This window comes from Opisthorchis viverrini, assembly GCF_000715545.1.
Source record: "Opisthorchis viverrini unplaced genomic scaffold opera_v5_375, whole genome shotgun sequence".
In the NCBI taxonomy this organism is placed as follows: Eukaryota; Metazoa; Platyhelminthes; class Trematoda; order Opisthorchiida; family Opisthorchiidae; genus Opisthorchis; species Opisthorchis viverrini.
The window spans coordinates 197391-269479 of record NW_008752032.1 but is presented as its reverse complement, the minus strand read 5'-3'; the positions used below and the strand labels follow the sequence as shown (position 1 = coordinate 269479).

General features: G+C 44.2%; 2 protein-coding genes across 2 annotated transcripts; both read right to left on the bottom strand.

Moving 5' to 3' along the window:
• Window positions 1-25226: 25226 nt before the first annotated feature.
• T265_10498 (hypothetical protein) lies at window positions 25227-39807 on the bottom strand (the record flags this gene model as incomplete). Its single annotated transcript, XM_009176884.1, has 5 exons — window positions 25227-25602; window positions 29295-29401; window positions 32153-32313; window positions 34107-34364; window positions 39763-39807. 4 exons carry the CDS (start codon window positions 34292-34294, stop codon window positions 25354-25356), a joined length of 705 nt encoding a protein of 234 aa, XP_009175148.1.
• A 5798-nt stretch (window positions 39808-45605) lies between these two features.
• Window positions 45606-52128, bottom strand: T265_10497 (hypothetical protein; the record flags this gene model as incomplete). Its single annotated transcript, XM_009176883.1, has 4 exons — window positions 45606-46208; window positions 48067-48240; window positions 50618-51086; window positions 52060-52128. 3 exons carry the CDS (start codon window positions 50873-50875, stop codon window positions 46137-46139), a joined length of 504 nt encoding a protein of 167 aa, XP_009175147.1.
• Window positions 52129-72089: the final 19961 nt, after the last annotated feature.

Genomic DNA, 72089 nt, shown 5'->3' with positions numbered 1-72089 from the left:
TTAAATGGCGTAGACATCTGACTACTCCATAAAGCTGTCCACCACACAAACTAGCTCGCTAATAGTTCTGGAGTCATTTTAGTGTTGACTATAGGGAGTAGAGAATACATCATCGAATTCATGCTTAAAGTTTATCCCGTGACTACAAGCAGTATGCAGCGATCACAGGACCACTCAGAATTCCTTTTAAGTTAGACTGACATTCGTAAAGTTCACTGTGAGTAAAACGCACCACAGGCAACCAGTAGGTATCAACTTGTTGTTCGAACACTCTAGCCTTCCGTAGCTAAACAGAAATCGAATGTCTTATTGAGCGCTTTTCGTTTTTTCATGACTTTTGAAGCAAAGTGATTTAATTCGTTGTGAATATTGTATTTTTAACTATTAATACTCTTGAGGTAATTTATTAGATATCAAGCACACAGATCCAGTGTTACGTATTCGGCGGAACCAGGATATAGAAACCTCTCCAACTGGAGAATCCATATACAGGGGAAGCTATTGCCACCCAGTCAGGCTTAATAGTAAACAAACGAAAACAAAAATGCCGTACTTTTAATATATTATATGTTGCGCAGAAAGGGGAACAATTCACACGTTAAGCGAATCTTCCAACTGAGATGTATTCGCTCGGGGTACCAGCCAGCGTGTGGGCACCCGATGTAAATTTTCCTAACTCGGGGATGATTTGCGCCATAGCCTGTCCGAATGCGAGCTATTAACAGTGTGGATCAGTCGCCCGACTGCTAGTCAGTAGGTCGCAAGTTCTAATTTTTATGGTGTCTACTGAGATGCGCACTGCTGATAATTCCCAATACAGTTGACACCGCTGCGCCCTGCTCCGCCGCCTTTTCCCTGTAGTTTTCTCTTTAAATCATAGCATGAAACCTCGCTTGAAAAAAGGTACATCGTTCTCCTAGATACGGAGACGACAGCCGTTGTGATGCACAAATTTGTTATAAACTATTATTGTCATCGAACTACACTTATTTGCAAACAAATTTGGTTTTGCGAGAGACTTACCTGTAACATAAGGTTAACCGAAACTCAAGGGCTGCGCCTACCTGATGAGCCCCGAAAAGAGCGTGGGCTGTCGATAGACTATAAACTAGTCTATAAACTATCATTGTTAGCTGTTAGCTGAACCCTCTTAAATTCTGTCCGTGTGAAGATCACACAACCAAGTTCTTAGTGTTGAATATAAATGAATATAACTGAATATATATGTGTTGAATCATAATGGATTATCGTGTGTCTGAGAGGATAGGTGGGAGATAGTGTTCCTCCACCTGGGAACATTTCTATTGCGTAAAAAGAGTTCTGTCCACTCCTAATATTATTTTATCACAGCCTTCCATAAAGAGATCCTCGCGACCAGAGAAAAGTCACTTCTTGACTCCATGAATATACAACATTCTCAAGAGAATTCATCCGCCAAGATTTGCTAGTCGAGTATCACTTAAGACGGCTCACGTCTTCTGCAATGTTCTTACTTCCTTCGAACACATCGTTGCCCTGAAAATTAGTTTAACGTAAACTTCCAAAACAGTAACTAACACGTGTTGAGACCTATGACGGTTGCAACACGGCATGAATGCTATTTGGCCGGAACGCACTCCTAGGCAAGACACGACACATCGAAGACTGGATCGCTCTCGCTGCTTTGCTATTGTCGCACATAATCGATTGGGCAACTTGTCTTGTGTTTGGCCAATGCGAGTGCATCTCACGTGCATTTTCAGGACCTGGTAACACTCTCACTTAGGTGTTCCGTTGATTTTTTTAAAAATAAACATCGCTGTTGGCGTTTTCTCCTAAACCGTGTGGTTTTAAATAATTTTTTTAATTTAAGGATAAACTCTAAGAACGTGAGGTTGCAACACGGCATGAATGCTATTTGGCCGGAACGCACTCCTAGGCAAGACACGACACATCGAAGACTGGATCGCTCTCGCTGCTTTGCTATTGTCGCACATAATCGATTGGGCAACTTGTCTTGTGTTTGGCCAATGCGAGTGCATCTCACGTGCATTTTCAGGACCTGGTAACACTCTCACTTAGGTGTTCCGTTGATTTTTTTAAAAATAAACATCGCTGTTGGCGTTTTCTCCTAAACCGTGTGGTTTTAAATAATTTTTTTTAATTTAAGGATAAACTCTGAAGAACGTGACCTTTCAGTCGTGGTTTCTGTGAGTCTTCATGTTTGTCTGGTTACAGGTGACGCAAAACTACACTATTCGCTAAGCAAGCCTGAAGCAATCTATATTGCCTAAGTTGTCCATGAGCAAGGTTAGAGCAGTATCTCTCACTTGGAACTGAATTTCTCTCAAGTGGATTATATAGCCTTATAGACCCAGTGGAATACACTTTCGGTTACGTACTATTCAACATGCTAGAAGCGAATCAAGTCCGACTAGGATTTGAGTTAAGAAGTTGTAAGTCAGCAGGCTGGTTCACCGGGACTTATTTCTAAAGGTCGATAAGTGCATCAGTGTACGCATTGATGACCTGTCCACTCGCAGTCGGGGTACGGTGATGCTGGCATGTTGCTGGCTGGGTCCGCCCTTGCTCTCTTTGGTCCAGGCTGAAGGTGGATGAAAATGATAAATGCGTTAACCAGGTTAGCAGTCAAAACTTACAACATTCTCTAAGCGCGATAGGGTTTACGTCAAAGAGACCGGGGTCAAAGTCAACCAACTCCACCCATCAACATTTCTAGCTGTCACGGTTTCCCGGATGATAAACGAAAAGCCGCTGTTGCGTTGGCTGAGAAGCACGTCCCTGAGGCGCTTCCAATACGGCTCGCAAAGCTAGTCACCAAAACTGAGACACGGCTACCAGCCTAATCTTCAAGCAATTGAATCTGGCAGTTGGAAGGATCAACAAACAGGATACCTGCGGAAAGATTAAATCGGTTGGTGCCAGCACTGTGAACTCCAAAATTGCACGAAATGGATATATAAATACCTTTTGCAATCCCCCGAATAGTTCCGACAATCTTGGGGCTCATCAGGTTGGCGTAGTCCCAAATTTCCACCAACCTCATTTCCTAACTGGACCGAATTTGTGGTGCTCTTTAGGAAAATGTACTGCGATATCCTGAATTTCGTCCCAAGTAAAACATTAGACACTAGCACATTCAGTTGGAGAATGTAACAACAGCGGGGATTCAGTTGAGTCTCTTGTTAAAACCAAATTGGTGTGCAGATGACTGCATTTTGCGAATGTAGACTTCTGTCCTGATAGCATCTCTAGTGAGCTCATAAAATGTTTATTTCATTCAGAGTTGGATTTTGAAAAAAAATTTACTTCAGGTTCTAAACTCTCCATCGTTGTGAAATTTAAAAGAGGTCCTGAGGTACTAGCCGAAATCAGGAGCTGTGCCTCCCGAGAGAGGCATCGCTAAGGGTTTACTTCCCATTTTTGGTCCAGCAGCACACAATTAAATTTTTTTTCACCAGTTACGTACAACAAACCATAAAATGAATAGGGAATATCCACTAAGTGTTGTCAAGATACATGTCAGTGATTTGAAATTGTTCAAGCGAGAGCAAAACATTTACCTGTAGACTTGCTTTAAACACTCCTACGGCGACCACTACTCAACTAGGTGGTCAACTGAAGCTAATTCGGTTGCCCTGCCGACCATGAAAAGCAAGCCCACTGACCTACCACCTGTTCAACCCCAAACTTATTTGACCTTGATTTGCCACGGGAGCGATCCGATTATTTTCCAAGCCAGCGAGCATCGACGCGTAGAGTGAGATGGTCTACTATGTATAACTTCCCTCTTCCACTTTGTTGAGATGGGTTCAAATTAAACACGGAGTATGTAACTTTATGTCGGCAGCTGTTTTGTGGACTCCTTTCCAGGGTGTTTCAGTCACTCTCTCAAGCATACAGCTTTCGTTGACTTATATTCTTCTAGCGGAAAACAACGGTTATTTGTGAAGCAACTCGGAAAAGTAAACTTTCTGTCTGAAACAGTCTGTAACCAGCAAACTGTTTTTTAGAGAACCCTGTATCAGTGAAATGGTATAGTGCCTCTAAAGTGCCAGAAATAACCTTCTATTTTTAATGAGTATTTTCATAAAGGTTTGGCTATCTCTGGAGTCCCAAGGAATCCCTAATGGTTGCCGAACTGGATAAACAAATCGCCCACGTAACCAGTCAACCAAGAGCGAAAACATTCCAGCAGCATTGAGCAGCCGATAGAGTTTGAGTCAACTCACTTTTAAAATGCATGCTTCCAGACAATAGGTCTGACAAAATTTCGGCTAACTTTAAATCTAATTTTGTAGTGCCAACATATCTCTCTTTGAATGTATCATTCTAACCATATTCCTACTGTTATTTTAGGAGAATCCAAACAGCAGATGAAACCTCCTCTTATCAGCGGTGCGACTGAAAACACTGGTTGTTTGTTGCTGATATTCAAATGGCTGTGCATGTTGTTTAGTTTAGTCTTCCAATTCCTCGCCAGAATTTTCATTTCCACCACCATGACCTTCATGTAATTTTATGGAAAACAAGTAATCATAATGGTCTCACCCACAATTTAATCCACAACACTTAGTTCGGTGTAAATAGCAGAGGCCCAACTAACCTGTTTTTCCCACATTTTTCAAAATGAGAAGGTATAGCTCATATAGTGCGCACGCTAAAAAGCTCACTACACTAGATACGTTTTGGACTAATTAAAAGATCCGTTACAAAAAACGACCATTCAGTTAGGCCTATTGAGTGACTCTCCTTAACAATTGTAATTTTCAGGCTACTACCCCCAATCCTATAACTAGACATATATTGGAAGGATATATTCTGCTTTTTCTGTTTCATCAAAATCACCGGAGGACATAATTGTCACGGCATTGACATTCCTTCCATTCTCATCAGCCGTCCACGTGAAACACATCCGTAAGTTTACTAAATGACAACTGCAGTTTCAAAAATCAATGTGAAGAAATTCAGACTGAACAAGGGATAGTCAGAGGTTAGTTCCACGGTGAACAGATGTTCCGAGTCAACGACATTTGTGCACCTAGCACCGGCTGCCACCGGTAGCATTCCACGGGTTTGGCTGTGCATCAGAACAGCGGATATCTTGTGATCAAAGATGCTGGGTTTCAGGTCATAGACTGACCGCCAGGTGACACTTACTGCATGCTTCCGCGTCACACCCCTAAAAGTACTCTATCATTTGAGGCCATGGTGCAACAAGTTATCTTTATGGTCGCTCGCGAAATGATATGTACAGATATCAAGAACCCACCGATCCTCCGAGCGACGGCTCCAGGAGGCCTTGAATAAAATGCTAACCTGACAATGTTGCGGGATTCGTTGGATGAGTTTTGAAAGGGTCAACATAGCATCCCCGTTTACTAGAAAGCTGTCTTCTGGTCGTCTATAACTGTGTAACAGTCGATCTAGAAGCTTTGATACATTTTACCTTAATGAACTCAACGCCCATGATATCAGTCCAAAAGTGAAGCTAGCTGGGCTACCTCAGTATTCTACTTCGTGTAACTGCAAGCAGAACCGCTTGACAGGTATTTTACACCCAACAGTACAAGAAGTCATATGTTACCCATTGTAATATGATCACGATGGAAGAATTCTTTGACGCGGCTCTAAGGGGGATGCAAAACGATCTGCGTTTCAATGGTCTATATGGTGGACCCACCCCAAGATCTCCCGCACACTGTAGTTTAAAACTACGCGGTTTCCAGGATGACATGCGCATAACGACCAACAGTAATTTATTAAGCTGTATGTTATGCTCTAGTTCAAAATCCCGTTCGAACGTGCAACTTACATCGATATGCATCTGTCACATTTCCTGGTGAGTAGTGAACACTGTTTACAATGACCAAGCATTCAGTTACCGTCATATCCGGTTGTCAGTTGCAATGTTCTACTCACCACGATAGTATCGTGAATGTATTTAGTGCCACCCCGAACAAAACTCTGTCAAAAGCAGTTTGCTGTCTAGTAGTTAAATTTGTCCAGATAGCACCACCCACCTGGGAGTCGGTGAAGTATGATCGTTTTGCGTTGGAGGACGCTGAAACTGTTCAAAAACTTCATCGAGCAGCATAACTGCGGATTTTGTAAAAGCACTTTAAAAAGGTTCAAGCATTACTAATTCTTATGTCATTTCGGTTTGCTTTGTTTCCTCATGATCCAGCATTTCCTGTCTTATGTGATAAGATTTCAAGTTGTTTGATTCATAATCCATCTCTTAGTACAGCTTATTCTAAATACTCCTTTTTCATGGCCAAGAATGCGGACACTCTGGGCATTCAATTCCTGATAATGATCGCTGAAATACTGGTTAAGGTCTCGGAAATTGAAACCCGTTACTTCAGTCTTACAAAACGGTGAATCCCATTCCAGATAGGGAGAACGAATTTCACTATGAATACCTCCTAGCTCATTTGTCACCTGAATAAAAGTCCAACACATAGTAAGACCGAAAGACTGCCAGACCAAAATAAAGAAGCTATTCGTAACCGTAAAAAAATACACGAAGTTGTATTTTGTTAGGAGACGGATGCATGATGGCAGATCCGGCTGAGCGCATCTTTCAAGCAAGAATAAAAGCTTGCTTGTTTGGGTGCAGCGGACATGGGCTCCCTAACAAATAGGATGGTTTGGGCTGATTTTGAAGTACCGATTACAAAAAGGGCAACAAGTTTGCACTCAGTTGAAAATAGCAACTTCAGCATGTGAATGGAAAGTAGACTGTGTCCATTCCTAGCTCACCTCAACAATTACAATCAAACTACCATCATCGAAGCACGTCGGATCGAATATGAAGCCAACAATAAACAGACTGAAACTTTTGCGAATCCACAAAAGGTCATCTGCTGCATGAAACCTCACTTTTGACATCTATGTACGCAAACTGCACCGAATGAATATAATAAGGCATTTTCTATAGAGGAAAATGTTGGTAGCTCAGGTAGCGTAGATGGTCGTTGGCTTGTTCAATGAGCTGGGCAATTTGATTGCAAACGTTTTATCACCGATCGAGGTGACCTCATTAGTGCGTTATTAGGGAACGTGGTGGTGCGTAGCGGTGGGTTAGTGGCTACGGTATGTACCACAACGCTCCGCACTAACGCACTGTTGATGTTACCTCGATTGGCGATGAAACGTTTGCAATCCAACTGCCCAGCTCAGAGAACAAGCCAACGACCATTATAAGACATGATTTACAAATGAACACTCGTCACTTGTAACATGCAGATTTGGCTTTACTATCCCTACTGTGAGAACAGGTGCGGCTTCATCATGACTTGCTCAGTCACTCAAATTTCGTTCCAGTGACTCCGAACAAAGGATATCTGTTTTAATCAACTAACAAACTCCCAGCGCCGAAGGTGCAAAATTCGTGTCGGCTACTTTAGTACAGTAAGTGCAGAAGACGTTTTGCTCCTTGACAGTTTATCAAAGCAAGAAATTATTCGTTTCCCAATCAGACGGTTCACATATCCTGCGCTTTCTTTAGCCCGTTAAGGCACAATCGTGTAAGCCACAAATACGCAAGACTATTTGTAGTGGTCGCATTCTTAAACGGTTGTTCACTAGACACAACCCAAAAAATCCATTATCATAGAAGCATTCCTACAGACACAAATAGTCTATTTGTATTTCGTGTGTTGCCCAAATTGTACACAGGCCGCCTCTGAATAGAATAACACAAGAACCCAGAGAGTTGGGAGAACTGATTCAAATTTAAGTGCGATGAATAAAGAAACATGCAGCAACAGATCTGGAGAGCAGGTTCGAAAATGGAACACGTAGACAATTACGTCAACTGGTTGTGTCCGGAAGTAGAACTGTAGGCTGTGATTAGAACTGTGTTATTTTTCATTCACTTTGACAGCAACGATCTAATGACAGCTGGGCTCAGTAATGCTTTTTTTATCGTTCAACGTGGTCCGCACATCACATGACACGGGATAATTCAAAGTTATTCGCTTGTGTGATTTCAACTTGCATCCACGTCAAGTGACGCATTTCCTTCATTTTCTCTACTTCCGCTGAGGTTGCAGGATCCGATGAGACTGGGAATTGTAACCATACATTTTTATTCGTTGTCCGTTGAACGATAAAATAAGCATTACTGAGCCCAGCTGTTATTAGATCGTTGCTGTCAAAGTGAATGAAAAATAACACAGTTCTAATCACAGCCTACAGTTCTACTTACGGTAAAGCAGGTCACACCCCTATTCCGAACACAACCAGTTGACGGTCTACGTGTCGTGTTCCATTTGCGAACCTGTTCTCCAGATCTGTTGCTGCATGGTTCTTTATTCATCGCACTTAAATTTGAATCAGTTCTTCCAAGTCTCTGGTTTCTGATGTTCTATTCAGAGGCGACCTGCGTACAATTTGGGCAACACATGAAATACAACTCGACTATTTGTGTCTGTAGAAATGCTTCTATGATGCTGAATTTTTTGCGTGCTTTTCGTACAGGAAGAGCCGAATAAACAATTGAGAATTCAACTACTACATGCAGTCAGGTCTTACGAATTGTCAGGTACATGTTGCACGGAAAGCACAGAACAGTTTGGACTCTGTGATATATTTTGGTCGTGAAATTCAGTTGAGTCTACGTTATATGAAACACGGACCATCGTATAAACGCCTTTCAGTGGTCCTAGTGACAGCCTATCAGCTGATTTTGACCTACATGTCATGTGTTACTTGAGCGCGGCATACGAAAGATAAGCGAATGCCGGGTAAACGTCAGATTTAAAGGTGAGATTTTTGAAACTCTTGTCAGAACATTCGAGTTATTTATACGTGACAGTTCCCATTGAGCTCCACCTGCATTTACTTCGGAGAAGAAGCTGTGTGAATAAAGGATATCAACACATAAATACCGGCACCATCCAAGTCCGAACTGTCTCGGGCGAGTACTTAAAATCAACACGTCGACGTTAACATTGGATAGTTCGTGGAAGACGTTCACTGGTCAATAAAACGAGGATATCACCAGCACGCCCAGTTATCATGAATCAGGAATTAGAACAACGGAACTAGAGGAAACATTGTCAGGATTGCGGTCCTGGAGTAGACACCAAAACTTGTCACGCACGGGGTTGGTGTCGAAATTTCATTAATTACTCACACCATAAAACCATTCTTGTACAGTTCGAACACAATCGAGCTTTTACTTCGCAAATATCCTTTCGACAAGTTTGATCGGGTTACGAGTTGTCTTGTACTTCCTGTCGGCTTATGGGGAACCGGAAGCTTACAACGAAGTTTCAGCCTGTTCATCCCATAGTATAAGCAGCATGTTGATGGATGGCCTACGGTTGAAAAGAGCAAAAGTGGATAACCCATTTCTTACACTTACTAAACCACGTTTTGTGACAGAGAATTTTGGTGGTTAAACGGAAATGTCATATATATTTTGCGGACTTGTTTTTATCCATGTGTGAGGGCCCTGGTGTCCAAAGAGGGTTATTATATCCCTCCTTTGAAGTAAGCCACTAGCTGGATGTGGGGTGACCGCTTCCGTGGGGCAAAGTTATGCAATGGTGATTAGTAATCAAATGTACACTGGTGTGTCAGACTAGCATATCATGTGCGATCTACCGTGATCACAAGATGTTTTTTCCATATCATTGTTCAAATGTTTCTGACGCTTTCACACAGGATGCATGACGTTTGCACGACAACTCCACACCCTTAAGTGACTGAACGATTAGCTACCTACTGCTATTGCATTTTATCATTTCCATCCGGGGGAAAATACTGTATACTACACCGGCTGTTATGTGCATATGTATTTCTGTACTGTTGATTGGGTGCTTAAGGAGAGAAGAAAAATATCAGAAAGAAGGAGAGTAAGGCTTGTCTAAACGTTTTTTTGACTACGTGACACTCATAAGCTGTTGACGTGGACATTTTGACTATTTTGATTAGTTAGTTTGTTGATTTGTGCACAAGACTGAATAATTGTCGAATCATGGATTTAACATGTTCCTTGTGAGTATGAGGTCTTAGCTAGGGAACCTCAGTCACACAAGACGTTACTTTAGTAGGTGGATCTAATAGGATCGAAAACGTTTTCCACTCCTGATCATGTTCAACCAAACGTTTTTGACCAAATACCGACAGATCCACATGTAAGGTTAGTAGATGCGGCTTCTAAGTTTATGAATATTCAAAGCTTGACCAAAGCCTGAAACGTTACCTATGTACACCTTTTATGCTGTTGAGTAAGGTTCCATTGTTTGGCGTGGCTGGTTTGGTCACATTTTCTCGTTTTAGGTGCCTCCATCAAATCATCAAATGATTTTGTTTTTCTGTAGAAACCTGTGTCCTCCTAATAATCACGATCCTGGTCTATGTTCCTTCCAGTGCACCGATCCGCTCGTAACTACTTGCTTATCACCCTTGTTTTGCCCAGTCATCATCGAAACTATAAAGCAGTTAGCCAGACAGCATTATTCACCTACAGTTACCTAATGGAGAGCATTCTCATAGCCAGCAGATTACCTCGGTGTAATGACCGGAAAATAGTACCAGTCATCCTCGTTATGTGACTACTCTCGGCAGACGGCGGCAATGGTCTTCAAATGCTGCGTCGTGGGGTCACTGATGTTTGTTCGCACGGCGTAATGACGAGAATTTCATCTAACTTTCACAGGGTAGACCGCGAACAGTTTTACTCTTTCTGAGGATGAAAACATCTTGATCGCGCTGTGATGACCGGAGGGTCGACAGACACATTACAGCGGCTGTGACCAGACAAAACCTGTGCTGGCCATGGCGAAGATGACGAGGAGTAACCTATGTCTGGACATGAATGGACGGAAAGTGGAATGTACATTCAAGGCATAATAACACTTCTGACGTGTGCATTTTTTGGACTAAGTTCAATATAACTGTGGCACACAACAGTGAACAGAGTTGTTTAAGCGTTAGCAGTAACCGTTTTCCCTAAAAGCAGAACGGAGAACCACTGCTAGTAAGTGTCCTCGCATCTACAATGTACACACCACAGCCATCAGATCACGCGGAGGGCAGCCTCCCTCCCTAGTGAACCATCATCTATAGTCTTTTTGTGCATTGCACATTATATGCCTCACTAGCCAAACAATTTCATCCATAATGCGATATGTGCTTAACAAATTTGACTGTTTGAATGACAGCTGTCGGTTGACATCCAAGACGTACTCCGATGTGTTGTTTTTTAGTACGGGCTGAAAAAATAAAACAAATGATGAAGGATCATGACACAGGACACCCACCACTCAGTTCTTGGATTTTGAACGATGATCAACTCACTCACTGGCGGTTCTGTGGTGTCTCAGAACGTAACCCCTTCTGCCCTTTGTCTTCTCACGATACCTTTTCCTGACACCAGTTTCGGTAGCTCAGCATAAGTGAATGTTGTGCTCGTAACAGATCTAGAATATTTTCGGGCGCTTTCAGCCAGGAAGAAAATGACCGCGGGAAGCGCTTTTTTTAAGTTTGTCTCCGTGTGTACACTGATTAGTGTTTGCAAACAACTGTTGGTTAACGGAGCCGAATTAGGCCAGATTGTACAGTAGGTTCACAGCCACAACAACTTTACTGTGGTCTGTAGTCACGCGAGGTGTAGCCTCAGACACTAGGGATGCCGATTGTCCCACAAAAGTAGCAAACTTGTTTTCCACATCTCTACGTGAGTTGGGATATAAATAGAAATTTTTACTGATGTACGATAAAATTGAGTAGCTTACATAAGAGAGGCACATTTGGTGGACAGCCAAACAGGAAAACTCGACATGTTTACTGATGCCATCCCGAGACGTCCGAGCTTAAGATCGTTTGGAAGACTAAAAAATAGTAATTAAATTGCCTCGGCTATTTAACGTCGAAAAAAACAGTGTCAACGTTGGGCGTTGTCTAACAATCAAGCCAAGGTAACAGAAATCACCCGTCTCATATCAGTTTATTCAGCGAATTTGGACTTGAATATCATTTGCGTCCCAAATATGTTTTAGTGTTGACGAACGATAGACTTAACATTGCTTGATGATTGCACCAACTCTATCAGACAGGGGTTAATTCATACTGACCCACGTACTTCTTTGGTGACGTTGATTTCCCCGCACATAGACTTGTCAGGTTCTACTCAATTCAGGATGAACATTCAGCGTGGCAGAGCTGCATCTGAGGTTGTTGTTACCTCCGGTTTTCTGGACTTGACCATTACGACCTTCAAGCTTGCGCTCGTGACTGAAACGTTACGGTGTCTCTGATAAACCGTTTCGAGTTGTGCGTTCTCCCACCTGTTTTCTTCGTACTCATCAATTTGCTGTTCGTGATATTCAGGTCACATTCAATCGGTGCAATGAATGTCGCTCATCACCTGGACTAGAACTTGGGTCTGTGGTTCCGACGGTGCCCTTGGTAGACTGCTTGGGCCGACTTTACCTCAGGTAACTTTAGTTGCATCTCACAGGGCCAGAGCATACTGAAACACACAAACCCAAGTTCAAAGCCTTTGACTGGAATGTAAAACCAGGTATTTCATGAGTTGACTGATAAATCTACCAAAGCTGACTACTCTACGGTGAAAGGAGGTTAAAATATTCATGAAGAGTAAAGCGGAATTTCGTCCGGTGTGTGGTACAAATTTGTGCTAATGATGGGCTTCATATTTCGAATGTTGAAAACCCAAACACACTTATAATATAACAGTAAGTGGAATGAAAATCCTCGTGAAATTTGAGAAGAGGGAAGAATGAATTAAGTACTCTGATCATCGATCCGCCCTCGGTTTCAGCTCAATCATCCTGATTTCGTGTTGTGACTGCTTGGCAGGGACAATCATTTGCTACTACAACCTACAATATCTTTAGTTGTTGGCCAAGCAACAACCAAGTCAACAAGAACCATGCGGTTTCTCCAAAGAGCGAAGGCGAATCGCAAATTAAACTGATCGTTAACCGCACCAATCGAGTGGTAAGCTTGAGTCAGCAATGAAGTTCATTGCCTTGCTACTTTCCCCCTTTGAAGACCCAATGGCTACTTAGGAAGCCGGAAAATGCTCCATTGATGTTAATGTAGGGTTTGTAACTAAAAAATTCGTACTTTGAAAACGGTTTTGTGTAATGTAACTCCCCCCTCCCTCAATCAGTTCACTCCAATCTCCGGGTCGACATATTCCAAATCGCTGTGAAAATAATGACAATTATACTGTTTTCTGGACCCAGAAATCAAGGGAATGACTTCAACCACACTTCTTATGAGAGCGCTCTTAGAGAGATTTTCGGTAGACTTATTTTCGCCAGAATAACCCTTGACACTGCGAAAAAATACTGTGGAGCAGGTAAGTTGTACACGTCACCACGTAGTGTGTAGATGGCAGACGTTACTGCTCACTCGTCTTCAGAAGCCCCAAAGTACCTCAGTTGTGTTGGGTTCAGGATTCTTTACACGAAAGAATTGTCCGAATCCATTTAGCACCAGCGCAAAGGTTATTTTCTTCCTGTCCCCTTAAGGATTCTCAGACATCTGACAAGAAGTGTTAGATGTCAGTGACCTTGCCCGTTATCGACAAGAGAACAAACCAGAATACAGATCATGGAGTACAAAACTTCCCCACACCCACTAGATGTTTTACCGGCTTATAAGGGAGACAAAGAGACTATCGTCAAAAGTGTACAAAGTTTACCACTGGGCCAAGGTCGTTAGGATGTTTTCCACGTTTGTCTACGTCCTAACATCGTCTGGGTCAAGGTCAGCATGTGTATTAGCAGTCTAGAATACGGAACTTTGATGATCGGGAAAGCGTCCCTGAAAAGGAGTCAGTTGCTCTCAGCAGCAAGCTGAACATGTTAACTCTTGTGTGCTCGTTGAACAGGCATTGAATTCAGATCCTGGTTAACTTTCCTAAAGGTTTTGTTCCATTAAATCATACATGGTGAGTTTAATCCTAATAGGACCACTCTCCGACATGAATCCACTCACTTTCAAAGCCAGGACATTCAAACTATTAACTCATTTTCAAAGGTAGTTGGCCGATACACTGCACATAGAATGCCTGCTAAGAGCTAACTACACTCAAATAAATAGGAAAAACGCCCCAACTAGAAGTTTATTGTCAGAAGTGTCCAGCCAGTGCTGACAGGACTTTCACGTTTGATGTGCGCGGAGATAGGGTACATCCTGCAGAGTGTCAAACAGGGTCGAAGACAATTTCTAACGAAATCACAAACGGATGAGGGCCATACTAAGCAGTGAGGGGAAAATATCGTATGGGCGATCCAGTTAGTTAAGTATAAAATGCGGAGACAAAGGTTCTTCGGTAGCCAGTCATCATTGGTACAGCTTCTGTGGGTATTAAAAATGACCGCCGATTCCCGCATTAAGATAATCACAAACGACTTCACCTTTTTTGGCAAAGCATACGTCGGAAAAATTATATTTCCACGTACCAGATTATCGTAGCGTATAATTTATCCGGCGAGACCATTGATAATCCTCACATTATTTGACGGTCAAGTTGATCCTAACACATGTGGAAAACCTGTGCAGTGACCGTAGTCTGTGGAATCATTGAAGCAGACAAATCCTTTGGCGGAAGACATCAGGGCAAATGATGACAAGACGTTACGTGGGCGGACAAGCCTCTCCACTATCGTCGGCGAACATTTCATGAAACTCGATAATTACGGTTCTGCAAAATTTGTTCGGTAGTACCACGTAGGACCACTTGTAGTGAAAATTTATAGAGGATGTTGGATACCGAACAAGTGGAATTTGACTGTCTCGAGCTGGAAGATAAAATGGATGGTCTTGGTGTTTCATACATCATGAGTTTTCGAGGTTAGCGGAGCTAGTGAACTACAATCAGAACTACATCAGAACCGAGACACACAGCGGAGTTCCAGGTGAGTCTTCCGCAGAACCAAATTAGTTTTCAAAGAGTGTATTTCGCTAGTTTCCTGCAATTCGGTTTCAAGTAGAACATAAGTTTGACTGAATCTCTTGGACTGCGCCTACCTAATGAGCCCCAAGAAGGGCGAAACTGATCGTGGGCTGTCGACGAACTTTCAGCAACCTTATGAGTAGTGCATTACAAATGTATATGTATCACGATATCTCGAATATCTGAAACATGAGGCGGCCTGGTACAGCACATTCAGTTGCCTGGAAACATTAGAACCGAGAGATTCAGCTGGGTTCCAGGTGAGTCCCTCACAGAACCAAATTAGTTTGCTACAACCACATTGCTTTTGTTTGTCTCTCGTCTCTATGGTGTGTGCTCAAAATTAGTGGAAACGTAAAGCGATCATCAGCAATATTGAAAAAAAGGATATTAGTATCCAGGACAGCATGCTAATTTGTGGGTAACAGTGTGACAAAAACGTACGAAAGGGTGTCACAAACACTTAACCAGGTGGCGTGAATTTGTATTCATTTTACCGTAGAACCCACGCATACAATTACCATCAACTCTGTGTTACATGAATATTAACCTTCACGTAGGTACAAAGCCCACCTACTTTCCTACCTACCTGCCTACCTGCCTACCTGCCCACAAAGCCATCTGCCTATTTGCTCGCTGGAGTGAATGTGAGACAACACATTCTTGTCCAGTCTCGTCTGGAAGTCTATCAGACGATGGGTGGCAACTATTTGGGATTCCAAACAAACAAAACAAAACAAACAGTTCAACATGTAAACAACTTAGCTGTTACAGAGTGCGAAAAAACTGGGCGCGACGGATGAATAAAAATAAATTGCGTGATTCTTTCAGCAACATAACACACAAGCGCAGTGGATCTGTATTTTCACCAGTTATTGCGGAACAAAACTGAGTTGATAGCTGGACCTTGGGCAGATTTGTGAATGGTTTACTCCTCATGTGTACAGCTCATTTTAGATGGTAAGGAAAACACTGTTGGCAGAGGTTTACATCGGTTTGAAAGTTTGTTACACTACGCTGCTGTCACAGCGTTGCAAATAGATTTTCAGGTTACGGTTGGGAGGGGCTGAGTCGATGGACGCACTTAAATGCTTATTGTCATCGCAGAAGCCAACGAAAGTTTGTCACCATAATTTTTCAGTAGGACATCGTGGTCTTCCCATTCCTTTCGGAGTGTGTTGAGGTCCGAAAATGACGGGAATAACTTTCACTAGAAATTGACAAAGGTCCTCAGTGAGACCTGTGGTACTTCAACACCTACTTTCCACATATTTAAGTGTGCCCCAGATGTGAACTCGATTCACCCGGCTCGCCACACCTTGACTTCCACATGCCATGCACAATGAAAATCTTTGGGTCCACTTTCAAGCATTCATTTAGGCATCTTGAACAATTAATTACGCACTAAGATTCTGTTTGTCCCGTCAGTTCTCCTAATCCACATCCTGCACTCCAAGCGGCGTGGAATAAACTTGTTTATCCAAAAAATATAACCTCTTAACTTCAAAACAACAATGCCCGAAACCCAAACCGAAAACTGAATATGTACCACAGGGGAACTTGGTTTAACTAGCAACCTACTAATTCACATACCTTAACAAGCGAAGAGTAGTCAGAAGTTCCAATCAAGATTTCGTCCTGTAAATAGATTCAATCAGGGTAGAAGCGGAGAAGCTCTGCAGAACCATCAATAGTAGGCGTCCAACGAATTTCCTGGGGTACTCGTGAAGAAATTTGGACTGAGAAATTCCCGGAACTTTTCATGCAACCAGCAACCTATAATTAGCCCAGAAGGAAGGTCAGTTCACAGGAAGAGTGACTCTTCCTCTTGAAAGCTGTCACTTCAGGAGAAAGTCCACAAGTGGTCACGTGATGAGAAATTGGTGACTGAGGGATGAGCTGTGCTATACCTTGTCGAAGCTCCAACAAGTCGGCCGATCGTGGCCGTAATGTTAGGCTTTCAACTATTAGCCGGGAGGCCACGGTTCCTGTTCAATTTGATGAATCTTAATACAAATGAAACAGCTGTGCAGTGCTTCTGAGCTTTTGCCATAGACTACCTCAACTTACAAAACAAACTACTGACTGAAAAATTCCAAAATCCATTTATACTAATAAAAGTATTCAGGCTGTTTCACCTAAGCAGTCGCCGAGTTCCGCAGCAAAAGCTACAGCAAAAGCTACGCAAAAGCTACAGCGCGCGGGCCTTGAAATTTCGCCAGAAGTTAAGAAGATCTATATGGCTGGATTCCAAAACTTTTAGCTTCAAGTAACATCTTTATAGAACTAGTCCGGCCGTGTTTAGCTAACTGCAGGGACACTTGGCAATCGATAAGCTCTTATAGAAAGGGAAGATAAACCAACCTTTTAAGCTAACATCTCCAAAGAAGGATAAAAAAGACCAATGGGCTGAGTAATCAACGTGCCAAAGTTATTCTTCAATACATCATACAACGCGTTGTCGAAATTTGGTGAACACTTAGAATGAAATCCATATTTTCACTGTGAGCTACGAGATAAGTGAGAGCTTAAAACGGCCAGCGTTTGTTACCGATCTAAAGATTGAGCATGAGTACGAAAAAGTAAAATCAATTGGTAAGCCATAGTTTGTGAGAATTATTCTGAACTGGATAGCGCTCATACAAATCAATCGGAACAGTAGAATTATTTTGTTGTTTACTCCCCCTCCAAAGGCAACTCCACTACAGTGTCATTTTCATTTCTACTCTTAGTTTCTGGTCATCGCTATTGGTGACCTAAAGTAGAAACAGGATTTCTTTGCGCTCTCAGTAGCCCGGGCAATGTGCAGAACAGGCCTCAGACACTGGAGATTTTGCTCATTCTCTTTGTTCTGTTTATTACTGAGATTTGTAATAGAACTTTTCTTCGACGATGGATCTGACGCGGACACGGAAACATCTGCGGTAGTCAACTTCAGGTTCACATCTGAAAAGAGCGGTACGAATCCTGCAAACACTGGGGTTCCGGTGACAAACGTATTGTTGGCAAATGCATTACTCCCTGCCTCGCCGTGACAGTGCCCGTTCGGATTCGATATGCAGCGGAGTAAGACAATCAAGTCTTCAGAACATACATTCATACAGAATGTGATGTGCTGATAACTTTACTGATCTAATTAAAAAGATAACAAACATTTCGAGAGCTTATGTGAACAGTTCATGACCTCAGGCATCGTCCCAACACCTGGAAACGTTCCAAGTTTTCTGAGGTCGCCATAGAGTGAAAGAAACTGTATTTAGAAAACATAATCATCGAAAGCTTATGTGGATTCCTTGGGGATTTTAGCTGCAGGGTTAGGTGGCATCTTGTGAAAAATTAACCCCTATACATGGGATACTAACACTAAAGGTTTAAGCCAGCGCGAGAAGCACAAAGAAAGATTTGACAGCACCGCCTCTGTTACTGTAATCTCGTTCAAACAGTTCATCGTGGATGCTTCCCACTCTTTCTCTCACTGGTGTTTGACTAGGATCAGAGTTTAGCTATATTCGCTAGTTGGACACCTAAAAGACTGTCAGTCAGACCATTGTGATTAACAGTGCGTTTTCATTCTTACCCAAGTGGAAACAGCAACGGGAAGGTAGGGAATCGAACCTATAATAGGTCCCTTAAGAAGATTTCAGTGAGTACGCTGAACGATTTCACACAGCGACGCATTTGGAGGCATAGAAGGCAGTGAACAAACTAGAAAAGTGGATATGGTGATAGCCTTGTCAGCATTCTAGCTAACCAAATCCATCGCTGTAAACACTAAGAGACGGTTTCATCGAATTTCGTACACTATCAAAAAGATCAATATGAAGGGTGAACTAGTTGAACAGGGGATATAAACACTATCCCCAAAAACGCCATTCCTCTGTTCGAAGACTTCACAGGTTGAAAACTACGCTGAATAGTGACGCAGTCGGTGGTCCTCATTCACTCCATGATCTTCATAAATACACACGGGCGAAGACAGACAGTTCGCGAGTTTAGATGTCATAGCGGCCAGGAAGACCAGAAGACACCTAAATGTGCAAACATCACTGTTGTTCCTTTGTTTACGATCCAACGGTGATGTACATTGTTGTGATATGCTCACTTACAAGCAGGAATCCTCCCCACGCCACTGCAAAGTTCAGAAGTAAGTTCCCTATAAGTTTTTTTTCTCGGCAACGTAAGTCGCTACAGGACAATTGTCATGTCGTTAATGCTATAAAGGTTTGGATTTATTTAGCCACGATCCTGTCAAAAAAGAAGCAATCTAAGCAGCGAATGTTCACTAAAGTACAGGATCTTGATCTTGATAACATTGTTGGAGCACACGTAGCCGGAATCAGAACATACGTCGGCTTGCAACAGGAAGTCAGGAAGGAGGACAAGTTCACACACACACACACACACACACACACACACGTAGGCATATGCGTCAATGCTTACGTTTCCCAACTAGATGTTCGTTCCGCTTGTTTTGCTCAAAATGCTTGCTCACTAGCATACGGGACATGTACACATCAAAAATAGCGCTCCGTCAAACTGGGTTATGCGCTGCTTAGTAGACTAAATTTGCGAATGGTGTAGCAGCTGCTCATTTTCGTTCCTAACGTCCCGATGAAAGCGCGGTACATGGATGCTTCCTAAACGTGACCACATATTTCGAGTCACAAGTTGTTCCATTTCCCCAACAAGTTCACTTGTGATGTATCACAAGTGTAACAATAGATTCACGAAAAACGCTGTCCCCCAAATAGCCGGTCACGTGAGAAGACAACAGATAGTCTTCAAAATATGGATGCGATACGTGGAAGACACTTTTATGATCATCAAACGAAGTGAACAGAGACGGGAGGCCAAATAATAAATGACGATTTCGGGGACATCACACTTACAGTCGAAGAAGAGAATAACAAGAAACTGGAATTTCTAGACGTTCGCATCACTAGATTTCCGAACGGACAGCTATAAACTGAGGTATACAGAAAGGCGACGCATACGAACTGAATTCTGAATTTCTACTGCAATTATCCAAATTGTCACAAACAAAGCTGAATTCGGATACTTTTCAAACGGATAGTGATGCACCGCAGTACAAGAGAATCCAGAATTAGAGATAAATGCCTATATAAATTGTTCGAGAGAAATGGATACCCAGGGAATTTCATCTATAGATTACTCAGGAAGCCAAATACGATCAACGCAAAAGTAAAAAATGGCAGCAAACGATTCACACTCACACACATCAAGAACACCCCTGAACTGACGACAAGGCCCCTACGGCTGCACAATACGACAGGGGCTTACAAACTTGCGAACACTTTGCGGAGAACACTAACAAAATCAAATGGAACATTAGACACAATGATGAAGGACAATGTCCAACGCAAGGACTGCGACAAACAAGAAAGAAGCTCTCCACCAGTATACATAAACACAAGCTCGATACTAAGAGACACAATTAATTTTTTATCCTTTCCAGGCACAAATGTCAAAATGGGTTTGACTGGATCAATTTCGCGTACTGGCTGGAGTGAGAACAAAGAGCGTAAATTTATGGGAGCCAAATAGCTCCACCAAAGACGCTGTCAACAAACATATCGAAATGAATTTTATTGATCAACCACTAAGAGCAAGAGAAGGCCAGAATCGCGAGGCTCTGAGCTGTAAGAGCAACCGAAAAAGAAACTCATAAGAGAAGCAGGAAAACCTCATTCAAGCGGACACACTAATCTGATTGGAAGCGGTACCCGGCCAATAAACTCAAGTGCCAAATTAACCAGGGACACTAACCATCACAGTGGAGAAAAAAGGACGGCGGTCCTAACCAATCTCGGGAAGATCAGATTATAACGCAAAGCAAAAAGGGAAGAAGGCCAAGTGAAGTCAAGGAGAAAACTGTTAAGAATAGAAGGATTTTGGATAACAAATCAACTCAAAGGAACGCAGACCGCAAAACAAAAACGATAACAAGTGATCACGCAAAACGCCGTCAGTCAAACAGCCGGTTGCGTTAGAGGATAACAGATAATTCTTAATTACAATAAAAACGCACGCAGGCAAACAAGAAGTACGCAACTAAGTGCGCACTGATGACGTCTCCTCGTATGATGACGAAATGTTTGCAAGTCAATTGTCAAACTAGGTGAACTCATCAACAACAATCTGATCAGTAACCAATAATCTCACCCGAGCTACCAATATTGCAACACATCACCGGTTGAAGCCATTATGTCATCAGCTTCACGGAGATTGTTATTGCATAAGTTATTCACCCATGCTCTTTCAAACTGCGGTATTCGAATCCAGAAACTGAGTCTGAAAACTGCCAGGAAAATTGATAAATGAATTAAAATTTGTGCCAAAAAAGTATGAAGTCGATGTATCAATAAGTAGTTCGTCAGCTGAAATAAATATTCGGATTAGGAGAGTTACCTTTTGACGGCTTTGTTTGTATTAAGATGTGTTTTATATCAGAATATGCAGAATATGCGGAGAATATTGTTGTAAGCAAAAAATATGTGATTTTCCGTTCTTGATACTTGTATCCACCAGCCATCTAGTCATTACAACCTGGATGTTCTTATTTCACCCAACAGAAATTTTTGTGCCCTTCGATGTTTTTTTTCATACCGATATCTTGCAAAATTTTCAATCGAACACGCCTCCCATCAAAGTGCTGCTTCGCGTCTTTGAGTTTCCTTCCGTATCCTTCTTTCAATTCGTTCATTCTTTTAGAGTGGTCACAAACGCAATCACGTATCGTCGGAAAAAATAAACCAGGCTTTTTCACATTGGCAGAGATCCTTTTCCGGTTGCTGTGTGATGAGTTTAGTTCATACAAGTATCACAAACCGTGCGCACCAAAAACCAGAGCATTGCGGTTATAAGCTCGTCCGGACGAGTTTGGTTTTAAAGGACAGAAAGGTGAAAAAAAACTCGGTATCGTTCTAACAGCCTCAGAATGTATGATGGATCGTCACATTTACGCTTCAAAGCAGATTGGAAATCGCTACCGAAGCTCCATGCGGTGGACCCTTTCGCCCTTTATTCAGCGTTCTGTCTTGGCTTGGATGAAATTTCCACATTTCAAGTCCTTACGTTTAGAAGACCACTGAGAATTTTAGCCAGACTTGTCTCGAGTTATACGTGTACCACACAGCAGACTTAGGAGCTTGCGTTCTAAAAATCCTCTCATGTTCCAGAAAAAAACTATGTTGTCACTGGCTTTCGGTATTTTATGCAGGTTATGCGTATACCAACTTCTGTTTCACAGCGGACGACCTGAGTGGCCTTTGTTGTCACTGGGCTTCCATGAGTTGAGCTACTTAAACATGATCAGTAGTGCAAAATCGATGAGAGTTATATTCCTACACTTGCCCTCAACTGGCCAACTGTAGACGGATTTAGGCTACGGTGAAATGTTGAACAGCTAGGCATCCTAAAACTATTAGTTGGCCTTGCACAATGCTAGGTGAAATCTATTTCTCATTTCCTGCCAGTTCAACCGTGAATCAAGCTAACAACTGCGTGCTTAACCCCAGCTCGCACAAAATGGTTCACCATGATTTGGCTCCACTGTATCAAACACGACCTTCTAGGGGGGTTGGGGTTGGAAATAACCGTTCCCCATCAATGAAACACCTTCGAGGAGATTTGCTCAGAACAAGCTGTATTTTGTACGTTGTTCATTGGGGTTATTACAGTGAATTTGCATCCGGGCGTTATTGAGCGGCTTTCGTAAGAGAAGGATAGAAAAGTCCATTTCGCCTGGATTTAACGCCTGTCCGTGATTTGCCCATACTAGTTCAATATAGTGAATGTACCCAAGATGTACCAACAACCTTGTAAGTAATGTAGCATAAAAGTAACAATTGCGATAGTTTGAATAGCGCTTCAGCTAAAACCTGGGGTGGCATCTTTTCAGCACACGCACTTTACGATTCGGTTTGTCTGGGAAGACTTCCAGTCCATCTGTAAGCCTTCAAAAAGTAAATTTGCGGTGTTTTCCGCTTAGCACCCTAAAATCCACATAAGGGCCATCGTTTGTGGCCATTAGATGAATCTGTAACCTTCAAGTGGAACTTCTTTTGAGAAGTAATCCTCTCAGAAAAGTAAAGCAGTCCACAAGCCGCATGGGCTTGTAAGGAATCGTCGCTCGAGGGTCTATTCAACAGCGGATTACGTGACGCGAACCGTAACTGAAGGATGGTGGCAATGAATCCTGTTTGGGCGTGCGATAATTACACTGTTGACCAGCCACTAGTGGTATGAGGCTTACCTACTGACAGAAATACAGAGGATTCACACAACCCCACAGACACGTGAGATGCGGACTGCAGATAAGTCGCAAAATGAATGCGCTGCGCTTTCTAAACATATACGGACCCCAGTTGAAGGATACTGATGCCTGCTATAACTGTTCAAAAGCAAAACATTCGCAATTTTCATAAAGGTAACTTCTGAAAACTCTTCGACAGCCCACGACCGGTTTCGCCCTTCTTGGAGCTCATCAGGTAGGCGCAGTCCCCGAGTTTCCGCCAACCTTGTTCTACTTGAACCCAAATTGGACTGTTTTCGAGAAATACACTCATTTTCAAATGAATTTGGTTTTCACGAGAGACTCAACTGAATTTATCGTTTATGATATTCGATACCTCGAATATCGTGCCAACTGAATCATGAGGCGGCCTGTGTGCAGCACATTCAGTTGGAGAATATCATAAACGAAAGATTCAGTTGAGGCTCTCGTGCAAACAAGATTGGTTTGCAAACGAGTGTATTTTTCGAAAACATTCGCCGTTTAAAACTCATTAAACTCATCCGCGTTTTAATGTCCAGCTGGCTACCTTGGAATGCAACCGTTGATACCAAAATCACATATTCGTCACAGATACCCATCAACACATCGGTTATAGTGCATTGTGTGTACAGTTTCTTGGGTTCACCGCTTGAACAAGAAGACTCATTGCAAGTCGGACAGGCCTCGGATACAACTGGAATAAATTGCATAGCAGCTCGCGTTTGATTGGTTCCCCATTACAAACGCTTCGTGATCTGTGGCTCGTTATTCCTCGAATTTTTCCGTATGGAACGGTAATTTAGCTTGAAAGCTTCAAACAGGAGTTAGGTTAATCATCCCGCTGAAGAGAGTGTTGTCAATCTTTGTACGTGATGTGGGTCGAAACGGTCAGATATAACCGCAGAATAACTAGCACAGAAGATTTAAGACGCGAATCCAGCCCAACTTCGTAAAAAAAAACTCCGCACGTCTGAGATAGTAATATGATAAAACTACACGCTGCACTGCATCTCTGCGCTCCAGATGCACCGAAATTCGCTTCCACATACGACAGTTCGAACACTTACCGGCTAGAAAAAAAAAAAAACTCCGCACGTCTGAGATAGTAATATGATAAAACTACACGCTGCACTGCATCTCTGCGCTCCAGATGCACCGAAATTCACTTCCACATACGACAGTTCGAACACTTACCGGCATAGAAAAAAAACAAATGGTTACATTGTCACAAAACAAAGAATATTTGGCCCCTGGGGAGGGGAACTGTGCAACCAACCCTTGCGTCACTCGTCAAACTCCGCTTCGATATTTAACCCCCCAATCGACTTGAGCTGATTAGAATCCAGATGTACACAAAGATGAAGGGTGGCCAGATGCTCAGTGGATTTATTTGCACGTGGTAGCTGCATGGACTATCCGATATTCATATGAACGTTTTTCCCCTTAACGTCATACACAATCAGACGCAGCTCCTTTTCCAATTCAATTTTGATTCCCTAATAAAAAGAACAGCGAAAAATGCCATCCTTGCGTGGAAAGGGCGTTGCTGTCACACCTTACCGGAAAGTGGATGGTATTACTGAAGTGTGGGTTGTTTTCCTGCAAAATTCCTCATATCGAACAGGATTATCGCAGCAGAGCTCGCAGAAGATAGCTAACTTTTAGCGCGATGGGCGGCTGATGGGCCGTACACTGGCAGACGCTCAAAGACGTTTATGGGGAATACATGTTGATTTCCCGGGGGCATTCGCTCTCGAGTAATCATGCACTATAGAACTAATAGCATACGCCTCTCGTCGCCTTGATTCAAACCACCTCATTGACTTAGCCTTTAAGAGTCTGCAGATAGAGCACTTGTCCCTTATTATGATTATGTAGTCACCTAAGTAAAGACTGCAATACGGTCGAACTGCCCGCTCCATGTTCCAGTCCAAACTCGTTTCCGTAGAAGAGGCAAAGAAAACGCATTTATCACGTGGTATTTTTTATCACACAAGGTACATGACAGTGGTAATACGAAACCAAACGCGTCACCGGAACAACGTCGGGTCTAGTTAACTGGACAGAAGACTAACACACGAATTGGGGAATGAAAGAACCGACACAGTCAAGGAGGCCATTCGTTAGGAACGGATGGTGCACGAAGTTCAGTAGGTAGGGGCCGATGGGATAACCGCATTATCCAGTCAAGGACACGCATTTGAATACGAATTTGATGAGAGTTGGTTGTACGAATAAAAAGGGGGCAACCGATTTGCTCCAGGGCGGATTGTTGTTCCATCACCCGACCGTCCAAGGAATGCACAATGTGAGTGGTCAGACTACGCATTGAGTCCATCTGTCGTTTGGTCAAACGCTGTGAATGGGATCGAGAGAAATTAGGTGGACACAGCAGTTTACTAATTCCAGTAAAACTTGGAATGAGATGATTGCATCCGAAAATTTCCCACAACTAAAGATATTACTAGCTCATTAAGACTTGACACAGTATGTACCATTCTGACGAAAAACTGTTAATCAAAGGTACAGCAGTAAAATCATCTTTGGAGCATCAACAAGTGTAATCCACTGAAGTGAGGTCATACACGCCTTTATTCAAAGTAACGATTAACGTCAGGGATCCTAGTTTATATGTACACGAGAGTTATGGGAATAAGACCAACGAAGATTTGCTCTTGTTCCCTGCAGCCCCCACTACTTCAGCCAGCAGTGTTTTATTCGGTTCAGGTGAGATACTATTCCGTAAAAGATGATATGCAACTCGGAGAAAGCAGGAAACAGCCCTGTAGAGTTACCAGGAGCAGTCGAAAAGAAGGGGATGGGTTCGAACCATAGAGGTGGGATTGAACTTCCTCCAAATCGAGGATTATTGGAAGGAAAAAACGTCAGTTGACGTTCTCGGACCAATCCACACAACTCCATGAACACCAACACGGTTTTCAGCAGTCTAGTGCATTCGGGGTCGGTTTCCAGAACTGCACCTTAGCCGTTCACCTCACCACACCAGAGCCGATAACTTCAGAAGGCGTGCAATAAAGAACAAGGAGGTTCTGGTCTAGTTCGAACCAGAGCAGTGGACAACGGCGATGTGTCACTTATGCCCTGCGTCAGTCACCATGCGGAGCGCCATTGATATGGGTAAGGGAGGAAGGGAGAAATCACAGGCAACAACCTCTGGAGTCTAGTAGGAGTTCCAGGCCACTGCGCTCACCCACTTTGCCTCTGAGCCCTAGAATCGTGGGTGCGTGACGAGACTTGAGCAGAATACCATTCAACCGCCCTAGAAGGAAAACCGACTACAGATGCTGATTCGTTCAATATTGGCTTCTCCAGCCTGAATGTACGAACATTCTCCGCCGCGTTGAGCGACAAAAAGAAATCACGTCCATTTTTTGTGAGGCGGTAGTTGAAGGTGAACAGACCCTGAATAAGATTATTGCCTGCATGCATCACAGTCCTTAACACGGAAACCACCTGACTACCAGATGTTGAATCTTCACTGGCTGTTAATACGCAGACTAACCATATTCAGGTAACTGTTGGATGAATGACACTGTCTTTCCCGAAGAACTCAAGGCATGCGACAACTAACTTCGAGGTATGGTATTTCGCCAGGAGGTACACCCCAAAGTCGTATATCTCCTCTGTCGTCTGATACGGGCTCTCGGAAAACGAGGGGATCCTGTGTTCTGATTGTGAGCAGATGCTGAAATCTAGAATCGTCCACTGAAAGTCCGGCTGCAGCCGTCCATTATTCGCCGGCTGAGACCTCCTCGTAGTCCCGCAGAATCCTATGGTTCACGAACAGTCTACATTTTGAGACTGTCCGGGACACTTGCTGCTATCTTTCCGGCAGGCTGTGCGCATGCAAACCAAACAGTACCGGACTAGTGACTAACCCTAGAGAGGTACCACTCCAAACTGCATAACTGGTCAACAACTGGCGTTTACCCGCATCCTTTAGTGGCTTTCCTACAAGTGATTTAGGACCATTTCGGATAGGGGTGAAGAGCACCGACGTAACCAGAAAATGTCTAGAAACGTAGGATGTCGTGCTCCACCCAAAGCCTTAATAAAACCAACCAAAGTAAACTCCACAGCCTGTGCACCTTCGCAGAGTCAGACGGTAGAACCAGTCGGGACATAGTGCACCATGCAGTTTGAGCAAGAGAACAAATACATCCGTAGTGAGGATATCAGTATCCCCTTAAACTCTTTATTTTTGAAATATTGATGGTTTACTTTCCAAAACGTCTAAGCTATAGATTTTCGCGTGATCTTTCCACTACGTTGAAAATTATCCACAAGATTGCGCTCCTTTTCTTCTGGCTACTTAAGCTGTGTACTAATGAATTTGATGTCTTCCAGTGTAATCCGGGACATATGCACGGCATTGCTGAAGCTATAAACTGTCTGGGAAAGTAAAAGTTTTCCTCCAAAGACCTCTCACATAGATGGTGGTTTCCTCTCCTCGTAGCTGGGAATTCAACTGCTACTTCTCACTTCGCAGATGTGCAACAATTAGACTGCCTACACTTTACTGGCATCTTCATCACCACTGGGGGCGAGATGGCCCAAGTGGTAAGAGCGCGAATTTACTGACCGGAAGGTCCGTGGTTCGAATCCGACCTCTGCCTCTCGACTTCCCCTGTCTAGGCTTGATCAACCTGGCAGTATCCCAGCCCTCGTGCTTTCTTCCGGTGAAATGGCAGCCAGGCACCGAAAGGGTGCTACAGCTGAACGCTTCTTCTTTCATCACCACTACTTCCTAAGTTGTCAGGAACAATGGAGGAAGTTGGGGCTAGCAGGACCACCCTCTCAGGGCCATAAACCACCATATCCTTCTCAGTAGACGGAACTACGCCCCTACTGTACCTGTACCGCCAGTTTATCCAATACAACCGAAATGATTCATCATGCGTAGCCCCGGCAGAAGATATTTAATGACCTTGTGCGATGGAATTGTAGTGTCATGACGAGACGTAAAGGAATTAACGGGTGACACAGGCACCTCGTTGTTCAATGCGGTGCTAGCGTGTATGGTAATGGCATCGTACTTGGGCTGGTTGACGTCTGCCAACAAGCCTCTGCGATTTTGCCCACATTTTTCAGACCATTCGCACTCATCCGGTGTGAAGATCTACCATACAACTGAATCACGTCACATCTTCCGAAAAACTGATCACACCTGTAACAACGAAACTTCATCAGATTAAGGTATTCATAGGAAACACCATCCTTTACCTTAGCCCGACAAAAACTAACTTAACGCTCTAATCCATCCCCTACGAGGAATGGCAAACGAGAACATTAAGTTCCCGTCTGGCGACGGCTGCTAGACTGTAATGTTTTTTGAGTGATCCGAGAACCCCAAATGCACGGCTGGTTTTCCTTTCGTAGCTCGTAACGGTACAATGCCATTTCCACTCCATTCCGACCATCAGGCAAAAAATCCGGTGTTGCGTAACGGATAGCCTCGCGGCGATGGCGTCGTTGCCTTCATCGGTGAACTATTCCGCGACAGACCGACGGCTGGCTGACCATTAGTCGACCCGAAAAACATGGAAAATACGGGTTATATCGGCCCTTGGTGCTATTCTCCGAGCAGGGAAAAACGGGAAATGAAGCCTCAACTATTGTTTCGAAACAGACGACAAAAGCTCTCTTTTGTTCCATCCAATCATGTGGTTTCTAGCTGGGGCCAACAGTAGGAGTTATGCAACATATAGATAAAATTACGTTTGTGGGCCCTGGAACATCGTGAAGGCAAACTTGGCCGTCAATAGGCAACAGCATTCTTTAGGTGAAGAATTCTTAACGCGAGAGAATGCTACATCACTGAGGCGTTGTCTAGATAGAGGCTTCTTGTGAGCACAAATGACAAGAGGTGGACATAGAACTGGATAGAAATCTCATGACAATCTGCAGAAGCATGGAACAGAAGACATACATGAACCAAGCCGAGCACGGAACTCACAGTCAATGAGAAACAAATAGAAGATGAGTGAAAAGATCCAAACATAAAATACAGGACGTCGGTTGAGGTACCTGTAGTTCCTGTTCTTGTTCCTTCTGTAGAATTGGTAAATGATGTTGGCGGGAGGCATTTATTGCACGTTCTTCACGATGCTTGTTGCGCAGTGCGGTCCTCTCAGCTATAAAAATGGATCAAAGTCAAGGAGATAAGAACGCATACCATAGGTAAAATAGTACAAATGTACTATAAGCGAACAACCCGCATGTGGCATTGCTTATCCTACGCGGGAGACCAGTGGACTGATAACTATAAGAACGGATACTGCATTCCTCACTGGCCTATCTAACCCTGTCAGAATCCAAAAGATTCGCCTTTCATCTTTGTTGTACCCTTAATCCAGCATCTCTATACCTACATTTCTTCCGAACAACGAAGAGATGCTTTCATAACCTCTGGCAGCTGTAAGCGTTAACATGAATCTCAAAAAAGCAGATAGATTTAATCTACTGTTGACGGCTGCAGTAGTGTAACTCATTTGAATACCCTGCACAGGAAAACTTAGATCTTAATGTTAACCCAAAGCCCGGGTGCCGTGCGCCTGCTATGACATGTAGACAGTTAACTGCAAACATCGGTGATAAGTGGGACAAATCCCACGTAATCGAGACAATCAGCCAAGGATACCACCACGCGATCGACCCTCTGGGTTCGATTACGGTAACCATGATATGTGTAGAAAACCCACAACCAGTGGGATAACTAGGCAGGCTTGAGTATCCCACGTAGTTGGAACAGCACAACAAAACAGTAGAACCAATCCACCGGATGTTTTATTCATGGCGCACCTCTAAATTTTGGCCCTGGCCGAATCTCACAGTCTAACTGGGCATTAATCAGGATGTACGCGTTCATTCTCGCTCACTGTTTGTTACTTGAGTGGATGATCGGATCAAAGCAAGAAGACGTTGGAAGACTACATTGCTGTCAACCGAAATGTGGCTACTTAACAGAATCCTGAGTCATACTTTCAAAAATCCTCTCATTCCGGTGCATTACAGGAGAAAGAGGGTAACAATATTCGTAACAATATTGGTGGTTGTGCCACAACCACTAACCCACCGCTACGCACCACTACGCTCCATAATAACGCACTGATGATGTCACCTCGATTGGTGATGAAACGTTTGCAACCAAATTGCCCAGCTCAGCGAACAAGCCAACGACCACCATCTACGCTTTCTCAGCTACCGACATTTTCCTCTATAGGAAGTCTGCTAGTTTTTTCGAGCAATATTGGTCAGTTGTGGGGACCCTATTCTTTTTGTTAGCTCGACTCTAATCAGTCGTTTCTTAGACAAATTCGATTGTCGAACAGTGTGAACTTTCAAAACAGAGAAGAGGCTACATTCAGCTGTACGTTCATATATATCTGCAAACATAGGGTAGCCCCGCTGGTGCTGGTCAAGCTTAGATATCAACAAAAGGCTAGTGATACATAAAGACAAATGAATTATTCGGAAGCAGAATGCACAATGAGCCATATTTTTTTCATATTTTTTCATATTTTTCACCACGATCCTCAAAATTAAACGGTATCAGCAACAATAGTAGCAAAGATAATACTTTTTACATCTTTACTGATGAAGCAACTTGTGTACAAAGTTCCAACAGAACAGTAGAGAGCCTTTGTGGACTCTGTAAGGGGATTAGAATCTTGGCATCCGAAACGGCGAAATTCGGACAAGACAAACATTCGTGACGACAACCCTACGGGATACCGAAGCTCCCTATATATCACAACGATTACCACTACAACATGGAAGGTTTTCTGCGGTTCACAAATCACAAAACATACTTTGACAGAAATACTGTTTTGATTATCATTGGTGGCGAGACCACGATTCCATTGTTACGAGGGATGCACGTGCTTCAGTGCGAAACGGTTATATTAGTGGTGGTGTACACAGCGAACCAAATATTTACCAACGTGCTGACGTAAATACAGTTGCGTTGCGGGACAGAAGAATACGTCATTCAACTTTCCTTGCCCATCATTTTAGTGAAGAAATCTATGAAAAAAGAAATCGTTGTCGTCTATATTCTACGCACTAAACAGGAATCCTGGCTTGTCCAAAGATTGGAATCTGTTAAGGGCGATCAACATGTGACCCAGGTGCATGCACACTGGTCCGTCGGTTATTTGCCCAGGCACTTTTTATGAGACAGGGTTTTGCGGTGACATCTTTGCTGCGACAAATTTCAGGATAGTGTATTGGTCTGCAGTTCCAAATCACTTACAAGTTATCAATTAGTTTATGCGATTTGTAGATACCTCAGTCATGTGAAACTCGAGTAGCGATCACAAGTCAATTTTTCGACTATTCTATCTGAAGCACTGTGAAAATACACCTGCATTCACGAGCACCAAAGGTTTGTGAATCGACTAGATAGAATATGGACATCGCCTAAGACGAACCGTAAGAAAATTAAATTGATAGTCAGTGGTGAATTCATAAAAATACGTGAATTGCCTAACGAAAAGCATTCGGACGCAGGTGACGACCTGTTGAAGAACTTCAACGCATTAATCCCTCCAACGCAAACAAAGACGTAAAGATGTGTTTCGTCAGTCAGGAGGGTCGAAAACAGAGATGCAGTTAAGGGAGAAGGTTGTATTGACCTTCTTTAGAGAGGTCAATGCATCCCGACTTCGACTATTTTCGCGGGCAAAGCAACTGCAACCGAAACCACTCATGACAGTGTGAAATATCATAACCTGCTCATAGTTAGGGTTACAGCGAACTGGAAACAGAAAGGGATGAAAAAACGGATTGAGCGGTCAGAAAATTAACGAAGTCTAATAGAATATGGTCAGAGGTAGAAGGTCAGGATAAACAGGAAAAAGTATATCAATAAGTGCATCGGTTACCTGACTGTTCCGAACGAAGTGACATGAGCTGTTTATGAAGTGCGTGTTCTTCAGACCGCTGTGCCTCGGATAACTCTATCACAGAATCGAAAATTGCACCGTCGGCTAGCGTGTGGGCCAACTGAGTGAGGGCAGCCTCGGAGATCCCGGCCTGAATATCTCTGTGAAGAAAACAAACGGCGCAGAGAGATCATAAGAAATGTTGACCAGTGAAAATCCTAGGAATTTGACTGAATAGTATTCGAATTAGCCATGCGCAAGACCAAGGCCGGAATAGGAACACAAGTCAACCAAATGCCTTCAAGTTTTCATCAGTTGTAAATACAGCGGGAGACAATCGCCCAGTTGTCACTAAGATTCAACCAGCCACTTTATCACAGAACTCATTCTCAAGGCTAGTTGACACGAGGCGTGGAGACAAACTTCAATTGAGCCCTCCACCCACCCTGAAAATGCGAAAATGCACACATGCGCTCAGCGGCTGGTATGCACATAAAAATGCGTCATGCGTTGCTATGGCGATTCAAACTGATATCTGATTCTGTACTTCGCTTAACCTCTTTGTCGCTCGAGCAACCTGCCAAAACTAGATCACATGACACGAAGTGTGCGCTCGAACGGCAGTGACGCCACATCCTGCCTGAGCATAAGCATGTCACAGTGTATGTCATCAATTCAAGGTCGAGCAGCGTAGTAAATGGAAATTCGTGGGTTCGAATTTCCTCTGAGAAATCCGTGAGTTGTGTATTGGCAACAAGCCGAAATGCACTGAACTGCTCTCCGCTTTTCGCTAAAGATCAACATCAATTGCACGAGGAGCCCTTGATGGAAAACACTTCACCAACAACAAATGACATTTCAGCGTAAAGAGCAAAAGTTGATCAATCCCGGTCCATATTAATCATTCTGTCGACGATCAAAAGTGAGCTCGGGTATCCAGAAATCCTCAGCGAGGTCAGCTATTCAACTGAGACGATGAGCTCCAGGACTTTGTGTTGTCTTTCACGACCGGTCAAGGCTGTGTAGCCGTCGAATTACGGTCCATTCTGCCACTGACAAAGATACAGACATATCACATATTCATCCTTTTGCTGCCAGGACAGCCAAAAAGTATGGAGATTCACCTTAAGGCATTGGTCGATAGCTCAATTCAACCACTATTCTGTAGAATCAAATTATTTAATAGGATTTCAATTCACTCTACTGCTCAGTGAGATCGACTAACTGGTGGGAAACATGTGTCGAATGCACATTGCTACGTAAAAGGTCTTTGGATGGAAGACTACACTTCCGGCATTCCGAAAGCAAGAACCGGTAGCAGAACATCGAAAAAAACCGAGGGGATTCAGTCGTGCTAGAGGTCGTCGAATTCGAGATGCACAAACAGCCTGACAGTTGTGATTGTATTAGAAAGTCCCGCTATGTGAGGGTAGTATTGTACCCGCAACGTCCATAAAACACCGACCAGGTATTTGATGATGCAGACTTTATCAGCTAGTTTGAGTAAACAGGGAATTTCGATGGTTGCCATACGTACACTATCAGCGGGTGCCTGATGAGCAATGGGATAGAAAAGAAAATTGAGAGTTGTAGAGTTTTTAGGAACCTTCTGAGTTGTCTCCTCCACGAAATAGAGAGCAATTTAAAGAGCTATGTGAATAAAATTTAATTTTCACGTAAGCATATGAATGTACTTCTGAACGGCGACCATACGTACACTATCAGCGGGTGCCTGATGAGCAATGGGATAGAAAAGAAAATTGAGAGTTGTAGAGTTTTTAGGAACCTTCTGAGTTGTCTCCTCCACGAAATAGAGAGCAATTTAAAGAGCTATGTGAATAAAATTTAATTTTCACGTAAGCATATGAATGCACTTCTTGAACGGCGATGAACCTGTCCATGGCGAAGGGTGCATAGCAAAATGAATACACCTCTTATTCATCCACTAACTCACATGGGAGCCTCGGCGAAAAAGGTTCTTAACTCATTCAAATAGAAGTAGACACGTTGCTGGAACAATTCCCTTTCGCGGACATTCATCGGTGCCTCTATGCGAACATGGTGCTTCGGACTCCCCGGCTGATGCGGGAACGAGTGTTGTGGTATGGTAGAGAGCGGAATCTCCAGCACATCAAAAACCATGGGAATATCAACAGCTGGCGTTCATCACTGCGGTATTCGGCGGATTGTTCGCCGTTCCCGTTGAAGCTAGCTAGAAGACGAATAGTGGATGGTGCCGAAACCGACCGTGATACAAGTTAAGATAAGCACATGTGAAGTAATCGGCTATATCACCTAGTGGTCAATGCACGCAATGAGTAATATACACTATCCAACCAGTAAAATATGACACAAACGGAAGGTGTGTTGCCCTAGACGTGGTGTTAAAAACCCAATGAGAAGTAAAGGGGAACAGGAAGCCGAATCACAAACTGAATGCAGGACTCGGAAAACAAACTAGTAACTTCCCGCTCACTGAAACAAAAATATAACCGAGGAGATGCTTGGGACGGAACTGGTTACACCCATATCCTTGAAAGCAATACAACGATATGAGGAGATCCTGGCCAGCATCTTGACAGCTGCCAACACGAAGCCGAACAGCTCCAATATGCTGCTTTGTGAGAAGACAGTCTCTTGGCCATTTGGGGTACATCGCTTGATTTTTAGTAAGGAGGTTATCTGAAGTCGGATATGAGTAGAACGATCGACTGGTAAAAGACTTAAGAACTATTAAGTGCAAATTAGTTTGCGTATATGTATTTGGGTGAGCGGAAGCAGGAAAACGGTGGAACGCAGTCGCAAAACGCGCGGCAAATGAACTTGGGGTCCAGAAAATGAGGGAGTGCAATGCTTTGAAAACGCTTCCCAAACGTAGAGTAGAAGTAATGAGACACCCAAGATGAAAGGTCAACGATGCAATCGGCAAACAAATTTCCATATTCGACCGAAAAGGGTCAATCACACGCTCTTCTCTTTCACAAATAAGTCACACATTCCATGGAAATCTTGTCTGATTTCGGTTGTGATTCGGTTCACAATACTTCAAGGAATGTGGTAATTTGTCATATTAGTCCCCTCAGAAGGACGCTGAAAAAACGATATTGCAATCTTGGTGCTCAGTTAAATATGAGGGATTGCTATGAGCAATGGCTTGATCGCTGAAGGTAGCTCTTCATACTCGTCATACTTCAAGAGATATGGGAAGAATGACCTGAAACGGGTTTCCCTTGGTTAAACTGAGAAATGATCCATAGTGCGCTGGACTGCATGCTAGACCATTGTGGATGTGAGGTTCAGCTAAGCCACTTGCAAAACAGATGATTGTCTGTTTTGATGTTCCTCACCGGAATATACAGCGCAAAACTCGGAGAGTGGGAAAATGAATCCCGGTTATCGAAACGTTGGCTTACGGTATCAACTATTGAGTTACCCGGGCCCGTTTAACCAAAAATCAGTTACTGTCTATATGGTATGTAGTACCTGTTCAACGTTTTCCCCTATTTCAAATTCATTTCGATTTCACGAAGTGAAATTCATGGGGACCTCGGATCAGGCCTCCACATCAAATCAGCAAAAGCCATGTAGTCATTACCCGGATAATGGAATGCGATCAGTCAAACAGGTGCAACTTGACGCATTAAATAAGGCCAGGTTTTGATCTGTACACACGCCACCGTAAAAAAAACGTACTGCGAGGATGAAGATGAATGGGACCAGTACCTTGGAAGCCTTATTTCTTGCACAAACATATGATAACAGCCAACCTGAGGATCGATGCTTACAAACCCGAGGTAGCATTTCAATAACACCTCAATTATCCACCGGGAAATACCTGGGGAAGTAAATGTGGCTTCATCACTACTCATCGTTCCTTCCTGGACAACTTCACAGCACTGTCGTCCCCAAGGATCCCCATCTCCTCAAAGAGTGGAATATTGCACCCCAGAAAAGAGAAGCCGATGCGAACCGACGAAGAACACCTACTGATGCCAGGTGCTCAAGCCACAGCCTAAGCGAACGAACATTAAGAACAAACTGGGCCTCAGTACATAATCAAATCCACTAGATACTGAGTACTGCGTTCGTTTTTATGCAGATGAAGCAAATATCGACAAAGCAGCGGTGGGTTGGTTTGCATACAATCAGCAGCACACTAGCTAGTTACAAACAAAAAAACTGGAAGCACCAACAGTGGAAACTAGCTAGCACTCAGCACAAGCAAAAGGTATCACAGGAATCACAATCCGGTGGAACAGAATATGCGACGGAATGGACGTAGCAGCCCGTGTGCTGACCTGAACGTCTGTGTACGGACAGAAACGCGGATGAGCGGACAAAAGGCGCAACTAACATAGTGCAAGCGACTACAGCACTACGATGGTTAATTACGTGGAACATGCAGAAAAACAAGAAAACGAAATATGTGCACTGTTGGGCATTTAGCAATCTGAATACCGCACTAACCGTGCAAGCAATCACCTTGTCCGAGAAATAAAAGCAATGACAAGTGAACTAGACATTCCTTGGCCAACACTGGTATGTCTAAACAAATTTTTCGTTCTTCCTGCAGTGATACGGTGTTATCCTGAATTTTCACACAATCGATCGAGGTACATACAATGTAGTGGGTACACTATAATAGTGGCGACGATTCATGAAATAGGATTATGAAAGAGACCAATTTGAAAGCAGTTTCACCTTTATCAACTAAAAAGATATTACAACAGCGGCGATTTCATTCATCAGCGGAGGGACAGTCGCACTTTGGAGGCGACAGTGAAGTTTAAATCTGCTTGTCTTACTAACGGTGCAGGAAGCGGGAAAGTGTGGCTACCGCGGAATTTAATTGCTCGGTTATAGGAACGTCACTAGGCTGGGCCACGTCTGTCAGCATTCCTAATGATTCGAATCGATGACGCACAAACACAGATCGATGTATCAACACCAGTTCACTGTGATGAAGTCAATGGCGGATGCAAACGATGAATGGCTGTTCGTCCACACAGAACGTGCGTCAAATGTTCACGCCAGATGATTGGTTTCAAAAAAATTCCCACGCACTGATATACTCAATAGATATTTTATCCTGCAAATGAAGCGAAACTATGCCGAAAAGACTAGGAGCAATGTACAGCCGTTTCATCCTTGCTGGGAACCACTAGCAGTGAGCACCTCACAAAACTCCAAGTTTTGAACAAGCGGCCTTCCAGCCAGTGGTGGAACACTTAACCGTTTGGTCATGAGTGGCTGACCAGCAGTGTGATTAGCCCTCAATCAGACAGAACACAGCGCAACTCATCCTTCAATAACGGGAACCATATCACGTGGTCACGTATTGACTGGCTTCTCGAGCAACGACTTCTCAGGGGAAAGTTTCACACATCTAGTGAAGTTATCATTCTTCTAAGCTGCTTATTGATTCAAGATAACCGGAGATTGGTTAATATTCTATTGAGATCTCACCCTATCAGTGATACACTGACAAACACTACGCAAATGTCGCGCACAATGTGAATTGTTCCGGCTAAATTGGAAATCTCTGGCATTGGAAGACATTCTTGCGGTCAGTCGGTCCCATAAAGATGGAAATAGTTATCGCAGTTATTTGTATGTATGTTATTGCAGTGTGTCTGGTCGCTGTTCAAAATTCGTGGGATATATGATTCAAAACAGAGAGAGGGAGAGCAAACAGCAGGCAACTGATATGATTCAGAGAGTAAAGGGCAAGATGCGTATAAAATGGTTTGAATGCACCTCTGCCTTTTCAACTTCGCCTGCCCAGGTTTGGGCAATCTTAACCGTATAGCGCTGATCATGTCTGACCATGTGACGGTGGATACTACTGATGAGGCATACGAGCAATACGCTTTCTCGTAACTCCATTCGCGTCTATTGAAAAGTGTAATTGCTTTGTATTATTTGTTTACACTTGAGTAATATTCAATGAATATCCAGGAAAGTTCAGAAAGACTCGTTAGGGAAGAAGACGGATATTCAGTTTTATAAACAAGATGCATATGAGAGTTTTGCTGCCCTGTCCAATAGTCTGTAACTGTCCAGTTGGTGTTTTCTAATAAACACTTCCGCAGCAAAGGCCTTCCTCCTTTCACCCATATGATGGCTATCAACAAAAAAGGCGAACCGCCCTAGTCGATTGTACGACGAAATAACTCGTTATATTGCAAACAAGGGATTGCACACAAACCGGATGACTCAGTAATGCAGCCATTCCGGATAGGCAGCGAACCTAAATGAAGCACATGCTAACATAACGCTGTGGTCACGACAAGAAAATTCACTGCTCTAGCTTTTTGTACCAGCCAGATCAGTTGACGACTGGGACAAAGAAGGAATCTCCTCACCAGTGCCTGTGAGATGCAAAACCGTTGGAGTTTAAGCGAGATAGTCCTTATTCAAGACAACTGAAATAAAACTTTATTTGCTCCGTGCGCGTAGTTCGACAGGCACACGTAAGGACAGTGATTCTTCACAGAGGGCTGTAATTTCGAACCATAGTCTAAGATGGCCAGTAGCAGACATTGGGTATTCCACTTTCGTCATGCTGGTTCGACATAAAACCAACTACGACTAAACTGCCCATCGCAATGTGAACGGTAACGAGGCATAGCAGAATAAATAATAAGATAATATAATCCTTCGGCGCGTAGCTGCCATGCCACCCGAAGGCTGAGTTAATATTAGGTGGCCCAAGCCTAGACACGAGCAGTGGAGATGCAGAGACTGGACTCGAACCACGGGTCTTCCGGTCTCAGTAAGTTTGTGCCATAAACACTGAGCCAATTCGAATAAACCACATAAGTAATCCAATGTCCCGCTTCGTACATAATCATCTAATCGCGAACGTTGTTGAGGAGGACTTGAATCAGCACATCAAGTTCCATATCCCATTGACTGATACAATATACAATTCGCAACAAAATTATTCGGTGTATCGCCATAATTGCGTTAGTGAGAAACAAAATTGGTAATAAAGTGAAGAACACCATCGGAAAAAATTTGAATTCACCACCAGCACACTTCTTGAAGGAAGTGAAACATCAGAGTTGAGGAAGACGGGAGCGTCACTGTTCCAATGAACAACTTTCTAAAGAAATACTCTGGTCACCTGGCCGCGGGACCTCTGTAAATCACGAATTTTCTGTCATAATTTCATTGCAGCAAACATTACATTAGCTCTAGATTAAAAAAACTCTTGTACCCCTGTTAATCGGAGATCATAATCGGATACATATCAAGTCGGTGCAATACACGCACGCGACAGAACATAAACTAGCATTTGTCAAGTTGAACGTGGGCATTTCTTCGCCGCCTTGTGAAAAAATTCCACCCTCCTACTAACGCGAAGCGATGGGCAACAATAATGGACGTAGAACTACCTGGAAGTATGCATCGGCCCTGAATACAGCTCACTACCCAATCCAAAACTACAGCTCTTCGATGAAGCTGACTTTTAACACCCTCGATACTTCTAGGCCTTCATCAAACATCTTCAGCTCCTCATCAATAATGGCAGAACAGGAAAGTTGAATGATGTACATAAAATTAGCTGAGGAATTGAACGTTCTTTCAACGCTCACACTACATACTTTCTGAGATCTGAAACTCTCTCAGCTGAACTTGAAGCCTTCCTGGTCTGAAAATAAACAAAACAATTAACAGTGTTGAGTAGCATCCAGAACTTTGGCGCGCAGATGCAGGCATTGCAAGAGGCACTGCCCCTTATTGGCATAGGTGGGAAGGAGGAAATGATAGCTCAACAAGACTGTGGTTTACAGCTCGTTGAAATGACTTCTATCGCAAAGACATTGGAATGACCAAACTGCTGCCCCGATATCAGGCTGATCAAGACCATATAAAAACATACTGATTCGAAAATTGAGTTAGGCGTTCCTGTGAAACGCTCAAAGAAGAAAACACCAATCGAAATGCCATTCAAGCAATCGCTAAAACTACAACATAGCTCTTCATATGGGTTCGGGGAGGAAGGACTGCAATATATCATTAAAAATTCGTTTGATGGGACGGCGCCCTGGGATAGGCGCGTAATGCTAGCGTGGCCACCTCCCATAGTTTTGTGCTTTAAGCTAATTTCTTCAAGAAATGATCCTGCAAACCTTGGAGTCCGTCATATACTAATCAGAAATTGTTCCGTTTCATTCATCAGTAATAAAGTTATGGAGAACATGAGTGGTCCAATAATTTTGTTGCAAGTATGAATATCTCTATGCTTAGCCCCTGTAAGGAACGATCTTGCTAACAAGTGGACGCTGTATAAACGAACAGTCACTTTTTCGGATGATTCTGGTTGAAATTCCACTGCAACCCAAGCAGCATGCTCCTTATGGCTTCGTTTGTGGATCGACCAGCCAAACTGGTAAGCGTGAAATCAGTATATGTGTCAAGCAATGGCTTTGACTAGTTTCTGGAAGATGCATTACAATGCAAAATCCTATTCACCTTAAGTCTATTAAGAAGCAAAGTAGACTGGTCAACCATATTTGCCCGGGTTCGGTTGGAGAACCTATCGCCAAAGTGGGACAGCACGACAGATCAGTAAATCACAAGCCATATAAGATTGGATGGATTCATCCAATAAATAGGAAGTGTTGTCATGGAAATTTAATGACGACTGGAGTGAACAAACAAAATTTCAAGTTACAAACCTTCTAAAATATGAAATACGATACGTTCAAAACAATCAAATCTTCTACTAGTTACTCATATGAGGCGACGCGGTGAACAGCATGCTTAAGACTTTAAGCTACTTGTGGAAGGAAGAACGCCCCCAGTTCTGAGTTGTTTCCTGGCCGACACGAACTAAACGGTTACAAGCTTCATTCTGGGGGTATGGCAGTTAGGCACCAAAAGGTTCAGCTGCAGCTGAACGAGTAGACGTAAAAGCAAAAATCTCTTTTGCACAGTCTTTGAAATGTGAAGATACTCAGACGTCCTCTAGAACTTTCCTGGTTGTTCACTGATCACTAAACAATCACGAACGAACACGGCAAAGCGGTTAAATAATGTCCGTACCAACCTTCCATCAGATGTAGAGACAGCGCTGTGAAAACTGACCAAACGTTACTTGCGTGTTTAGTCAGTAGTATACGCCCCCACACTTGGCCAGTGAGGATACATAAAGAAGCTGAGCAGAGATAGCGAAAGAGCTAGCTAGAAAGTTAAAGACCATCCCTAACTTTGTATTCGGATTGACAGATTCGTAGACGACTGGCATGTCAGTGGGTCAATCTTCCCTTGGAATCGACGTATAAACAGATCAGATGGTCCAAATTGGTTTGCCCAGCGCTGCGGTATGCGCTTTTTGCGCTCATGACGATGCTGACAACGATGCTCTCAGCTCCAAAACACGTGGATAGCCAACCAAGTGGAGCAGTGCTACCATCGGATTGGAGTTTGATCGAGCTAATTACAGGTGATGAAGTCCTCTGTATGATCCGTTTAAATGGTAATTGGTCCCCAGGTCTGAACAAACTCACACCCAGGATGCTTCGCCGGTTGAATGCCAGAAGCTCGCTGGGTATTTCAACTTACTCTGGGGTTTCCCGCAGCATCCCTAATCCCAAAGGTCCCGAGTCCGACTTCACCCACCCAGGATGCTTCGCCGGTTGAATGCCAAAAGCTCGTTGGGTATTTCAACTTACTCTGGGGTTTTCCGCCGCATCCCTAATCCCAAAGGTCCCGAATCCGACTTCACTGGATCAACTGAGACGGATCTCCGTGTCACCCATTCTTGCCCGATGCTTTCATAAGGTACTCGCTGATCGCTGGAGTCGTAGATTATAACTACCCTCACTCCAGTGTGCATTTCTACATCGAGACGGTTGTTTAGAAGCTACATCGCTGTTACATGCCCTGCTTCGTCAACCTTCAACGACTGCTTCTAACCTCAGCTTGGCGCTTGTTGATATCTCGAAAGCGTTGGATTCGGTTTCAAACGACACTATCGTCAGATCTACCGAGGCGTTTGGAGGACCGTCACCCCTAGATCGATACAACACACAGTCCTATGAGAATGCTGTAGCAGTTTTCCCGAGGTCCACTGCCACAGAGGTGTGAGGCAGGGAGATCCACTCTCCCGATTGCTGTTCATCATGGCAATTTATGAGGCTGTTGGAATGTCGAGGCCGCAACTGGGATACCAGTTCAATTACACCCTAGTGGATGGTTTTACCTTCGCTGACAGTCGAGTTGAGAAGAGCTGGTATAAAGATCACCGCTCAAAAAACGAAAGCGATAGTGATTTGTGTTGATAGTCGCGGTTCACGAGGGTTAATCGGTTCTTCTCTCGAACCGACGGTTTATGTTTCCTGAACGATGGTTTCTTCGGATATTTATCCAAGGTGTCCAGCTCCGGTACAAACTACTTAGGACGTGAGTTAGAAGCTCCCAGCGGGATCGCGGTGGCCAGACGATAGTCTGTCGACGAAACTGTAGCCAATCAAGGAATTTGGTGCATATTCTGCAGTCTGCTGGATCACGCATGATATCAGATGTGCTCGTCATAATCGGGTTGCAAGGGAACTCTCAAAACCTCTCCGCCACCTGGCATACACGATCTTCGAGGAGTTGAGAGCATCTACGTCGGCGTCTTTCATCAACCCTGGCCTAATCGCTATTCGGGAGCGCCGGGCAATTGTGATAGACGTAAGCATAGTCTCGGATGGGCGCGGACTGACTGTGGAATGAGAAAAAGCGGAAGTATGGTGCCAATGAATATTCGCTCGCCATAATCTCGGCCATACGTGTAATCAATTGTGATATCCACTTTTTGGTCTGCCAACCGATGATCATCTCATATCTTCAATCCGGCAAGGCTGTTATTGGGCTAGGACTTTCTAAGGTCACAATCAGTGACTTGTGTAGGCTTGCCATTTTGGGCTCTCTGCCTACTTACGACACTTATGCGTGGTACATGGCGTTGAGTGTTCATTATTGCCATTGATTTTTACACTTGAACCAGTATGATGGACACTTTGTGCCTGATGTGTGAGTAGTGACTGTGCTAGCGTTTACCACGCCTTGAATGGCGTTTAGATTGTTTGTTTTCTCTTCGGTTGCTGGTCTCTACACGCGTGTTTCCATACCAAACATTCTTACATACGTTGGGATTCACCTTGTCTGATTGGAATTCTTGGTGGCAGGTCCTCAACTGGGACGCTTCCCTTGTTTTATCTAATATTTTACTGTAACCCTTTCACACTTATCACTTGCATTTAATTTCTATGGTTGTGACCATGCTAATAAAAAAACAAACGATAATAGTAGTAGTAAACAGCAAGTAGTTTTTCAACTGGTCCATCGGATGCGAACTTGATTGTGGACCGTGTCGGATCAAGCGAAACCCGCCACCTATGGAGAGCAATGTACGGCTGGTTCCTCCGCATTTAAAGTCACAGGTAGCGCGTGACTCATGGAGCAACTGCGATTTTCCGGATAAGTGGTGGGTAGCACAAGTGGACACTCACGCACAGGAAGGACAACATACGAAGCGGAGCACAACCTGAACCTGCACGATCTTATGCCTACGGACAGGAAAGGGCCTACAAAAAGTTATGGCCTCAATCCCAAATGACTACGAAAACTAACGAAAAATCGCCTGTCCCAATGGGTCCCGAGCGAAAATGTAAACTCATGGCGAGAAGGTCGAATGGGACGTCAAAAGGAGAGTGCGTTATGAATATCACAGTTTTCAAGGCTGGACAGCAACAGTAATCCTAGAGAGGAGAAAATACAGCCATACAATTTCATTTGCACAGTAGGATGCACTCCTCTCGGAACATTCCGCGACTTTCAGTGATAAACCGACTAAATTTGGCTACTGACCATCTGATGCCCGGTTATTTGGAACAGAAGGTCTGTCTAGTCCTGAAAAAAGTTGACAAGATATCTGCTGTTTGAGGAAACAATCAGCGGCTCTGGAATAATCAGTGGAACGGTGTGGCTCTACCTTCACCTGGCGTGTACTCGACAAGACGTAAAACGTTTGTCGCGTAATAAAGGCACTCAAACCAAGATTGCACTCTATATTTTTTCGACTATACTTCGAAACCATAATGGAAACTTATGAAGGACACCACGATAGCCCACAACAAAACAATGCTCAAAGAAAACAAAGTGCAATGTTCAATGCGGAATTCCTAACAACAGATAAAAAACAAGTTGGTATAGTTTAGTCAGATTTTGTGCGTGCCCATTTGAATGCTAGGTTGAAACGACATTCATTTGGCACGAAGGATAATCGCTCAAACTATGATGTCATTTCATATCCATTTTGGTTATTTCTTGTAGAATCCAAATTCCCTAGAATCACAACTTCTATTGGACAAGATTAGTTAAAAAAGACCAAAAACGCTTTCAGAGTGAGTTCATCGGATTCATCTAAGCATATTTCGGAAACAGTTTTGGTTTGAAATGGACCGATATGATCATGGTACATGACCGCTGTGCAGTCTAGTTAACATCACAAGTACCTAGCGAACTTCGCACAACTCGGTGACAACGATTAAAACGAGGTTAGTGTTTGTCTGACCATCAGGCTAATAAACTTGGATCTTTGTTTCTGATGAACAACACAGATCCATACAGAGAGGATCTTGTGTTTCTGCTTGCTTAATATTGCGGATACTGAAGACAATTAAGCAGGCCAGGTTTCAAGGTCGAGAAACTACAAGAGATATGTCAACAGGATCATGTTTTCGCGTACCCATCCTCTCGCAGGTAGTGAATAAGGTAACCCGAGTGATGACATCGCGCAATACACGGTATAACGTGAAATTATTTCCGTTTGTAAAGCCCATAGTTTCATTACTAATAATTTCTAATTCTGTTATTGTTGTTAAAAACTGACCAATGCTAAAAATCAGTGGGATTGGCTGATCCAGAGAGTACATGCCAGCTATCAGCAATACTCATCCAACCGTAGTTTATGCCCACCAATCGGATGACAAGATCACCAATATGAACGTGTGCATCCCGGTGAAGCGCCGCTAGTTCAGGCCCCGAAAATCACGAAGCCAAGAGGTATCCAGTTAGAACAAGGTATTTATCCAGTAGAAAATAGACCCCTTTTGTTTATATGAGTATCGTTCAGTACGGTAGGTTTTATTGTCGAGATCTGTCTGGAACAGCTGCAAATTAACCACCCAGAGACAAAAATGGTGCTAGTGAAACATACGTACATTGTCTGCTCAAAATGACCGTCGCTCACACGGGTTTTCGCACAGCTCGATGATCGATCACAGTCGAACTATTTCATCGATCATTACATATGCACATCCGCACTTGTCTGATAGTCACGCATGCAAATAAGGTTTCACTCCATTAGTCTTCTTCCAAAAAAGCTATTCATACACATCCACTCGTCAAGTCAATCCAGTTCAGAGTAAAACCATGTCTGAGATATCACTGTTTGCATGGTTCCCTATGAGAGTGGTATATCTATGACATTCATCAACAAATCTGTAAACATTTCTACACAACCATGCACACGCAACCGAGAGTCGAAACACGATACAGACAGAGAACAAGCGAAAACTCCGCATGGTATATTGTTATGGATACAACAATAAAACGGTAGTTGAACAACCCCACGAAAAGATTCGTCGCGCCGCAGAGTAGATCAAGAAGTTCCGCATTAACGTAAATCACAATGAAAAGTAAGATGAAAAAGTATCAAGAACAAAGTGCGCGAGCGAAATAGGTGGGTATTGTGTCGCCTAACAGAAACAGCAACCGAATGAGGCAGCAGATGATTGATTGGCTCTGAATCTTCTTACAACTTCGAAGGGAAGCAAAAAGGCACTTGATGTCGCGTGAGGCAACACACGATCCTTCCCCGGAAAAAGAACATGTAAACAAAAGAAAGCTCGATGAATCAACGCATCGGAACAGGGAACCTGATGTCAATGTTGGATAAGGCGACCATAGTGAACTCATCGATCGATTAGGTAGACGATTTCAAGGACAGCAGAATTCCGCGCATTCGGCTGAGGTCAGTAGCGGGCTTCTGTTTATCCTAAACGATTAGAGTCAAAAGAAAAGTGCGAGATAAGTAATGAGAGTGAAAGTCATGTGTAGAAAACGCGTCAAAAATGTGCTATCCAGTGACTATATCCCTGGACACCTGAATCACGCTAGACCTTTCTGGGGAAAGCTTCGCAGACACAACCCGTCCAGGGTAATTTGTAATCCACCGGCTCTACGAGGTTTGATACGGTAACTGACAACAAGACATACACATGAAGCGGCTGATACGTCCAAGTTTTTGCAGTTACTGATTTAGGCCCGCTCAGTCATCGCTCACTGTGGAGGAGGGGGGCTTGCTGAATTTTATGTAGTCAATTTTTTTCGCATTACAAGGAGTTCGCTTTCATCGGTCTGAGCGATTCCCACCAGAGGTGGGTTGAACAATTGCTGAGAAAGTTCGTGTTCTTTCGATTTTGTGCTCTCTTGTTGCTTTGAATAGTCATACAGTTTTCCGGGAATGGGATGAGTTATTTGAGAATAGTAGCACTCTTTCGGTGCCTAGCTGCTTTGAGAGCAAAAGCAGGCACGAAGGCTGACATACTGCCAGGTAGCCCAAGCCTAGACAGGAGAGGCTGGGTCGAACCCCGGGACCTCCGGTCCGTAAACTGGCGCCTTAACCACTGGGCTATTTGGAACCCAAAACTATCGAAGTAGCCATTTTTTCTTTCAATTCGCGGGCGCAACTTATTTCGTTTAATGTTAGCCCTTTACATGAAAAGTAACCACTCAATTCAAAATGCTTTCTAATCAATCCAGTCTCAAGTGTGATGGCGACATCCAAGATGCTGCCACCGTGCTTATAAGATCCCGTCTTAGGCCCCAAAGTTACTGACTTGCGGGATATTGAAAGCTACGCGTATAGTAACGACGTGTGCACTTTAAGGTTGTGTGATGTAGTTTGTTAGAATCCACAAACGACGAAACACCCGATGACAATGGATAGTTGTCAGTTGAAAGAGAGTTGTTGTAACCCTACCTGTGAATCTGAATGCCTCTTCGTAAGGTTCAGTAATTACTTTCGAGAAGGAAAGGTATACTCGATAACGTGGAAGCCATCTTAGCTGCCACGGCCAGGATTGGATAGCAAGAACCAGAACATGACGGTATCGAGTGAAAGCTGTTACTAGACAGAATAATCATTGTAGGAAGAAGGCCTTAAGTCAGTGATATCTAGGAGTGAAGTAGTCGTCCTGTGAAGGAATCGCCGTCCCGGAAGGAAAACCAGCTTTAGTTTGTCCCTTCAGGTGGCCCTTCTAGAAGAGAACTGCTTTTTCGCTAAAACCACACTTTGTTAAATTCGGTATTTGCTTAAGACTATTACCAACAATCTTATGTGTCCGAAATACCTTATGTCAAAGACAGGTCACCATGGTAATGCTCGAGTAACAGTTTGTCTGACTTTAAACTGTGTCCTTGAGTCGTTCAACTGTTATTTTGCATGAGCATTTTGATCCCACAACTGACGTACTGTGATATTGTGGCGGTTATTCAAGATGAATGCATCTCACTTAAACAAACGGAACAAAGGGATCCAATGTCTCAAATTCTACATTAAAAAGCCTGATTGCGCCCCCAACCGCCACTTGAAAAATAGATGAAGTGCGAGAACATCCAGCGTATTCAAAGTTCAAATGAGAGGGGTTTTCTTTCGTTATTTTTGAGTCAAATGAAGCTGCATTCATATGGAGTAGCACACAGACGCAGCAGAGCTGTAAATATTGTGATCATTAGACAGATGTCACTGAACCGTTGAAAGAAAAACTAAAGATTCAACAACCGGCAATGGGCATCGCTACCCTATTATGTCTAGGCTGGAGGAAGTAGCCCCGGAAAGCAGTTGAACTAACCTGAAAGTCACACATGCCACAAACTTGGTCCCACATCTTACTATCACTGACAGTTGGTTTTGGGCCGTTCGAAGGTCTTTGTTCTCCAGATACTGCTTCACTTTGCTTTTGACGCAACTCAGCCGATCGGATTTGATTCTGCTGTCGATAGTGCTTGTACCAATTCTCAAGGTCCTGTTGGAAGGAAAAGGGTAAACGATAAAAAGTGTCACACAGAGTCTAGTAGTCAGTTCTTAGAACTAACAGCAATAGTGTTTCACTGCGGTATTGACCGATTGTTCATCCGTCACACAGTTCAAGCTGTAGACAGTAGGCTGGCATCTGTTTCCGGATTGGCCTGTTGCATAGAACTACGCCGATTGACAACCGCGCACAATGTGTAGTGCCACACAGAATTTGCGCTGAGCAGCATGCGCACCCACCTAGACGCCCCGTACCAGGTGTAAACTCGAGAGCATGAGACCGGAGGGTGGCAAGAGGAAGTAGCACTCAAGCGATCAGCATGCCGAAAACTGGTGGCCCATAGCTGTCACTTCAAGTGGGTACAACCGAACAGCTGAGCCTAATAGTGCATGCAAACAGGCATCTGGCGACCCTCAGCACTCAGGGGACGCATCCAAGGCATACGCATATGGTTAGCTAGTGCTAGTGGTGATAGTCACAGAAAGTCACCTCTAGCACTGTTGTGAGCTTGAAGCTCCAGAGTATCCGGGACATTAGGGCGAGTCTTTGTTCACACAAGCGGAACAGACTATAAGTTTCTCCCGATGGGAGCTGTATCAATAATAAGCCGAAACCAGAATGCATTTGCATTTGCACAATGTGCTAAGATGTTTTCTTAGGCTTTGATATTTAGGGCGATGGCCACGGAGAGTCACTTCTAACACCGCCACAGGCTCACATATCTGGTAACCTAAGAATCTCTCAGCCATAGTACCCTTCCGGTGCCCAGATGCCATGCGAGCGAAAGGAGACACGAGGGATACTGCCAGGTCGACCAAGCCTAGACAGCGAGATGCACAGTGCCCAGATGCCATGCGAGCGAAAGGAGACACGAGGGATACTGCCAGGTCGACCAAGCCTAGACAGCCGAGATGCACAGGCCGGGTTCGAACCACAGACCTTTCGGTCAGTAAACTCGCGTTCTAACCACTGAACCATCTCGCCCCTCGGAAAGCTAAAGTAGATCTGGTAAACTCACTTCATCCTCCGACGTTTCAAAGCCGGGTATCAAGGAGTTCTTAAAGTTAGATAGAAGTGCTATCATGGTGCAAGTGTATAAGACCGATTAGTTACAAAAACCAGTCGCATTTCGCGGAGTATACGACATTGATAAATAGACACTGATAGATTGCGTCCGAATCCCGGGTGTGACTAACAACAGATAGTCCAGCATTAATTTGGTGAAAAATTCACATTCACTAATTTATCGAAGTGTTCTTTACGTAGTGATAAGTCTAATGACAATCAATAAAAAAAACGAAGTGGGGTAAAACAGCGAGTGGCAAGGTGAGTGAATTGAGGACCATGAAAAACGTCAAATACCTGATCCAGTTGGTGTGATTTCGTGGACCGATTAGGTATTAGGACTCCCAGTGGTATCCTATGCTTATCACCCGGAAACAGATAGGATAAATAAAGTAAGGCACCATGTAACAGCATACCATATATAATGAATAGAATAAACATTGTATATTACATGAAAAGGATCGTTCTGCCGTCGTATGGAGTTACAGATATCATCAATCCCCTCGAACAAGAGTCTCCCCTTTCCCCAAAGCAGGATCATTTTGACTGGGTTCCAAGGGTAGCCCATCGCGACGGCAGCAAACTACGGGAGGTTGCTGTTGGTGTATACGGTTCGCTCAGAGGTGCACTTGGGATCCAGCTATTGGTGAACGATATTCTGCTCATCAATCAAGGCCGTGCATGAGAAAAGAACCCTACCCCAGCTATTGGTGAACGATATTCTGCTCATCGATCAAGGCCGTGCATGTGTGTACTCGCACGTGTGTACTCGCAACCACTTCACAGCCTGGTACTAGTCCACTTCCGAGTCGAAGGTGTGCACTTCGTGACTAGTGCAGGCATAAGGATGACCAAACTATACATGAGAAACCGGCATCACAACCATTTCACGCATGTATAAACGCAAGATATGATCGTAGCATACTGTCATCTGCCTGTTTGGAATGAACGCCAAATCTGACAATGGGTCCATACTCTTGCGAGGAAACTCGACCCTGTGAGGAAGCAAAACAGTTAATGTCCTTCGTTTCTTAACTGGTCATCGAGAACGGGTTGTTCAATCATCAACTTCTTACTTCAGACACAAGTCTGTACCAAGGTAACCCGACATCGATATTCGGCACATACATCACCCGAAATTTTCACATAGATTCACTTTCTTTGCATAGTCTGCATGCCATTTTCGTGGATAATGTTTATCAATAGATGATTTATGCAAAACCCTATTCAAATTACTTTAAGATGGCCGGGGTTTTTTCGTATTGTGTTGGGGAAGCAAAATGACAAGCTACTGGAAACTCACATGAGCACCTGAGGCCTGCAGCTCAGCAAGCTTTTTTTCTTCTTCCGCGTCTTTTTGCGCAATTCGCTTATTGAACTCTTCACACCAGGTATCTGATATAGAATTCTGGGTGCGAAAACCATTGGTCATCGAAGATTCAACAGAGCCTCCTGGTGCAAAGCCATTGTGAGTACCTGGAGCAAATACATCGTCTCCATCCTGATCTATCGTCGGTACAGAAGTAGAGTGGGTTTGATTGTTGGCGCCCCCATTCAACATTACGAATTGTCCGCCATTCGACTGATTAAGTGGAGGAAAGTTTGACGAGAATGCTACAAAGGTTTGAGTCAGTTTTCACAAAACGGGGACACTTACGATCTTCGTTCTTCTCAGGAAGATTCAGATCGAGTTCTCCTGACAGTTCACCCAAAGCTTCTTGCTCTCGTGAAAGAAAATCGCTTACCGGGTCGAACTCAGACATAGCTGGAAGCTGAAAAACCATGACGAAACATGAATATGTGACAACAAAAATAAAACGTGGAAATGTTCACGTGANATAGTTCACGTGACGCTCTTCGAGAAATTTTCGGTTTTTTAGGGGAAAGCAAACATTTCCAGAACGTTTTTATGTTAGATTCCGCCTCAAAGCATAGAAATCCTGCAACCGACTCCGTTTTTTTGCTGCTATTATCGCGCGGCCCCGAGTGCCGGGGTCCAAGTCTTCGTGAACGGAATTTAACTTCAGGCTTCCGTGGATACAGGAAGTTCAGGAAGTTACACTATCTCATCAGCAGCAGGTGAGAACTACTGGAAAGTGAATGGGTAAAAAACCATGATCATGATAGCTTGCATCGGGCTATCAAGCTAAACATGGGGATATTGTGGATTTTCATTTGTGTATAAAAAGTAAGCTCAAACTAGCTTAGTGGTTGGTGCGCGAACTTCCTACCCGGAAGACCCATCGCTCGAACCCAACCGAGGCATCTCGACTGTGCCTGCCTACGCTTGGGCAAGTTGGCACTATATCGGCCCTAGAACTTCCCTCGAGTGGCAGCATGGCACCTATGCACCAAGTGTTATAGGTGAAGGAATCCACCGTCAATTTTCTCGTCATACAAAACGTCCTCGCTGTATTCCCAAGTCATAATTTTTTAAAATCCTGCATAAAGGTACAAATTCCTTTTGCAGGAAGAGACTATCGTTAATATTCCGCTAACGCGTACAAACTTTCTCCAGCGTCTGTATTCCACAAAACCAGATAAACTGTTCTAGGACGGCCTGGGTTCATCGCTCTAGTCGGTGTTCTTGTGAATGAATTACTGAATCGTCTTTTTCACTAGACATTTCAACGAAGGTTGCTCTACTGTGGCCAGTCGACCCAATTAAGTGGTATCGGACAAGGCTACTTCAACTGGTAAAATTCTCTTCCATCTAGTAACTGTTCACCAGAGCTCTTGATCTACCCTTAAACTCTTTACTACTTGAAGTTTGAGGGATTTGCGTGCACTATCGCATTCGCAGTCTACTGACATGGATTTTCTAGCATCAGTCAGGACTAGTGAACCCGGTGGTATTCATCTGACCCAGTGAAGAAGTCGGATAGATAGCTCTGAACGCCAAAATCATCGTTTCTTTTACACTTAAACATGCTTCATCCACGTGCTCCTTGCCCACGTTGCATTGATTCAGTGCGCGCGGTAGTCGGTACTGTCCAGTTATGATAGCTTCCCGAAATTGATGAATTGGAAAGCTTGTTGTTGTTTTGCGAAAACCTGAAAGCAAAGTTTCAAACGTGTGCGCTTAGTGGTATGATCAAAATCAAGTCATGTGCCATAAAGAGCGGCAATTTTGGTTTGTGGAAGATAACCATCTGATCCGATTGGATTCACGGCTATCTTGCAATTAGTGGCTATCTGATCACGCTTGTGTTGAAAACTCGTGCTGGTCGGAAACTGTTGATGATAAGCACACAAATGAAGGATTCGCTCTTCGTTGTCTGTGCGACTAGCATCGACTCCTGATCGATCCTCTGTACGTGATTCCTGGGCATCCATATCCCCTGCAACGACTGCAGTGTAGGAACCTTTGCCTTAACGAGCAAGTCCAAATAAATATCGGTAGAAAGTATTCCTTTCAGCGTCAGAACTCCAGTCCGTTGACATAAGCTGACGCTACAAACATGCACCGGTTTTCAGGTCGAGTGGTACTGAGCTCGATTGATCTGGATGACCAAACGGCGGAAACAGGACTGTCCACTGGAATCCAAACCAACAAAGCGCGTCCAGTTGTGGGACTGAGTGCAATTCCAATAAACTATGCTCCACTAGATATCATTTCTGAGTCACCGGACACAAGTAGAGTAAAATCTAAAGGGGTTGAGTTTATCCTGAGCGCTTTGAGACATCATAAATCAACTGTAAGAGAGTATAAGTTCTGACCAAGCATTAACCGTTTGCTAATATGACAGTACGGCCATTGGAAGCTTCTGTGTATGAGGGATCTCATGAGTTTATTTAAGGTTTTATCTTAGTTTACTGTTGGAGAGCAAGGTAGATGAGGTATATCGGTTACGTAAAGGAAGCAGAAGGAATCACGAGGGCTGAGATACTGCCAGGTTGCCCAAGCTTAGACAGGGAAAGTTGAGAGGCACAAAGTTTGTCACAGAAGACTGGCCTGCGAGGCAGAAGGCAGTAGGGCTTTACTAGAGTACCATATCTGGAGCCGATGACTCAATAGTTTGGCCTGTTTGGCTGAAAGGCGCCGGTCTGGCTGGGGGGGGAGCAGGCGTAGATATCTCACTCCTAATGCTACCGCGTACCGCAACCGTATTTGGAAAGTTATAGGGCTCCTGGCAGGTGTTAAATGTATTTTTGACCGTACTGGATAATTCAGCGGTAGTCACGGTCATCCATCGTGTGGTCGGTGTGGTGTCTTAGGCTCATATTCTCTAACTCACCCCTCCTCGAAGGAAAGGTAGCATCGCTGGCTACGTAACTATCTAATCGTTCAGTTGTAACACCCTTTCGGTGTCTAGCCACCATGCCACCCGGAGGAAGCACGAGGGCTGGGATACTGCCAGGTTGCCCAGGCCTAGACAGATACGTAACTACGGACATGCTGGTCGCCCAAGGAAAAAACTTACTACCTTCACACACACCAAAGATTAACCGCCTGTTATAGACGGAGGATCGATCCTGACCGAGCGCGAGAACAAGATTGAATAACATACAATGAACAGAATAGACATACATAAGCTGAAAGTGAAGGTGAAAACAAGGTTAACACGAAACGACAATGTGAACACAAAGGATAGTCATGACATTCACCCAAGCAGTTGGCTGTGTGTAGAGAGGTGTAACTCGGACACAGGGATGAATGATTGAAAGAAATCCACTAAGGGGCAATGATAAGTGTAGTCAGGCTTCTCGGTTTCTTGAAATATAAGGCCGCATACGCTGTTGAGGCCTGGCAAAATCAGAAATGCCAGGGTTATATGCATTGGGAAATGCGGGTGCTTCGCCCGAGCACGGGGGTGAGACTGAAGGATGATAGGTATTATCTTCAATGTTATTGAGCGGGGGCGTGCAAAAGTCAGAGGGGGGTGTATGAACACCATTGCCTTCACTGGATGAGGTATACGTGAATTCGCTGACGTGTGCGATCACCACTAGGAGCTAGATGGCGGAAGGATACGGTGCCTTCTTTTCCGACGGGAAAACGAACATGGGCGTAATGTGGATTGCAATTCGTAGGTTTGACTTCCTCAACGACTGGTTCATACTTTGAGGCACGGTCAAATCTTTTCAGCAAAACGGGTCCTGGAATAGTTAACCAACTTGGCATAGACGAACCACAGAATGACCAACGTTCAAACCGGAACGTTCGTTCATGTGGAGTGGCATTGGTGGAGACGCAGAGAAGAGAGTATATAGAGTGGAGGGCATCTGATAGAGCCTCCCAGTGACAAATTCGAAGGCCTTTCTTCTTCGGTCCGAGCTGGGTTTCCCATTAAGGCGTTCGAATTGCTCGTTCCCCTGGGGATCATAAGCAGTTATTCGGCTGGTGCAAACTCCTCTGTTATGCAGGAATGTGGATAGTTCGTCAGACATGAATGAGCAGCCACGATCGAACCGTACATATGCAGGCATACCAAATAAGAATAATTCATTTAAACATTTCATACCGGTAGATGCGCAAGTGGCTGTTAAAGGAAAGGTAAATGGAAAACGAGAAAATTCGTAAACGATAGTAAGGAGATATCGGTTTCGAGGTCCTTTAAAATTGACGCTAATTTGTTTGGATGGTTGAGTCACTTTGATGAGCGTAGCGGGCGGTGGTTTGTAACACTAAGGTTTGATGGCGGTACAAAAAGTGCATTTTGTGGTGATGCCTTTGACATCTTGGATAGGAAACGGCAAGTTTTTGGAAAGAACAAAGTGATGCATGCAACTAATTCCGGAATGAAACAACGAATGATGAACTTTTAGTTTATCATTGCCGATCACATTGGCGCACAGGTTACGCGATAAGGTGTCGGCCACGAGATTGTCTTTTCCAGGCCTGTTGCTGAACTCATAGCTAAAAGCGGAGAGTTACATATTCTATACCTGGATTTTATCGTCTTTTATCTTAACTTTCCGCAACAAACCATACATAAAGGAAACCGAACGCTGGCTCTTGATAGGCTTTAAATGCTTCCCGAAGAGATGATGCTTCCATTTTCGGATAGATTCAACGATGGCGCATGCCTCTTTCTTAATAACAGAGTGGTTCTTTTCGGTCGGTGTCAGTGCTCTAGGAAAGAAGACCACTGGTCGGCCGTTCTGAGTCAGAGATGTAGCAATGGCTATGTCTGAGGCGTCCGTCCCGACAACCAAGAGTATTGTTGTAGTCGGCCGTCACAACCATAGCGTTCTATATCTCCTTTAAATTTTCGAAGGACTGCTGCACACGCTCCGGTAAGGGGAAAGTCTTATTTCTGACAAGCACATTGATTTCGTCCGAGAAGTATGATATCCATTGAGAATAATAAGCGAACATACCAACAACTCGTTGTTGGGGTTTGGCGTCATGTAGATGGAGGAGTTGACGAATATGGACCATCCATTCAGAATCTGGTTTGATAATTCCTTCAAGGGCTTCATAACCGAGGCGTTTTTGTTTGGTTGTTATGATGCTTTTCTTGCAGTTAAGCGCAACTCCATATTTTTTATTATTCATAGAAAGATTTGAGGTTCTGGTCATGTTCAGTTTAGGTAGTCACACAAATCGTGACGTCAATATAAACGTAGGTGCCACTTAAGTTCTCAGACTTGATTATGTGGTCAATAGTACGGTGAAATTACGCTAATCCGTTGCTAACACCGAAAGGAATACGACGGAATTGAAACAGTTCTCCGCACACTTCAGAGGCCGTACATGGTTCGTCTTTCTCACTGATTGGAACTTGATGGTAAGCACTCAATAGGTCCAAGGTGCTGAAGAAAGCACAGCAAAGTTTCTTCAATCATTTTCATAGTCGCGGTAACGGATAAGCGCCTACGTATGTGAACCGATTAACGGTCTGACTGTAGTCCACTACTATGAGCGTTTTGTGGTTCGAATTTTTCGTGGCCAGTACTTGAGCCCTCCATGAAGAATTCGAAAGTTCAATTATACTTTCATCCAATAGTCGGTTAACTGCTGAGCGGATGAGCTGTTCATCGTCATGGCCATAACGCCGTGATTTTGTGGCGATAGGCTTGCAATCGAGTGAGAAGTTGGCAAAAAAAGGAGGTGGTTCAACCGTAGCCGCAGTTAGACCGCAGAGGGTGAATGGACCTCGGTTCCGTCGAATGTGATTCCAACTTCGTTATTTAGACCAAGAGATTCGTGGCCTAGCAGTACGTCAGCACATAGATTGGGTAACACTAACAGTTTGATTTTTTTGCAAACAGTACCCCTGTAATCGATGAATGAGTAGCAGTAGCCGTTAGCTAGACACGTCAGAGAGGTGAATGCCATAATAATGACGAAATCGTTAGCATATACCTTCCATACATGTGTACGAACTACTTAAGATATGAAAGCGCTCGAAATTCCTATCTATGAGGGCCTGAAGCGGTATTCCGTTTACCTTTATGCTGGTCACCGTGCGGCACAAGCAGTTTGGGGCTGCAGAATTCAACAGGGAAGATAAGGCGGAATCCATCGTGCAATCTGAGAGATTTTGACATATTTGGATTGAACAACACGCCGAAAACGGTCTGCTTTGCCAGCTACGAGCTGTTGGTGATGATTATCATGGAGCTCTTACCTGGAGGGATTGGAGTATGCGGACGATATTGCACTACTTGGTTCAGATCACATCCAAACATAAAATGTATTGAATGATCTAAATAACGTTGCCATGAATTTACATATGTGCTTTACACCTTCGAAGTGCAGCATGCTATTACAGGATTGGGCGAGTAGATCACCAAAGCCGGTCATGGCATCAGAACCATTGGAGATAACGGATAGATGTACCTATATATTCGCTTTTTGTCGCGAACACACAGGTCGATGCAAAGCCACTCAAATCATCACCAGCAAAAAGTCTGTAGCTCAGCAATATCTAGTTGAGTTGACGGGGAAGATTCTTAAACTCGGCAGGCGCAATGATTATTTGGGTGGTGATTGGACAAAAATAAAAGAAGCTATGTACACAGATTTTAAAGCCGTCTGGCCGGGATGGCTCGCACACTCAATGAACATTGGATCTCGACAAGGTCAGCAGTTCTGACGGGGAAACTGTACCAGCAACAACGTTGATGGATAGAGCAGATCACCCAAATGTCGGATAATGAATAGCCTAAGGATTGATATGGAGCGCTGGTAGAGCGCAAAAGCCCGGGAAATGGAGAAAGCTTTTGGAACAGGGAACAATCGCATACTGTTCTAGTTAATCCGACCAAGTGGTCCAAAGAGTATTGGTAGAACTGTCTCCGAAAAGGATGGTACTTCAGCCCATACCCGGAAATGTCGTGTTGAACAACGGGATAAACACTTTGAACAGCAATTCAGCTTACCCCTTTCAAGCACGCCTATGAAAGGAACAAAAGAGTTTGAATGGAAATTCGACATAAGCCTTCCATGGAATACGGAAGTCCAGTGAGCAATTTCATCGTTGCAGTGCAACATATCACCTGTTTCAGATGTTGTGCATCCTGATTTGCACTCGTCATAAGTGACGGTCCGTCACGGCTAACTTAACGACCCTACCCCGAAATACCTAAAATGAGGAAGAAATTCCAACAGGATGGAGCACCTTGACGGAGACTCACACCTTCAAGGTGTAAGAACGTCGGGTGGTAACCACCGGGGTATCAGCCTGGTGGCTATAACTCCCAATATGTTCTCTGGCATTATCCTAAAGGGATTAGCCCGTCATTGGGAGAGTCAGATTCACGATAATCAAGCTGTCTATCGCCCTAGCTGGGTTCGCATCAATCATATATTCACCTACGCCATTCTTTGATCCACAGTGGTGGTGATGGATCGTCGGAAGCTGCGGCAGTCTGGTGACGAAGGCTGCCTATTCTAAATTCTTATCTCTTATACAGGCTCTACCGACCTACTCTCGTGGAAGCGCATATGTGTACGGTGAATTCATCACACCCAGTGGCGTCTAGTGAGGGGCTGATACCACTTCTCTGTAGCTTCGTAACTGATATGCTGCTTGAGTCTTACTTAACTGACTCTAACACATCGGGAATCGAAATAGTCCCAGTGTTCGCTCACTGACAGTAAGTACGCCAATGGTGTTGCTTTCCTTGGATTAGATCCTTTAGAAATGCAAACTACTTTAAATAGTCTAGATAAGTCTGTTGCACAGTTCGATATGTGTTATATCTGTACAGTGTAAAGCGCTACTACAACATTAGATGGGATCAAAACCGAACCTAATTTCTCCGATCGATGTAGTACATAAAATGGCTTTCCTGGGCAGTCGTAAAAGTCCCGCTAGACTGGCGAAAGACGAAATCAGTTCTCGAATTTGGAATTTGGCGGTGTTTGCTAACCTTCGACATTTGTGACGATTGTGACAGCTTGGCTGTCGAAGGTGGTGTGTGGGAGACCTTTACAGGCTCCCAAGCATTGCGCGGGTTCGGTGAAAGAATAAGAGACTAGTAATGCTGAGGTACACCAGACGCTTCTCTGGAAGGTACACTCCCTCTCAATATATGAGCTAGTGATTCTGACGGATATGGCTGTCAAGCAGCCAATGGTGGTCTTGCACTTAAGTTATCGCCTTCACTCGCAGCTCTCACTCCCTGTCATAACGAACAGAACAACCTGACGTCAACAAACTGATTGGGTCGTTGCCTCCAATACGTGGGCACCTAGAGAGTCATTGAAACTGTCCTTGGCAGATTCAGAACTACAGTCAGTTGGGGCGTAAGCAGACACAATAAAAAGGGTGCGATGGACCCAACTTCCTCTAGATTATCTCACGGATGTTGCCGAACGAACCGCACAGTGGTGGCTATAAACAAGTATCTAGTAAAGCAGAAACGCCTCCGCTCGGTCGCTCAATACAATACCCACCCCAGTATATCCAGCTGCAGCGGCCTCTGCATCACCAGAGGTACGCAACCGGAACCTGGAAGAGAGCAAGGGAGCAGTCAGTTCGATCACAGTAATTGCGTCCTGCGTCCCTGTTTCTGACAGACAACATACACCAGTACAAGGGGAATCCCGCGAACAAGCAGGAGGCACATGCTGATCTGCTTGCTTCAATGTGTGAATACTGAAAGCGGCTAAGTAGGCAGGCTTTCAGGGTTTGAAAACAGACTCCGAAGGGTTTAGGGTTATGACTGAACTCGGACATACAGAAGTGCAGCTGAATGTGATGCAGGGTGTGCAAAACGGTCAGTCCTAGTGCTGGGACCTGCGGAGAAAGTATTTAAATTTGGGTGGACGTGGAAGAAAGGAAACGTGAAAACATAGGAAGGAAGAGGTCAGCAGCAGCATGTTTTCGCTTACCCGCCCTGTTGTATGCAGTTAGTAAGGCGACCCGGCTGATTGCACCACGCGACGGCCGATGTGGCATGAGAGAAATGTTAGCTGTAAATATCATGGTTGTACAGGGGCTATGATACTGCCATGACGCCCACACCTAGACAGGAGAACGATGAGGGTCCTCAACCAAAGTCTTTGGCTCGAAAGCCACACCGCTAGGCAGCGGTGTAGGCTAGGAATGCAAGTACATTACCAATTTTACGGAACACGTCGCCGCACATGTTCCAACCCTCAACCTGAAGGACTAGGACAATGTGTTCGTCAAACCTCTACCCATTGATCAACCTGGTATGACGGACTATGTGAGTGTCGCGCACACACCCCAGTATAGCTCAATGGGTCGCCGAGGTACACAAACCGCCACACCATGGTAAGGGCCAATCTCCTCGTGACGGCGTCATATCCAAGAAGAGCTATGTCGTCTGCGTACTCCGAATCTGCGAGCGAATGCCCTGGGAGCACTTCAACCCTACAAGCATGAGAGGCTAGTAGTGAGTGCTCCATAATCGTATCAATGACAATTTTGAAGCGAAAAGGTGTAAGAGGACGGTTTTGTTCGACGCTACCTGACGTAGCAAAATCACTCCGGGACTTACAGTAGACCTTAAGCCATTCGCGAAAGTTGATGTATAGAGCCTTGAGGAGGATCAGGAACCCCCAACGTCAATTTTGCTCCATGGAGACTGTCATAATGCTTGACGGTCAACAGATTAACGGCAGTTTACAAATCAAGCCACCATTATGACGGTCAACAGATTAACGGCAGTTTACAAATCAAGGCCACCATTATTGGTTGCTGGAAGCAGCGTCGCTATTTCAGAATCTGCCGGAAGGCATTCTGTTACAGAATGGAACTGGTTTTCCTGGATATGTTTCTCCCTGTGTTCATTCAGCCTCTTAAGATAAAACCAGAGAGCACCTACGTTGCCACATACACTAGGCTGGTGGCACAGTAGCTTTCATACCGTTTGCGAGCCCTTTTTGAAGATGGGAATGACAGTCGATGTGCTCCAATCTGCCGTTATCTCTCCACTCCATGTCGCATCAGTCGCCAGGTATTCTCCCTCCTTTTTGAAGAGGCCCGCATAGATAAACCGGTCCTAATACCTTCTCATGTTTCAGCGAAGGGTATTTCGTATTTTGTTTAGTTTTCTGACAGATGATTAGGATTTACATTCCATTCGCCCATATGCACTGTCCCCAGGGGGTGTGTTGTGGGATGCCAGCTAAAATTTTCCTCAAAGTGCTACGCTCATCGACCCAGTCGGTGCTTTTCTGAGTGACTTAGTGAGCTACCTCTTCCACTTATCATTTACCTGACCGTTGCTTTCCTCTGACTAGTCCATCGCATTAATTGGTATAGGGCACAGCTGCTTCCGGTAGCAAAAGCCTTCTCCGTCTCCTTAGTTTTCATTGTCCACCAAAGCTCTCGATCTTTCCTCATACTCTTCATTATTTGGCGTTTGAAGGATTTGCATAAGCGGTGGTGCTCGCTGTCAGCTGGCGGTAATCAGGACTGGTGATCATGACGGTATCCAGTGGCAATTTGGTCGTACCGGAGAGGTAGTAATGAACGCCGCTAGCATAGCCCCTTTCATATTTGGTCATACTGCATTCACATGCTCGATACCAGTACGGTATTAAAAAATAAAATAAAATCGTCCAGCTGTGCTTAACTGCCATGCCACCCGAAGGTTGTACGAGGGCTCGGATACTGCCAGGTCGCCCAAGCCCAGATAGGGGAAGCCGAGGCAGAGGTCGGGTTCGAACCACAGACCTTTCAGTCAGTAAATTCGCGCTCCAACTACTTGGGTCATCTCACCCCAGTACGGTATTGGTCTACTGTAGAGAGTTATTGAGCTATCTCAGATCAATCATCCTAAGCTATGGTAGTTTTCCGGAGAGTGGATTGGTACGCTTTTGGATGACTCACAAAGGCCTGAAGGGAAGCGAACTGTCGAGAGTGGCTCTTCGTTGTCTGTAGGACGGGCATTAACTCCTGATCGATCCTCCGTATTTGATTCCTGGTCCATGAGACAGACTTTGGCATTCATATCCCCTGTAGGGACTGCAGTGTATCTCTTGCTTGATGAATGAGTTCGAGTAAATATCGGTAGAAAATATCCCTCTTAGCATCAGAACTGAGGTCCGTTTTGGCAAATGCCGACACCGAAAACGGGCAATGTATTTATGTCGAGTAGCAGTGAGCTCGATTGAGGTAGATAGCCGAACAGCGACAAGAAGAGACTTATTCCCGCCAAGCGCATTCAGCTCTGGGGGTGAGTGCCACATATTTCATGAGTCATTACTTCTGGATCACCAAACACACGGAATGAAATATGGAAGACCGGCTTCCGTCCTTGGTGTTTTAAAAAGCATGATCATGTTCGAGTCTTGTACATGTACTTTAGAGAAAAGGCATACACCAAGTGTGAGGGAGCATAAGGGCTGGGTACTTTGTTTGTCAATCAGATATTATATGGACGCTGGAAGCTGACATATAAAGGATCTCATTGATTTGGTTCACTGTTCATCGTCAATCGTCGGTCAGATGACTGACGATCAAATGATCCACAGGCGTTTACTTGTATGGTGAGAATGGGTTGAGGGGGGATATCGATGGGCAAAGTCAGCCACTAAACTTCATATGTTAGACAAGCATCACTCACCGAACAAGCGTTTTGATGGGTTCACGGCGCTAACCGTATTCCCGAACTGGTGCTGCTGCGCAAATGGGGTCTTACACTCTACACTTGTTTTCACTAGCAACTTGCAGCTAAGCATATTACAGGTAGATTTATCCTGAGACTGCGCACCTCTGGATAGTGCCGTCCCGTGGCCACCACTTACGACAAAGCCTCCTCTTGTGTTCATCTCAAATACCTCACAGCTACATTGTTCTATAGACACCCGTGTGTGATGTTTTTTGGATTCTTGTTTCCGCTGGCCGATCTCTCCGTCTCTTTTTTCCGCGAGCTCGTCAGCACCACAAACTGCCCTCAACTGTCACAATAGTGGCATTCTTTATTACATCAGGAATTCTCTGCTGTATGTTATCTGGTTGAAATCTTCGCTAACTGTGCCCCTGGAGACGTCCCAAATCCTCCAACAACTTGGAACCTCGGGGGCGAATCCAGTAGAACTCTGACCGCTGATTGGCCAGTCAGCCAATCCGCAATGTGGCGAGAACCAGAGGGTGGATTTGAGATCGTTCGACAGAACAGGATAGGAGAATGGCAGGAAGGTAAAGAACACGTTCCAGATATTTAGAGTTGTCCTCGGTTTTGCTAATGCACATTTTTTCACGATTTTCTCGGGTCAAAGTAGGACCCGTAGTCTTTGTTTTGGTGGTCCATGGCCTCGATCTCCTGTAGTCAGTGTTCTAGTGTTGCCGGTAGTTCCCAGATGCTGAGGATTGTAATCCAGGAGAAGTTCAAGAAGAATATACGGCCAGTGTCTCAGAATTGATGCTTTCCTTGTCCAGAAAACGACGTTATGATGCTTAGTAGTCTCGTGCCCTCAGGGGGTGAACCGAAGTTCTCGGTTGTTCTAGTGATGGATTCGGGATTGCGGGTGCAGCGGCTCGACAAACCACGGGATAATGGCTACTTCGGCACCGTCTTAACCCCCCTGTGTAGCAATGAATCGGTAACGTTGTTCAAACACACACTGAGCCAGGGGATATTGTGCATGTCACTTCACCCGACGCGGAATCTGACCTAGGAATATTTGTGATCGACTTGTTCAAACGTTTTTTTGGAATCTCACAAACAGCACGTGGATGGATACGTGGCTGCCAGTCAGTGAGCAGTCGATATCAAATGAGATTCGTGGTGCACTAAAGCATAACGCAGAACTGGTGTTCGTTCACAGGCTCAGAGAAGGAAGTCAGGTGTGATATTCTCCGTAATACTGGCAGTAATCTGGATAAATTCAATCCGCCGGAATTCGCACGGATCGGCACTGTCACTATCACTTCGGACATGTGTCGTTACGCTTCTCCTGGCGCCGCGGCGAGCTGTTTTGCAAGCATGCAGCTGTGAGTTCGGTCCAGTGAGTCGGTTATAACAGCAGCACTTTCTAGCAGCAAGACCAAGGGAGTGCCTCGCGATTTTCGAGAACTCAATTTGGTTATCCGCGAACTCTAACAATCCTACATTGTGTATAGAGATGCACTTGATATTCGTCATCGAGCCATCTGCGGAAGTGCCGCAGTTGTCCTCAAATTGAGCAATCTGCAACCTTGTTGCGAAAGACTGGGATCACTGAAGCTTTCGCTTTGCACGCCCCTCGAGTCATTCCGTTTGCATCTTGATATCCATTCAAGCAAGGCGCCATCCCTTGGTGTTGTGTCCAAAGACATAATGGTGTGTGGAGCAGTCAACCAGACGCTCAGGCACGCACGTGAGCGCGGCTTCCCATACCACAACTGAATTCCGTCAATGGCCACTTTGCTTTACTCAAATGATCACGAAAATCTGACCTCGCGTGGCGACCTGAAATGCACTGTTGAGTGTGGTGCTGTTGGGTTGCGCCCCTCATTATTCGCCTAGCCTCAACTTCACCAATACCATGGATGCTGTGTGCACCACCGGTGGATCCGAGGCTTCATTTTGCTTCAGAAACTCCACAAAGACCATCGTTGTTGCCTAACTTGTGTCATTGTTTTGGGCTTGTCCATTTGTGTCATGTATTTTTAACTGTTCCCAAATGCAGGCGGGAAAAATTTATCCGTTCCTCTTTTAAAAATAAATGAGACAGCCCGGAGATTTCGTGGCGATGCTGTTTGCCTACAACGAATTGCAAAGTTCAAGCAGAACATAAGGTTGACGGAAACGCGGGGACTGCGCCTGCCTGATCAACCCCTAGAAGGACGAACCCGGTCGTGGGCTGTCGAGGAGTTTTCAGCAACCCTGCGAGTAGTTTCCTTTCACCACCTTCTTGCTTGAGAATGTTCCTAATGTCTACAAACGTCCAACACCGACTTCATCTCATCATTCACGCTTCCCGCAAGCCCGTCCCTCAACCGTCTTCCTCCCGATTATTATTGCCGGGTGCTTCGTACAAACAATGGCATAACGACCTTTCTATCTTACTACTAGCTTGGGGTCACGTATTTGGCAATGCGCCATCAATTGATTAGGGCTGATAAGATACGATCGGCGACCGATTTTCTTGTTTTCGCTCTCTCCACCAGAACATGACCAATTTTGGTCGATGTACCCTCTTGGGTTTTTTCCATTGTCTTTGAAGCTTCGCCGCTATCGTTCCTTATGGGTTTGCCGCCTCTTCATAAAATAATCGCTCCCTGCGCATCGCAAGGCCTCTCCGGTCGGGCGCTGCACCGCAGCCAGAAACCGCCGGTACTCCCAGACTGATACAACTTGTAAGCTCCTCTACAAGACTTCACCCTTCAGCAACGAATCAAAAAACACCTATCTTGCCCAGATCAATCTTCCGATAAATTGCGCCGGCTTCGCACCTGCTATCCCCATGAGTATCGTTTGAAACCACTAAGTGCTTCCATCGCTTCCCCTACACATCTGTCGCGGCGCCACCGCAATTCATCCCTTATACGCCTAGCTGACAACTACATCTGCTAGTTTGCCGTATGCCTGTTTGTGCTACATTTATATTACATTGCTACTCCACGTCAGAGCCTGAAACCATGGCCAGCCGACGGAATTTCAACCTCTGTGTGGGCTTATTTGATGGCCTGTTATGATTTATTCAGCTTTCCTTTTCATCAATAAGTTGTATCCTGCCTACCGAGCTCTACTGATTGAAACTAGTTTCCTTTACTTAGCGAGTTCTCATCTTAAGCAGTAACGTCTCTAAATTCACGTTTGGTCTTGACCAGAAACGCCGGCGATTCCGTATCATCCATTTCTGTTCATCTCATTAGCCCACTAGACTGAGGAACACACGTTCTACACAACCTCCTCAAACAAGACATCCACCGTGGGGATATCGGAAACCGGAGTCTGTCAGAACAATAATGGCATGACACTGCCGTGCTCAGTCTGATGGCACGCTCTCGGCTATTTTCTTCATACTTCAGACTGTGGCTCCCAAACTTTTGATTCTATAGTTGCCTAAACGGAGACCGCTCACCCGGGAGCAGCCTCAATGGATGTGAGGTCTACTCTCCAATTCACATAGTCCTTCCACGGTATTTAGTAAGATAGGTGTTCTGCGGAACTTTCAGCTTGTCCTGTCTACATGTTCAACAATTTTTGTATTCCTCACTCGGTGCTAAGCGGTAGCAATATTGCAGAATCTTCACCCATGACTTCAAAAAATGAACCCGTATGCATTTCAGGCTTCGTCGTACATGGCCCAAGATGCAAACTGTTAATTTCTGTCATCACGAATATCCTCATTTCGCCACCCTTGTATGTTCAAACCTCATTGCGGCACAGTTTATCCGCCAATAAGTTTAGTACAAGAATTTATCGCTAAAATTTCCTTTACAAAGCAACTATGGTCCTTTGAAGGCTCCGTTAGAAGTGAAAGACGAAGGTCATCCGGTTCAACCTAGAAACGCTTAAAATCGATTAATACGTGTTGAAGGCGCGTTTGTGCGGCACAAATCTTTTTCGGAACGGTACTGACAGAGCGAATTTCAGTGGGTCTTTCATGTTGTATTTGCCAAAAACCTATTGTGCTTCATATTGTGCTGGGTCAAGCATGACTAGGACTGACTGAGATGTTTTGCATTTTCACCGAATTGCCAAGCTGACGCATCATTGAATATAACTTGTTTACGCGAGTAGGTACACTGTAAGTTGAAAAGCATCGGAGCTTAGTGCAAATTTGCCTTTAAGTGCAGTGCGCTGTAGCTCTTTAAAATCTGATTGCGAACCGTAATGGCCACTTCAAAGTTGTACAGTTGCGCGCCCCTCTGTTTTCTGTACTTGTTTTGCTTGGGCAAAACTTTAGTTCAATGTACCAGAAGAAGACCATGTCATTTTTCCTTTCTACGACTGTACACAAATGGGGAACCAATTAGCTCTTACAAGTAAGGATGGTGGAAGTTTTTAACTCTTAGGGCATCTTCTGGTTGCACAAGGACAGCGATAAAAGCAAGAAGTGAGACAACTCACGGAAGCCTGTTTTGTTAGGACCACACGAGGAGCTCGAATTGCAGGTGGTGACAATTTATCAGATCCATTACTCCAAAGTAAACACCGTAGAAGTTGCTTGTATATAACTGGACATCACTTGAGTGTACGAACTGTATTTTTGACAGACGTTGGCCATCGGACAAAACGATGGCCACGCCACGACCTGATGGAACAATTTCAATTTTAGGTATGATGGTCGATAAAATTGGAGCTGATTTTGCTTCCATGCAAGAAGAGCTTGCTCAACCAGTGAAGGCAGATCCTGCTCCTCAGACACACCACTGAGTGAATTATTCTGGTGCTAATGTCACTAAATGATTTAAACACAGTTCAATCAACTAAACTAGCTGCTGCAAATGAGCGGAACACTCGGGTCTCCCTCTCAACCCAGATGCTTTCGCCGTCCTTGGTATGAAAAAGTACTTGCTTGTTCGAGGCAGGTGGGAGCTGTCTCCAAATCCGTCAAAAGTCGGTGCAGTCCATCTACACGTGATGCTTTTAGATACGACAAATGAGCGCAGTAACGTTAGCCCAAAGACTAAGCGCACATTTTTGCGTTATTCGAGGACAAGTAAGGCACATCTTACCCACGTTGTTTGCTGTATGGAGCCAATTTTATCAATCTTTAGGCTGTCCAGTTTTTGGAATATTTTTAACTTGAGTGAATCCCTTAGTAACTCACAGGGCGCCTGTTTATTTTTTTGCCGCGCTTGACAGCTGACTTGCATATGTTCGGTCGTTAACCCAGTAGACAGCCCCAATCACTGCTAAAAAGGTGGCTAATTTCTTGTGACTCAGTTGCCAAACTTGGAGAAAAACAGCGGCCACCTGATCAATATATCAGAACTACGGATATTGCATCACACTGCATCTCGGGCATTCCGCGGTGAATAGGGCTTGCCGATGGAAGATATTCCAACTCCGGCAAGCCTCCATATGCCATAGCCAAGTTTCCTACATGGGTATTTACGAACCCGACCTCCTCAATGCAACGCAATTTATCAAATATCAAGTAATCCCCCCAGACCGAAACACTTTCATGACACAGCGGTAGAGGGACGGTTAGATCCATGATAACGGACAAGCAAAGTATGGGAAAATTGCCTAAGTAGAAAGGGAAACCTCTTCAAAAATGTAGATCAGCAGATCCCAAAAGACGTCGGTACAGCCTCAGACGAATACTCAAACCCACTTTGAAAAAGAAAACTTTCATGAAAACACTACTTTTATACCAGTCACAGGCAAGCAAAATCATCCATGACCATCAAGAGCAACAAAGCCACAATTACGAATCTCCCCTGTAACCAAATGTACCTCAAGAATTATCATTTCGTCGATAAGAGGCCGAACTTCAGCTTCAAATAATCCGTACATCTGGAGATATTGGCCGGCCTGGAGACGCTACTGAAATCAACCAAACCAAATGGAAGTGCACCACTAGAACGCCGTAAACTGTAGTACAAAGCAGTGCTGGACAAAGCAAATGTTCGGCCTGGCGACACTATCAAGTAGCGCTTTCTGCAGGATAAGCAAGCCAAAAATATGCGAAGAAAATCACCAGATTCAAGGTTCGTCACCACGATGATAATACAAAAGCTAGAGGGTTGTACTACCAGATTTAAATCCCAAAATATGGATAAGTCACGCAGAAGACACCACTGTTTCCAGCAAAAAAGAGAGAGTAGCAACTAACGGTGGAGTTATTTTACAACATTCTCGAGGACATCGATTTAACAATGGAAGTGGAGGACAACAGCGAGCCAGCGATTTTAACCGTCCAAGTCACAAGTTGGCTGAAAGAAAAGATGAAAATAGATGGGTAGGAAATACTGTACAATCAGATCAAACAATGAACTACCAAAGTAACCATCCAAACGACCACAAACGGAGTTGCATTCATACACTATTTAAACGAAATGCAATGATTCAAATTCCGCTGCAACACAGCAAGACGCTTATACGGTAACTGAAAAACGGCTCATCTCTGTACACAAGGGCCGGGAAGACACGCATTCGCCTGGAACTACGCCAGCACACCAGAACAAGCAGGAACAAATTGAACGCAATTTTATGCAGACTTGGCACTCCGGTGATAGAGTTATGGACAGAGGAAATGGGATCGACCTGTCTTTCCACCTCTGAGGACGAAGAAATTCCAGAACCAATAAAAAGTAAGCCCAATAAAATGTCACAGAAGCTGATTTAACTAGAATAAAAAATATATCTGGGCTGAAATAATGGCCCAATTGGATCAAACTTTGCAGATCTTACCAACGATCGCCAGACAAGGCTGTGTTAAACGGATCCCCGCCGAAAGAAGAAATTCAAATAACCCAAACAAGCCCACAAAAAGAAACCACAAGTTAGGTATCGACGAATGAGTCTGGAGACAATAGACCGTAAAGATTAAAGACGTATTATCAGCCAACTAAACAAGAGAAGGCGGACCACGTCGCAAATATTCGTGACCGGGTTGCAACGTAACTAGGTTTAGTATCATGTGACAAGCACGAGCAAATGTCTGTTTCACCAGAATGATAAAGGGTACAAAAATTGTATGCTTTTGATAAAAATGAATACTTTACAGGGAGGGAATAACCCAAAAAGTGACTCATCGTTCGATTACAACTGTTGAGAAATCCTGAGTAAAGTTCCGGGCGCGGGACTTGTGACCCCTGCAGTATAGCTGCACAGGAGTTCCGTAATTGTCCATGGAGACCTGGTAAGCTCGGTTGACTTCACTTGCTTCGCGAGCGAGTGTGCGTTTGGGCAGAGTTGCATGCCTATCTAATGTGTACATTGTGAAGAAAGGGCTGTCATTTTGTGTTTGCTAATTGCACGAACATGAATGAAACCTGACCTGATGTTGTTGAAGTTCGTAAGCCTTCGCGTGACTCAGGCGTTATCCAAGTAAACAATAATGGATAAGAAGTTGTAGTGCACACGTTGCCACCCAGGTTTGCAAGTGGGACAGTAATTGTTGTGTGGTCTGATGTTTTGTGATGCGTGGTCTATTGAGTGGTCGCTGCACAAATAGATTACTAACGGACCTACCAGAAGAGGGAACAACGAATATCAAGTACACCAAGGGGAGTGGCGGTCGTGACCCATGAATTTTCGCTTAAGTTCGGCTAGCCTGATATTCTGCTACAGTTTCGGCTTGCCTCTTCCAGTAGTTCAATTCCGTATACGGTGTTCGTTTGGCTTATACATTAGCACCATCACCCAATTCAACCTGACTTCCCCACAACAGTGCAACCAGTGTGTCTGCTTAGTTCAAAAGTAAGCCACATTTTTGAGACACAACTTGCCATGTTCTCCCAATTTGAATTATTTCATATCCATCTCCACTTTTGTTCGTTGCGACTCTGGCCATTTGCCCAACCGCCCAAGGTCACTCACGGCCAGCAATGGTTTTTCAGTTCTAGCTCACGTCAGCCGGATAAGTCTTTGAACAATCGGACCTCATGCCGTTTGCTCCCTACAAGTTGGAAAAACCCCATTATTATTTCATCGAATACTTCCCAATGTTTATAGCATTGTCCTCTTTTCATGCAATCCCCACTACCCGCAAATGCCCCAGTTATGCTTCATTCTGACTGTAAAAGTATGATTATGCCAGACGGTATGCCACCCACAAGTTGGGAATAAACATTACTATTAGTGTGACCGGACCAACCGAACTTCAAGTGAGATTATCAAGGGCCACCTAGATCATAGCTCAAGGCTTCTGCTTGCCGATCATGCAGGTGCATGCACAAAGTGATAACTTGCCTACTCAACAGCACATTGAGCCTGCCTTGTCGAGTGTTGACAGAACATCCACAGGTCGGCTGCGAAGCTCGGCGAACGGACCAACCGCCGCTTGATTATTTATCACTTTTGTAATCGCTTGTACTGATTACACTGTACGTGCACCCCATTATGGGGGCTAAGTCACATGTTTACAACTTCCCACTCACCTGTTCAAACAAGCGCTGACACGCAGTTTTTTCTCAAACCACATGACGTCTCCTTGTAACGGTTATGCGGCGTGAAGATGTCGACCTTCTTGGATAAATTTAGGAATACACCTAGCAAGGAATTGATACTTGTTGCTATCTTTTACATCTTTTGCAGGCTTGAAAACCGTTCCTCATAAAATTCTGCGGCGAAGGCTCTATGCCCGTGGAACACAGAGCAATCTGTAAATAACCCTGCCAGCGTGTCCTAAATACCCACCTGGTCTCACCAGTGCACTGAACGTCCTCAGCGATGTGTCAAACGCGCGCTTCCAACTTGATTACCTCGAACGTTTCCAGTCATTTACACCCAGCAAATAAATGGTCATAAGAAAGGACTTATCAACGTACTGAGGCCTTTTAATCACCTGACTGAAATGCACCTATATTTTCTGATGACTGTCGAGGTTGGTGCCGTAGAGTTTATTCCGACGAACGCTTAAATATCTCGTATATTTGGTTTTTCGAAATTTTTTTGTGCGCAGCTCCGCGCAGCGCCTTTAAAATATTCCATCTAAACGAAAAGCCACTTCCTTCTTGGTTTCTCCGAGAGTATTATATCCACCTAAACCTTCAAGATTAAGGCGTGGTTATCGTTCTGGCATAAAGAAACCGCTATCGGGTTTGACATTGGAAATCCGCTCTGGTTGTCGTTTTGTAACGCGCCGCTTATGAATACTGCATAGAGGTGTCGCATACGGTATTACAGAGAAAGTTGCCCCGATGTTATTTTCCTATCAGCCTGGGCCATAAAACTAAGAATACACTCCCGGCTTCACAGTTATACCTTTGATACAAGGTGGCTGCAAAAAAGTACACAAGCTGCGCCATAAATATTTGTTCGACAGCTCTACTTCTTTTCAGGTGAGTTAGCCAACAAAAAATTACCTCATTATAATCAAAATCACAAATAAAAATTTTTAAACTGTTCGTTGACAAGTGGCTAAGACTTAGCCATTCCCTGAGTAGACTGGTGCAGTAGCAGCATTAGGTCCTAAAACCTTATGTGCAGCCTATCAACCAATGCATATTCGAAACTATCATAACTGAAACGCTCACTGCATCCGTTGTCATGGACGGCCTGATCTGTATGCCAAAATACAGACTTGGTTGAGTTAGATATGGATCCGGAATAATCAGGAAATAGTCTCGTTCCGGAATATCTAATTTAACTAGTCGAACCGTTGAGGCTGCAGAAAACCTGAACATCAACCGGTTGCTGCTGCAGGAGACCCAAAGCCCATTGAAGACTTCGACATTATTTACTCAGATCGCAGCTTACAATTGTTGTTAAGTAATCCCGCTGAGACACGATATTTTACC